This window comes from Liolophura sinensis, chromosome 6, assembly GCF_032854445.1.
Source record: "Liolophura sinensis isolate JHLJ2023 chromosome 6, CUHK_Ljap_v2, whole genome shotgun sequence".
NCBI classification, from domain to species: Eukaryota; Metazoa; Mollusca; class Polyplacophora; order Chitonida; family Chitonidae; genus Liolophura; species Liolophura sinensis.
Window position 1 is genome coordinate 68881299 of NC_088300.1, and position 72089 is coordinate 68953387.

At 39.3% G+C, this 72089-nt stretch overlaps 2 protein-coding genes across 3 annotated transcripts; both read left to right on the top strand.

Annotated features, from left to right (window-relative positions):
* Window positions 1-5229: 5229 nt before the first annotated feature.
* Window positions 5230-27572, top strand: LOC135468965 (uncharacterized). Of its 2 annotated transcripts, XM_064747463.1 has the most exons (7): window positions 5230-5365; window positions 11428-11636; window positions 19940-20029; window positions 23206-23355; window positions 25277-25366; window positions 25864-26039; window positions 27132-27572. In XM_064747463.1, the coding sequence occupies exons 2-6, from the start codon at window positions 11530-11532 to the stop codon at window positions 26030-26032; spliced, it is 606 nt and encodes a 201-aa protein (XP_064603533.1). In that variant the 5' UTR covers window positions 5230-5365; window positions 11428-11529; the 3' UTR covers window positions 26033-26039; window positions 27132-27572. The 2 variants fall into 2 exon arrangements, with proteins under 2 accessions (XP_064603533.1, XP_064603532.1); XM_064747462.1 differs by lacking the exon at window positions 5230-5365 and having other exon boundaries at window positions 10957-11636.
* A 13453-nt stretch (window positions 27573-41025) lies between these two features.
* On the top strand, window positions 41026-53751 carry LOC135467880 (uncharacterized). The gene is made up of 12 exons (XM_064745789.1): window positions 41026-41121; window positions 41573-41673; window positions 43967-44086; window positions 44965-45125; window positions 46320-46813; window positions 47950-48125; window positions 48535-48679; window positions 48965-49071; window positions 49675-49824; window positions 50856-50957; window positions 51368-51515; window positions 52141-53751. The coding sequence occupies exons 1-12, from the start codon at window positions 41037-41039 to the stop codon at window positions 52404-52406; spliced, it is 2055 nt and encodes a 684-aa protein (XP_064601859.1). The 5' UTR covers window positions 41026-41036; the 3' UTR covers window positions 52407-53751.
* Window positions 53752-72089: the final 18338 nt, after the last annotated feature.

Below are 72089 nucleotides of genomic sequence, written 5' to 3' on the forward strand. Positions count from 1 at the left end.
TTTATTTTATTTCACTGATGTTTCACGCGGTGATAAAGATTTTGTATTTATTTGACGGGTGTCTAACGCAGTGATTAAGATAATGTATTTTTTTATATGACAGGTGTTTAACGCAGTGATAAAGATAATGTATTTATTCATGTGACTGGTAATTGACGCGGTGATCTGGAATTTTTTCTTTATTTATTTGACTGCTGTTTAACTAATAATAAAGACTTTGTGTTTATTTATTTGACTGGTGATTAACGCGGTGATAAAGACTTTGTGTTTATTTATATTGTATAATATGATTTAGTCATTTATTCAAGACGCGTTGCCTTATAATGCTCAGCAGTGGGATGTCCAATATACAGTATGCGTATGGTAATGTTCTGGGATTTAGAATGTAAGGCATTGTTGAGCAGTGTTTTTGGATCGATGATGCAGGCATCATTGATTTATTTTTTAATATTTTTATTTATTTGAATTTGAATGTGAATAGTATAAGTGAAAAAAATGACGATATACGGATTTAAACAACAATCAAACTGAATGGAAAGATGGCAGGTAAAGCTGTCTTTTTAAAAAATTGACGGAAATTCGCAAGTATCTGGCAGCTTCTGTACTCAACGAATTCAGCTTTGCCTTTGAGATTGACCAGTTAATTATTACATAATTGTTAGATGATATGAGGTGGTATGATCAGTTAATTTGTAGGCTTGTCACAGCATTACGAAATATTTCCTATTTTGTATGAAGACACTCGGAACCGGAATATAGCCGACCACATATCATCTAGTCCTCCGAAATTTCAAGTTTAATGAGCAAATCACAGAACAAACTGCTAGATTCGCTAATTACCAACAAGGTGGACACGACCACGAAAAGGAAGTGTGACGCATGCACCATATTTAATAACCACTTCGCTGACTTGGGCTTCCGTTACTAAACAAAGCTTCCCTCCAATGCAGGTGTATTTGGTTATATGAAAGCCCCCTTTTCTCTAATCACATGTCTGTAAGATTTCCTCTCTCAAAGATTCCAGCAGAAGTTCAGGCTGAAAATCGTGTGGATCTTTCTTTTGACGGGTTGCTTTACTCGTCTGCAGCAAGCGTTAACCAGCTAGCCGATTGGATTAGCGGGAAAAGTGTCGCCAAATCCTTCCTGAAGTCCCTAAAGTCCTCACACTGTGCTTTGTACTGTTTACTAATGATAACATTTAGGTAACATTCGTCAGTGGGAGCTAAGTACATTTAGGAAGGCGATCTTTTATAGCTCAGTGGTGGCTCTCTCTTGTCAGGAATGAGGAAAAACACCTTTTACATCGTAGTTAATAATGAGATTTTAATCTTTCATGAAGAAATTTATTTGGCCACGGAAACCTATCCAGTTGACGAAAACAGGATTGATAGACTTATGTAGAAAATTGATCTCATATCATTTTGTCACAAAGCTCTGAGCGAACCCGATGTCGTAAAGTCTGTATGGAAAGGCGCACCACAGATCGCCAAAAATAAGTGTTGAACAAAAGAAACGACAGAGCCTGTACGTGGTACATCGGGAATGCATTGCGATTTATTTTGTCAAACGCCATTGTGAATAATCAGAGGGCAGTGGTTTATACCAGGCGATTTTCTCCATCAATCCAACCTACCCGCTGTCGTATATTAACTGAAATATTCTTAAGTATAGCATTAAACATCTACCACTCCATCAGTCATAATTTACGAGAAAAGTCACTTTGACAGTTATAATTTGTCTATATTGTGTGATGTTCCTTTCAGACAGAATTGATATCAGTAAAATTCAATTATAGGGTTTTTTGGCTGGCGTTTCGTATAGCCAAGTCAAACGTATGTCATAGGGTATAAAGTCGACTGTCCAACTGAGGAACAGTGTAGTAGCAGACTACAATGAAGGCGCAATGGATTGACTCGTCAAATTAATGCGTTATAAATGTCCAACCGTATTATTTAAACAAGTAATCAGACTGTATGTTACCGTTTATCAGATTTATGACAAATCAACCTTGCCTATAGCTGTTTGCGTTTACCGACGGAACCTTTGCCGGGGCGGATGTGCTATCTGATGTATCTGATGCGAAATGGCTCAGTTGGTTCTACATTTGACTCTACTAAATTAATAAAAAAATATTCCGGATATTGTGAAGCACGATTGAGATCAGCCACACCCTTTCAATGCTGACACAAAGTAGGGAGTTACCTCATAAAAGTCGTTTTAGTGTATTTGCAGCATCAGCCAATGAGATAGAGCTATTAATCATATCACAGCAACTCACCGGATATGTATTTTTGGTGTGGTTATACATGGTACTTGTAGGCGGTATCGAATAAGGACTGAAACCATACCTTAAACGAGGATTCCGAAAATAAAATGACAGAGGGATAAACTTCTACATGTATCTACCAGTGTAGATTGTAACTTTTCTGATACCATATGGGGCTGACTCCACAGAGTGGACTTAAATCAAAATTGAAAACCCCTTCACAGTGCTCAGTTTTTGTTACTGGAAGTTGAACGTTAGATACATTTGTCTTAAGGTAACAATGAAAAGGTGGACAAAATGTTAATCTCTTAAGCCGAAAAATAAACTTTAAAGCTTTGTGGAACCGACCCGTGGTTGAGAGTTCGTCTGACCGTAACAGTCCACAAAGTCCGACATTCTTATACAACCCATAAACCATAAAGGAGCCTTTCAAAGCAATAATCGCAAAATCCATTTTCCAAATGACTGTTCCCAAAGGAGCATGTAACAATTAAAAAATATACACATAGTAAATAAAGCTGGTGACATGTTAGACACAAGCAGTCATCAGTTTTCAATGATGCAGGGAACACAGTCGATTTTCTAGGCATGAAACTTGCAGTCTGTAAATAATTAATAATAATTTGTATATTCGTAAGGAACACCTTGCCTAGTGTACTTTCTCACCAACTTCTAAATGCCACTTAAAGAGACTTGTTCCTTAAAAACGAATAGATGTATAAATTGTTTTACTTTTATACAACTGACAGATGGGTTTCACAGCACGAGGAAACAAGACAAAAAATGGACAAGTCAAATTGTCATATACCTGCAAAACGCATTCAGTGTAAATCGCTTAAGTTGTTTACTTAGACCACGTGAACCTGCTGGCCATGAGTTGCAGCCTTATAACTTCCGGTTTCGAGACCTCCCTTTTACAGGATGTCCCAATGCCGCCATATTTACAGTGTTATACCAGACTGTTAATGTAAATATAAGACGTTACCTTGAGAAATTGACATCGACCAATTCTTTTGGTGTGTATGAAATTGACAAGCGTTAAGCGATATACCGTTGTTAAATCATGACAAAAAGGCGAAACTTGAAATTTAAACGAAAACCTTCAGCAAGTCAAGCCGGAGCTCTTACTCTTAGTTAAGCATATTGCCCATAAGCTCCGCGTGGCCTCCGTGGCTCAACTATGAGGTCGCTGTGAGTTCAAGTCCAACTCATGCTGGATTCCTCTTCGGGTGTACGTAGGAAGGTCTGGCAGCAAGTTACGGATGGTCGTGGGTTTCCTCCGGGGTCTGCCTGGTTTCGGCCCACCATAATGCCGCCCGCCGTCGTATAAGTGAAGTGTTCTTTGAATGTGGCGTATAACACCAATCAAATAAATAAATAACATAACATAAGTTCCGCCATTATCATAGCCCACTTGGTAAATAAAATCGTTATTGATGGCTTAGTAAAAAAAATCCATAAAGAGAATTGTTTGGTAATACTTAGAAAAACTAACATTAATTTCATGTTGTGTATAGATTATACCACAAGAGCTGTAAGTTATGCATAAATATATGTATATGGGTGATTTTTACATTAAACATTAAGTACATTCAAAAGCCAGAATAGAACACTCTAAGACGAACATCTAGATGTGCTAAGGTAAGGTACATGATCCCCTGTCTAAGATAGAACAAAACACAACGCTCTAAAACGAACATCTGGATGTGTAAAGCTAAGGTACATGACTCCTGTCTAAAAGAGAACAAAACGCAACACTCTAAGACGAAACATCTAGATACGCTAAGGTAAGGTACATGAGTCCTGTCTAGAACAGAACAGAACAAAACACAACACTCTAAGACGAACATCTAGATGCGTTAAGGTAAGGTACATGACCCCTGACTAGAACAGAACAAATTGCAACACTCTAAGACGAACACCTAAATGTGTTAAGGTAAAGTACATGACTCCTGTCTAGAACAGAACAAAACGCAACACTCTAAGACGAACATTTAGATGCGTTAAAGTAAGGTACATGGCTCCTGCCTAGAACAGAACAGAACAAAACGCAACACTCTAAGACGAACATTTAGATGCCTTAAGGTAAGGTACATGACTCCTGACTAGAACAGAACAAAATGCAACACTCTAAGACGAACATTTAGATGTGTTAAGGTAATGTACATGACTCCTGTCTAGAACAGAACAAAATGCAACACTCTAAGACGGGCATCTAGATGTGTTAGGGTAAGGTACGTTTTCCGAGCTGAGGTACATTACTGTAAAAGCTGTATGGAGCGATACCTGACTCCTAACATGTTTTGTATCAGTATACTACCAGACGTCTCAGCGTTGGTCACATTATTTGAGTAGTATAAACTGAACAATTATCTGACCAGTGAGATACGTGTGAAAGTGTGAAAAAAGTCTCAATTCCTTGTATTCAACACTTGGTATTCAACACTTAAATGATTAAGTCCAATAAGACATATTTCTGTTGAATATAAAAGATAGCTTTTAATAATTCTTTTTTTCCCAACATTAGCATTATGGAAACCAATAAGACCCCTTGTACCAGTAGCTATCATGGTTCACTGTCTTACTGTATTTAAATGTAAAATCATTAGTATTATTTATTACAGGCCTCGAAAAAGTTGTCTAGTCGACCAAAAGCTTAACCTCTGCGACTTGTACGCTGTGGGCGACTAATCAGCTGAGCTTATTAGCTCGTTTCCCATTTCCTGGGATACCGTAGGAATAATGAGTCAAGGGTTGGATAATCCTCCCTGGCTGCCCGGGCGAGGGAGCGTTCCAGACAAACGCTCTACAAAGATAGCTCCGGCGAGCCGCTGAAACGCTGTACAATACCCCCGCAACTCATAATTAATACATGTATAAATATTTGGTCAAACTTGTGGCGGGTGCGAGTGGAGAGGCCAGCGTATTGAGCAAGGCACCTGTCAGATTTGTCATATAAATGGATCTTGGTCAGTTCGCATAGCAAACAGCGCGGCACGAACAGTTGACATTAATTTTTACTCCTAACTGGATAAACGGGAACTGCGTGTGCTGATTTCGTTACGCTGAGGTTGCTTTGGTCTCGCAGTTTCAGGAAAGGTGAGTGATTTCTTTTTTTATACATTCATAGGACTACGAAACTATATCTACGTACATATATATGTGTGTCCGATGGTGAATTTTAAAAGGTAGTAGTACAAAAAGTGTCTGGCGGTCTTATTTAATGAAGAACTTCACATTAAATAGAAAATGTCCTTTCCATGGTTGTTTTGGAAGAATTAAACAACAATTCGCACATTTAGATGGTGTATAAGGCAATTATTTCACTTATTTGATGTGGATCATTTCATGGGTGGAAGAAACCGGAGTGTCTGGGGTAAACCATTAATCTTTGGCAATAAATTGATAAACTTTGTGATGCACATATACATATGCTCACACCGTATAGATGGAAGACAAGTGTTGTTCACCGAACGTTGTTCTCTAGAAGTGAGAGTCTGGGTACGATACAAATTTCCCGTCCAAGGCCGGTTTTGAACCCTCTCCTCGTGTTTCCTGCTGATTGAAAGACAAGCACTTTACCATTTGGCCCGCTCTCGAACTACTCCTAAATAGTTTAATGCGTCTTTTTGTTTTTGTAACAAATGACTTTGTTATTGTTATAGAAAATAAGTTAAGTACGTTTTTATCTACCTGGGCAATAAGTGGGACTTGTGCACGTCTGGAGCAGCCATGGAGTCACGGAACATTTTGGAATTGTCCGCCACAAATAAGCATCCTGTAACGATATCGGGCTCAGATAATTTAATAATCAGGTACAAGAAATAGATGTATTTTTCTATCACCACATTAATACAATGAGAACAGAGATAAATTCGATCCCTCCTTCACACAGTTATTCTTTTCTGTGACTGCTAAACCTTTAGCGTTTTCTTGCAAATCATGCTAAAAAAAAACTCTTAAGGAAGTGGGTTTACTAAGTCCTGAAAAAGAGGCAGCATCGGTAATAATGCATTTTTAGCAATAAAGATACATCATACGAACAGATATACGGATTCCTAATGCTTTTGCATGTAACAGGACCAAATTCCTAAATGTCGTATTATTCACATTTAGAAGAGTTAAAAGCGTTCGTGTAAATGCATATCACATAGAACATATGTTAGTATAACTTAGACGATATTTTGTAAGGGTTTAATAATCTTTCATTACATAAATAGCTTAAATGTGATTCGCAGTAATAGTGCAATGTCATTATTGCTAACTTACAAAAAATTAATATACACATACTGAATCTCCATCAACTTAAGTGGTTTTTACACCTTACCCCGACACAAACCACCCCATTCGGTCCTGGTGAGTGTGTAACAGTCTGTCGTTAAAACGTATTCTACACCTGTAATGTACAAAACAAACTCAAACATATTGTCAACCCGTTTTTGTTTTCTTTCGGTGTAGAATAAAAGTAGATCATTTTAGTCTATTTACACACTATCAAGAAGAAATTGCTATTAATACTGCATGGCCAAATATTCTCTTGGAGGCCCGTGGACGCCAATATCTCTACGGAAGCCGGTTTAAACCATAGTTGTTTCTTTGTGATATCACTCTCTGATACTGCATATTTTGGCAAGCGACGAGGTATTAATTATTGAAACTTAACTCATACATACAGGCTAATTGAGGGAACTCTACTGTGAACATGCTGATCAACACTGGATATTGAGCATGTATTGAATGAAAGAAAGGTTGAGGCGTAACTCCTCCCTGACAGTATCTCTTACCGTGGCGAAATATATGTTTCTATAAAGCTATTTCGATGGCGACTAGTCCTCTCTCAGCACGGTATCTGATTTCCTATACCTGTTACACATGTCCAGCTGATTCCAGACAACCTTTAATGTGCTGATCCAATTAAAACGTGTGACATTCTTTACTTGATGCCACAAACAACCCCCCAGCCTAAAGGGCCAATTAAATATGTTGTCTCTTCTGCTTTTATCGAACTCAGTGCAACCTTCACAAAATTTTATTATTATTATTATTATTATTATTATTATTATTATTATTATTAACCTTTCTCGTAAAAGAAAACGCGCCTTATTGAGCTATAACCTAGACGACGTCTTTTCTGAAATGAAACAGTTACGAGAAATACGACTTGGGAACTTTTCTGAAAAGAGCTGTCCTAGCATCAGGGCTATGTAGTAAGTAGTAAGGGCCTAAAACCTGTGAAATGTCAAACGGCGGTTCGCTACCGTTTGTGTTTCCGCTTGGGTTTTATTGATGTGTTACTACTTATGTTTAAAGTGCTATCTGTTATCAGACCGTTAGTCAGGCACTTTATCATACAGTCTGATTCGTATTTCAAAGAAATAATGAAATCTTATTTTTGAAATACAAGTGTAGATATTTTTACGTTTGTTTTCTGTTTTCAAGCATATTAATGACTCGTGCTATGCATACAGTGTATACTATTATTCCAGAAAAGATCCACGCAATACACATCACTATGAGGTAAACAGTAATACGTAGTAATGTTACATTTTTAACTATAACAAGCTAGTTTTCTTTTGCAGTCAGATGTTGGTTTATGGTCTGAAAACAGCAACGATCCAAAGAAATCTGCACGCTGAAAACTGCACAGCAATGCAAATCCCATTTGTAAATGTTTAACTAATTGCTGTGAGCCAGACCACATCTGACAAAGACTTGTCAGCCAAATTTATGGCTCGCCTGGAGATGTTTGCCTGTCCTCTTTTCGCCGTTCACCTGAAGGAAAAGATTTTTGATATGGTGCTTATTTGCTATTAATTAACAGGAAATGACTCAAATCGTTCGCTTCAGATGTGAACACAATAGTGAAACATCACGATGGCGTTTGATAGCAAGTTCATAATTTGATCGTTAAGGGTTAAAATCACAATCCAGATATTCAATAAAATATAAATATTATCATTGCCATCCATGAATTTTATTCATGACTGAAATGCTGCTAAAATATTCTGCGCTACATCCGCAACTTTCATTATTCGTGGCACCTAGATGACCATTATCCGTCGACGACTCTCTTGGAATGCACAATCAAGTTTTCCTTGCAGATCACTTGTCTTCCATCAGCATTGAATGGAAGTCTACATGCCACACATGGGAAAGTTCGTCTGTAAGCCAAAGGCCGATGCCCTGTGGTTTCCTTCATAGATACCTATAAAACTCAACTCCACCATATTAATAGACATGTCTTGAGTATGTAGGTGAATATATCAAATTACGGTAACAAAGCTAGGCAATTTTTCCACCCTATATAGTGATTATCGTGGAGATCGGCGTCCATTTAACATTATATTCTTCATATAAGAGAGGTGGGTCCTTGTAAAAGGCAGTCCCGAAAACTTACATATTTCTAGCGATGCCTGAACATCATGACATGTCGAAGACACCATATTTGATTTCTAAACTAGTCACAATTTTCAGGGATTATAAAAAATAATCCTATCTCAAGCTCTTCGCAGTTATCTGATACCTTAGTTACGAATAAGGACACCCTGTGCGATATTATCAACTAATGTCGTTAAATCTTACTGCACTATTAGTTCAGAAATGCGACATCGGATGTTGATTTAAGTCGATGTCCTGGGGTGTGGATTATCGCTTATCGCCTTCTTGTCGACCCCTGAGTTTTAGTACTGTGTTTATCTGCGTACAGTGTGCCAATAATTAATTCACCCTTATACATTTGGGTCCCAGTGTGACACTGACGGGGCATTGAATCCCGCAGAATTAATTAATGATTAGCTCTTCCGAACTCCTGACTTACCACTCCTACAGTATTCATCTGCTCAATAAATTGTCTTGAGCTTAGGGGGCACCATGCCAAGTGTCCGATAATCGTAAAACGTCGTCTGTAATACTAATGGGGTGACTTCGTTCGAAAGCTGAACACTTTCTACGAGATGTTGTCTTCCTACATTGCAGATGACGAATGTTTAATCTTTTGACAGATGTAAAAGTTAAATCTGTCTCAGTCGATCTTTGAGAATGTTTCTTTGTATACCAATAAATGAATCGGAGAATACAAAATTATATTCAGAATATCCACAAGCCGCAATTTATTTATATATTTGATTTGTGACTCAAGATTATTTAACCTATACGACGGCACCCAGGGTAATGATGGGAGCAAGTAGTGTAGAGCTCGGGGAATTTGGTATTCAATAGTTTGGTATTAGCTTTAGGTCATTTTGAAGAATAACGAATTAAGACAAAAACAGCTGTTAAACAAGAAAAACTTTTGATTCCGTTATTTAGCTGGATTTTTCTACATCTTAAAGCCAAAGTTTCCACACATAATATCCAGCCCAATTGCTTAGCATTTGATAGAACTTCGCAAATGTTTAGCAAAAACATATTAAGTCTGCTTTCCTGGCTTTTTTAAAATGCAAGAATGTTGGTAATTACATGTGGATGTATTACAGCCTATTGTATATCAGTGGAGTGTCCCCGCATGCGTTTGATTATGTACCGCACTGTTACATAAATTCTATTTTCTTCTAACACTGGTGGTCAGAAGGAAAGTGCGTTGTCATAAGTTAGTTTTCGGCCTAGGGTGACCAATGTCGTCATGGTTAAACAGTCTTAGCAGGAATGACAGCTTCCGTCTGGTACGCTGACGATTAATTCTCCTGCCGAGAAAATAAAATCACCCTGCTGTTTAAGGGTAAGACGTTTTTACTAGCTCTTAACCCTTGAAAATCACCCTGTCTCTTAGCCGCCTCGGTCCCGTCAGTGTACCTCCTATGATGAAATTCAGGCATTATTTATGAAGTCAATTTAAGGATAGCCACTCCCTTGAGTTTTGACCCAGAGAGGGCTGATTAGCACAGGCGTGTGAAGTAGAGCTGATATAGCCATTGTATACTGTGCGACACACATGGCTTATCCGTCTTTATTTCAATCCGTCGATACTCTTTACTCCTTGTTTACAACCTCTCTCACAGCCCACACAAAAATCTGTATAGGGTGTGAGCCTTTTGAAAAATGCATGAATAAGGAACTACTCAACGTCAAAATTTTGAGAGAAAAGCATATGCTTTGTGCTCTACAGCATTTGATGAATGGTTTCTCAGTTTAATCTAGATTTATATTTTTATTTGTCTGGAAAAAATACATGTCGGTCTTTTTTCGAAGTTAAAATAACCCAAAACTTCTGAAACTTTTTTGAAGGGGTATTATGTACCAAATAGCACAACATAATAATGTGTGACTTTAAGCTCAACCAAAAAGGCGTTTCGTAACACTTTCATTTCTTCATTCGGGGTTAAATACGTCGTTTAATCTAAGAGAACCTTTGTTTTTATGGCCAAGAAAAAAATGTGTCTTTATTAGGTTTTCACCAGTCCTTCGCAGAATATAACAAGACAGCAGTAAGTGCGGTGCCAGCGTTACTATTCGGACATGTATAATAAGCTAGCTTGTCATTCGCCAAACGTTGTCCTATCACAGATCGTGCCTCCCTGTCGCTTGAACGTACTTCCGTCATCTTTACACATTGGTTGAGTTATGACATGTCTTGGGTCCAAGCCCATTGATTTATGCAGATAGAATTGATGTGCCAGCGGAAAGTGAAGAAGAGCGGCGAACCTCATCGCGGTACATACACCAAATAAAGCGTTCGATAAATGAGACGAGAGAAGGCGAAGAGTGTAGTAGTTGCTACGTACAGGACGTGAAAAGAAAGTGGTTAACATTTGCCAGATATGCCAAGTCTCTTGAGTGCACTAGCCATAATTCAATTCAACTCCGACAGCCGTTTTTCGAGGAACCGTGAGTTGGCGACAAAGCGCGCAGTGAATTTCCCTCTTCGTTAACCTGGTACAGTGTGATTGGTGCGTGACGTTTAGTCCGAATTTCAGAAGGTGAACTGATACCGAATATTACTTTCCCGTATCGGGCAAATATTTGAGAAGAAGAGGGCGGCGAACAGTGAAAATACGTCATATTCAAGGTTTCCTTAGTGATCTGAGAGCGGCCTACATAACTGCAATACACGCGTGCGTGTGTGTCCTTATATATGCACACACACGCATACACGTTGTAGCCATAAACGTTGAAATAACCCGAGGAAACTGTGCTTACACTAATTCCGTGGACTTTTTTTTCAGCTAGGTCGAGAAAGATCTTGAATAACAATCAGGAAAAGCGATTCCAGACTTCCAGGTTCACAACGTTGGAAGCCAGCAGCCTTGTTTTCGATTCGCATTGAAATGAATTCACTATATAGTTTGACCATAGTATCCACGGTGTTAATCGCGGTACTACTAGCCGAGGAAACGTTAGAAGAGGATAAAAACAGAATTCGGGACTCCGTCAGGTAAGGACTTTCTTTTATAATTACTTCTATTTTGAATGAAACAGATGCCATGATGATTCTGAAACTTTCATTTGATTACATGTATGAAGGAATATTAACTCCAGCCAGAAGTATTGGAGAATAATTTCCGAGAAAAAGCCATAGAGTGTGTTTGGATTTCATATTTTTGCCTTGCTATTTGGAAACTTTGTAGTATCTTGGTTGTCTGCTTTTTCAGCCCCGGAGTAAACCACATTTTAACTGTTTCTCTGATTTCTCTATATCCAAGTTTTTGTCTTGCCATTTCAAAATTACACTGGGATTCTTTTTCAATCTAAATCGATTCTTTGAAGCTCTGAATGTTGGAAGTACAACTGCGAAAATATTGCTTGGATAATGTGAAAATCGCGTGATGATACCGTGGAGAGACACAGGTATTAACAAGGCTTATTATTGGTTGCTACTCTCTTTGGGCGTCAGCACGTGTGAGAAACAGAAGGATAAAACAGAAAAAATGACGCGCCTAGCGATGGTCAAATTGCTTTGTGCTCCCGGGATCCATTTTCTCATAAACTTGCCAGAAGGAGAAGATGGTTCTCAAAAAGTGCCAGGGGTTTTATTGCTTTCTTTGAATGTCAGTGGTTATTATCTTCTGGTAAAGTGAGAGCAGAGTAGTAGAGTGAAGATAGCTGTGACCTGTGTGACATTGTACTGCTCTGTTAAAGGTTGCTCCAACGTGGCACGTGCCTCTTCTCATCATGCTACAGTACCTCTTCACCACGTGGGACGATGCCGCTTTACCACGTTGCGCGGTTCCGCTTTACCACATGGCATGGTGCCGCTTCACTAAAAATTGTGGCGAATAAATCAACAATGCGCCAATATCTGGACACATTACTGCTTTGTAAAATTAGTCCAAATATCCACGTGGTACGGTTCCACTTCACACAGTGGCCCAGTGTGGCTTCACCACATTGCACTGTGCCACATGACACACATGGACCATTATTGTGTCACTCTCTAGTGACATTACTACTTGGTAAATAAGTGTCATTTAGATGTAAACACAAAAGTGAAAAAACTGTGACATCAGTAGTTATCAATATGGTCCATAAAACCCACCTTACAACCCACACATTTGCCTGCACTTAGTTTAGTACCAAAAGTTCATTTTCAGACACAAGTTCTAATGGTCTTTACATACTTACTTCAGTTTCTGTGTTTTCCTTTCTGCGTGCCACATTAATCAGGTTTAAGTTATGACATAACTTTTCCGATAAGGTCTGAAAAGGGAAAGGTAACAAACTTGAATAAAAACTAAGTCTTCAGTCTATTTTGGAATGAAGTTAATTTCAACGTCATCCACAGGCTGCTAACAGACCACTTATAGTAAGGCTGGATAAGAATGGCTATGGTGAAATAAGAGTATAAGGATAAATATTAAGAATATAAGAGTTAATATGAACGTTAGGCTGAAAATTCATTTTATATGCAACGTTTTAGCAGTACAACTTTTTCATAAGGTTGCAAATACAGGCGCCGTTTAGGATTTTTTTCACAGCCTTTGAGTGCCGACACAAGCTAGATTCATCAATAAGTGTTACGCAGAGATCTTTGTGTTGCCAAAACAGTAAAATCGTCTACACAGATTCAAACTACGTGTTTGGAAATAAAACTCAACTACGAAATGAGCGGAGTGACACAGACCAAATGCGCTTATTTTGTGTCAGCATGATCGCTTTTATGGCGTTCAGACTCACGTTATAATCTACTCGTCAGTGAGCATTTAGAAAATTACTTCCAGAGAACCGTTCGTTGTGTTCCTGTACAGCGATGTGCCCGACAGCCTGTGGTTTATTTATTCTTTGATATTTCGCACACATCAAGCCCTATAGCCATCTGGAAGCTGGCTCTCATTATGGTGTATCCTTGATGGTTTATAAAGTAAGACTGCTCTGCTCAGAAGACCCGATGAAATATGCATTATTTGCAAGGAACCTCGGCGGTGGTTTTCTCAATGACTTCTACTTCCCGATGTCCGATCATGGTTATGGCATGATTAAGTCATTGTGTCACCACTGACTTGCAATCAGATCGTGAGTTCAACGAGAACTTTCCCCGCTCTAAGTTGCGATGAGAAGTAAAATATGTTGGCTGGCGAAGACTTGTGGCATGAGAACCAAGCATCTGAAGAAATGTTCATCCATTATTGATTCAAAGCTCTGAATTTGCAACAATATAGGTAAAAATACGCTTAGCCATTTCTCCCTATACAGATTGGAATAAACACATAAACCATTAATTCAGTTAGACAAAATCAAGAAGGACATCTCAAGAGACACCTCAGAGAATTATTGATTACTTCGCGCTACCAGTTTATTCCCCATTCAGCCTGACAATGCCCCCCTCTTAGCGCGTGAGAGGCTGAAGGCCACTTTTCACATATACATGTTTCCGTTTGGCATTGGCAAACAATATCGAATAAGAAGATCCATGTTGGCAACAAACAGGACCCCAGTCGGCAAATTGTGTGGTTTTGTTTGCAAACAGTCCTACTGGAAAAGGTTCCTTTAGCGAGACATGTATCGATTTATACTTCAAAGATGACTAGCAAGCGAGCCTTTCGGTGTGACTGACAGGTATCTACATACCTTATACAACATTTATGAAACAAACACATTTGCTGCGGACGTCTCGTCGACATATATCGCTTTAGGGGGGCATTAATCTCTAAATGTGGCCCACAGCTTAGGCAACTACAACAAAGATAAGCACAAAAGACACCCATTGTTTGCTCGTGAGGTACCCGGATAAACTGTGTTGTTGATAGGGCATAAGAAACTTTGGCGTCCACATGACACCTTCGTTTTTTTCCCTTTCTTCGTGTAGATATCCAATGAAGAGATTTTATAATTCCAGATATAAGTGCTTTGTTTACTCAAACGGAACCATTTAAAACATTCGAGTCTATTCATGGGCTACTGGTAAAACACCCACCAGTTTTGTCGCCCACGCGCACGCTATGGAAACGAAATGAAGCATCTACTCCATCTGATAAACGGCTATCTAACAGTCATCCATTAAGAGATCTGCAGGACGTCTATGACATCATCACAAATATGTTATGTACTTCATCATGGATAGCTCTTCATCCGGTGCTCCATACCTGTTACAATAGTATACATTTGCATTGAGCAATAAATCACCATCAACACATGTCATTCGGTCAACCTACAAATCCCCATCATCACATGTCCCCTGTGTCTGCCAGCTACTTCCAAACGCTATATGCCCCTCCGTCTGCTAGTAAATTCCCATCGCCATATTGCCCTCCGTCTGCTAGCAAATTCCCATCGCTATATGCCCCTCCGTGTGCTAGCAAATTCCCATTGTCATATGCCCCCTCCGTCTCCCAGCAAATTCCCATTGTCATATGCCCCTCCGTCTGCCAGGAAATTCCCATTGTCATAGGCCCCCTCCGTCTGCCAGCAAATTCTCATTGTCATATGCCCCCTCCGTCTGCTAGCAAATTCAACAATTCATTAGGCCTACATTCCCAATAAATATTCATAATCATATGCGTTTCCATCAGCCAATAAATCCTCAACATCGCATGCATTTCCGTCAGACATCGTCCAACGCCATTTTGGCAGCCAACAAATATCTCCATTCGGCAAGCAATAAATTGCTGTCCGTAATCATAGTCAACACTGAATGTACATTCATTTCCTCTCATGTTCCACACCAGAGGCGTTTCATGAATTACAATTAACATGACTACATATTTACCTAATTCTTCTTAAGCCAAGTTGATGTCTTTTGTGCAGTGATAGGGAATGTGTTAGTGTAACACTAACTGGGATAAACTGGTAAGATGCCGTGGGTTTCATCCGTTAATTGAGACAGTTTTCCAGCCATCATACTGTTGTCGCTGGTTTGATATTATTCCTTTTATGATTTTATATTATACAACCTTACATGAATACATCTATTTTGACGGTCATATAATACAACTCCATGATGCCCGTTTCCCATTAACGTCGCATAGTCTTGCTGGATAAAGTCCACTTCCACACTCACATAACCTTAGCCCATGAAGTCAACGTCAGTAGTTACATAGAATGGCTTTTGTCGGCAAACTTTGATGCTTTTGATAATTAAACAAATCTATCAACACCGATGAAATGGCGTGGTTGACCACAAGAAAACAAACCGTTAAAAAGAAATGGAATGTTATCAAAATCGCCTCACTTTCATTTTCGTTGCACGTACGGTTAATTTTGGAGATGACGTTTCTCTAATTATTTCTAAAGATTAATGGTGGAGAGAAGTCGTCTGTATTAACCTGAGTTGATTATCTACTCCCACTCAACACGTATGATTTTATGTCGTTTAGTTTAAAGCAAATATTTTAAGGTCAATTTCCTGGGTGGCTCTATAGTAATATATATCCATGGCAGGTGAATTTAATTCAACATTGTAATTCTCTGTCTTCAGTATTTTCGAAATGTCCTGTACAACTCAGTCGCTAGTGTATTCCGTGGCTGGGATCGTGCGGCGTATTTCCAGTATTAGCGGTTGCACTGCGCTCTGCATCAGGTCATTGCTCAGCCCGGGGTGGGAACAGGGACGGAGAACAGAGATTTCGGAAACCACATAGAAGCGACAATTAGAGCCCACACGATTTGATAGAGTCTACATATTTTAGCAAGATTTGAAAAATGATATTCATTGTATACTATTTTTTCAAGTGTAAACGAAGTGAACAAACCAGTGATGGAATTTTTTCATGCTTCACGACTATCATTACATAAAGGAAAGGGTACTGACCCAAGAATCATTAAGTGAATGTAGGCTTAGTGTTTAACCCTTTACCCCGTTATTTAAACCAAAGAGAAGTTGCAAAGTGTAATGACAAGGGAACAGCAAGGCCGAACTTAAGGCATGCCTTGTGAATATTAGTACACCGGCGTGGATATTTAAAACAGAAGATATGTAGAGAACAACCCCCAGGAACTAGATTTTCTGTCACAAATTTTGTATACAAATAAGTTTTTGAGACGTAACTGTGACTTTCTTGATCCGTCTTAGTGTCGTACAGATACTCATGTATCGGAGTTTACCACAAGCCTAGACAATGTCACAGTTGTGCAGTACCGACAACTGTTATATCGAGACTCTACAAAGCTGACAGTTGGAAAATTAAACAGGATAGTTCTGACTGGAAACAAAACATTGAGACATGCATTTTTCTTTTCAAACAAATAAGTCTAATCACCCTTATGGTCATCTAATTTATTTTCTGAGTTGAGTTTTATCTAAGATGTCAACCATATTTCACCTTTGAATGATTCCGAGGTCGCTTCTGATATACAGGAATCTTTGTTTGCTTTACGACCCAGTACTGCAACATGTGACAGAGAACGAAACTTGCATCTGGCACGCAATAGGCAGGTTGATGTGCATGTTAGCCGTGCATGATATGTTATGAGGATAGGTTAAGTAATCTTCACCCTAATTTGGAAAATGGCCAGCGTAGTGTCCTTTAAAATCTACAGGATTAAAAACATTATAAAACTGCCAATATATTAGCTTACTTATTTGATTGTTGTTTACTGTGTAGGCCTAAATTTTTTTATGGGAAGGCGACCAATTTTATGACCAACAGATACCAGAGTCGTCAGAACTTTCCCATGTGTGAAATACACCAATACGTAATGCGCAAGTTGTCTGGAGCGATCTTCAAGTAAAACCACACGAAAGAGCACAGTCTACCGCCTATAAGGCCCTTCTCGTTGGTGTAAATCGTCCATTTAGGACGTGGGCACACATTACAAATTTAACACCTCCTCCTTTCCAACACCCTTCCCGCACACCGTCCTAGTACGAATTTTGCAGTTATGACTAACACTACAAAGAATCACTATTTGCACATTGTGGAAGGGGAAGGTTCGGTCATCGGCTATATTTGAAAGCGGGAATGTAGCATATGATTTCAACACATACATTGGTATCTGTTAAAGAGATACATGATTACTTTCAAATAGCAAATGTGTACCGTTTTACACACATGTGTCTGTGTAGCTCATGATGCAAAAAAGACGTCCATCACAGGTTCACAATTTGATACACATTTAAAGTGTAGGTTCGGTACAGAAGGATGATGCATGGAAGATAGTCATGAGATCTTGTCCAAAGGACCTGGTATGGTAAGGCGGGGAATTGGCCCCAATGCAAGAAACTGTTCAAATCTAGCTGCGAAACTGTTCTTTTTTCCTTTTTTTCCTGTTAATGGCTAGCATGCGATTTATAAAGCTCCAAACATGCTGAGGCGATTTGTAGGTCATAAAGTCACTTAAAATCTCTTTTTTTACTTTAGATATTGTAAAATTGTGAAAATCACGGCAGCACATAGGTAACTTTCTGAAAAATTCTTGAGCACGCGGTTATGAACCAGTCAAAAATAAAAATATAAATAAATATATTACAAATGTAACTTTCAGCCTTATACTTCCGCTGCGCATAACATGTTAATGTTAATGATACCGAGATGACCATGCGTGCTCTCAACCAGGAGTCACGTATGATTTCGCTAGAGCTACCAAATATTACATAATACTGTACCTTAACCATTCTAATTCAAGATAACACTTGTTTAATGCAAGACGGCCTTTATCTTTACTCACACAAAAGTATGTTTTCCAACGGAACCCCAAAAAATGAGACCCCCAAAGATTCGAACTCTTCTTCTTGGAACAACCTATTCCCAAGAGCGACTCAGATAGTCCAACTCACTACGGAAAATGCCTGAAAACTTTGGAAGAAATATGGATTTTAAACCTGTCAAAATATGAAAAAAAACTGATCGCATTATAAAGTTTATGTTTTACATACAAGACGTTAACCAAGACGAAACTTTGACAACACCTAGAAATACACACATAAGAGTTTCAGTAAATATATTTTTCTGGTTAACGATGATCTTCATACTGTAAAATAAAAAGTTAATACCTAGTTTGAACGAAAAATTGGCGTTTTTGATCGAGAGTGCATTTTTGGCGGGTTATTACCAAACAACCATTTTTTTTATGGCCTTTAACTTTTATGGGTGCTTCGACCAAGATTCTCATGTGGACATTTACAGGATTGTGCTGGGATTTTGAAATTTGTACTTTCTCATCGTACCTGTCTGGGGCCAATTCTTCGCCTTATCGTACCAGGTTCTTTGTTACAATCAAGGTGTATACATGTGAAACACATTTTGTGCATTTTGGGTACATACTTGCTTTTAGAGAGTGTACTGTTGCAGTGGACAGCGTCATGAGATGTACTGTTTTACCGTATTTAAAGGCCACTCTCACACACCTTCTCGGCTGTCCAGATTCTCGTCCATCTCTTGCTTTATTGGAATCCCCGTGGGTGTAAGAGACACAGTCCAGTCGACCACACACCAGTGATCTCATTCGGGAAGAGTTGTGCAATGTCGGAATACCAGAAATTTGGTTGGCTTAGACATGAGTAACCCCCATGCATCCGTGTCATCCAACGCAAACCTAATTGGTTTGTTCCTTTGGTCAATTATCAGCGTATGCGGAGGGCAATTAACGAGGGAGAAGAGGGAGTAATCAACGAACAGAGGAGTACCAGGCCTCAGCGAGCCTTCCATCAACCAGTAACACACCACGAGAGGCATATTACACAGTTTTATACCCGCAAAACAAACTATTTCGCGCGTGGGATTGATTATATAAATGCAACAGAAATAAAGTGTTTCCATCCATTTTAAATAATTTGGAATGGTTTTCTTTAAAGTTTTTTTTTACCATCGGCAACGTGCTGTATAAATTCAAAACTCTTGGTTTCAGAAAATGGCAATTTATATTCTCAAGAGATAAAACGAAGTGGAACTGTCAAGTTTTAATACAGAGCAACACATAATGTTTCAAAATGGCCTTATTTCCCTAGACTGGAGATCAAAGAGTTTGAAAATGTCTCTCATCTGATGTCATTTTTGCTGCTTAACTATAAGCACGGATGCAGGGAATCATAAAATTTGGCGGTAAATGTTCAGCACTGTTGATTGCTAAGGGAGTGGTTACTCTTGGGGAATCTTATGGCCCAATGCCACAATGAATATCACTCCAGTTTAACCGTTTTCTCTTTACAGAATAAACCAAGCGTAAGTACAAAGATTGCAGCGTCTGAGGTATAGTTGGTAATCAGGAGCTGCACTGTGATGAAAACAGACTTTCATTGAAATTTGTTGTTTCCTCGGGCAAAAATTGATATAGTTAGTGTGTATGTGTTTTTTCCCATCTTTGCAGATTTCTACAGCGACTAGAGAACACTCGTCAGAATGTGGCTGCTCTCCGCGACAACATCATCAGTCTAGACGGGGATCTACAACACGAGCAGTAAGTCAGTCGTCGAGCTTATCCTCCATCTCTAGATCGTGCTGGTTAAAATACAATCGCTCACAGAACCTGATAATCATCCCGAATTTGGAAGTTGAGCAGCTCTGACAGCCAGTTAAACAATTTTTATCTCATTCATACAAATACTCAAGGGGGCAAACCTGCATCTATTCAGCGCGGCATGCTCGAGCGCTAGCTCCATGTACACCTACCGAAGTTCTCCGAACAAAAAGAACATCGTGCCAGGCTTTCACTGATTATACATGTATCTCATTGATTCATTTTACCAAAACCTTTCAAACTGGATTTATCTACCGTTGAATTCTAAAGAAGCGTTGCTGGTAGCTATATGCTGAACAGAGTAATATATTCAAATTTCTCAAATTGCGTTAATAGTCAATATGCCACCTATGTGTTATATACAGCAAAGTTTTGGTGTTGATGATGAATATTCCTATGGGGAAAGTTTATCGCTTTTGTCGTTTTTGCCAAACAGTTAGAGTTGATTAATATTTGCGCTATCCGACAGACAGACCACACTACCAGTGATTGTTCATATTACTTGATGGAGGAATTGAGAGCGATTTGTCCACAGGAATGGCTATGAAATCTGGAATAGCTAGGGAATTATTTAGTAATGTTATACGTACTGCTGCTGTCGAAATCGCAAACCCAGCCATGTGAAAGATAACCTTGTACAAATAATAATTCTTACCATGGCTTAACCGATATTAACCTGATCCCGAGGTAACTGTAAATCATTTAACAGCTCCAGCTTGTTTTTGATGAAACACATAATCTGTTTTGCTAATGTTGCCTGTTCCAGACTATTAGCTATGGTACTGATGTATCCAGTCATCGAGCTCAGCTAGGAATTATTTTGTGCCTCCAATTCTTGATATATGTGACTTCAAAAAGAAGTTTTGGCTGATAAAGGATGGTCTGAGGAAATTTTTTGAAACTGTCTTCGCGCAAAACCCCATCACAGTTGGGGAAAATTACTTTCCAAATGATGTTGACATATTTTCTCTTCTTCAATGAGCAGCCTTACATCCTCACCCACGGCTTCCTCTAGAACAGTGACGTCTAATATAGTGCACTTAACATCAATGAATACTTTTACCTAATTCGTGTAACTAGCTTCCATTTAAGTATTTACATGAAAAGCTAGAATAAAACCCTGAGATTGAGAATAGGCGATATTTCACCGGTTACGTGTGACCATTTGCCATCTATCACAGTGTCGTTGAGGCTCTGGTTTTGCTCTCTGTGCTGTGGTAGTTTGTATTATATTCCATACAGTGTTTATCTGAGCAGTAAAGACATTCTATGGTGCAAGCGCAAAAGTACGCAGCTTAGGGATCAAAAAAAATCGACGGGTCTCTATCGTCTGGCAAGAGCAATGAGATGCTCTAAATACATCAACTGACTGGGCCACTTTGCGTGTTTCAAGAGTTTGACTTGCCAGATGTCTGCAACTCTCCACACGCCATTCCTGCGTATAATTTACGCTACGTGTTTGCAACATAGCCCAACAAGCGGAAATGTGTCATTGTTGCATTCTGAAACAAGACATTTATATTCTCTGTAGTAAACTACCCTTGGCCTTCATAAAAACCTCAACGGAAGGATTACTAGAGACTTCCTGACTTGATATCGCGTTCACTCGCTCGCCAACCCACGTGACGCCGTTTTCCTTGCAATCTTCTAAAGATTCCCGGGGGTAAAGTTGGAACATTACCAATAGTTGCATCATTTGTGATATCAAATAAGAAGAAAGTTGCTGGAAATTGCTTGATATTAGTTTACTTGAGAGTTAAATCAGTTGAAAATATTATAATTGCACGAAATGTATTGCGTGGCTTATTTGCGTTGTAATAAATTCGTTACAGTATTAACACATTGTGTTGAATATCACATCTAGTATAAAGAAAAATTAAAGGACAAACCGCATTTTCTTAGACAGTATTGCTCATTGAATCTATTTAAGCGATTGGACTCAATTGAGCGTTTTGTCTGTCAGTACGGACTCTCTCGGGTACGTCATTTCGGCAAACCTTAATGAATAGTGTATTGGTCATTGGTATCAGTACATTTCTTCACCAACATAACGTATAATTCTGTTTAACGCTGGACAGATGTAACATCTCCTGGCGGTCTATCTGTACCATGTCGAACAGAGGTCCCATGTGGGCAGGCGTCTGACAATGATAGTCACATGATACATTAGCCTCTCGAGATCCCGGCCCTTCCTACAGAGTCCGAGCGTTTAGAAATGTAAGAGGCTGAGATAAAGTCATTTCCAATTAACGCGATAATGAACTTTATGACCTCTGCCCTTTGGGTGAAGCAGGGAGGTGGCCAGCAACAGTGTCCGCCGATGTCAGTATCTGTGTGGTATATTAGGTCTAGTCTTGGGAGAGATGTTAACTTTCTATTGTCCTGTCTGAAGTAACAGTTTCCCATAAGCACAACGTGGGGGCCAGCTGACAATCTCTGACATGCAGAATAATGTTTTATTCTTTAGATTGGAATGACTCGGGTGTTTGTAACGGTCGGGGCATGACCCTCTAAACGTTGCATTCCCATGCAACCATACTGTGCTACACTGATGAGTAAATTCACTGTTTATTTCTAACAATAGCTGGTAATCCCACAAAAATTCAGTTACGTCGTTCTTTAAGGTCCTTCGTTTAAGTTAATGCGTGTTATTAAAGAGACAGGGTCTCAAAGACACTGACAGATTTACTAATCCAATCACAGCGTGACACACGGAGCTGCTTGTCGCAGTTAAACTCATCTATTCATACTATTAAACATAACCGTTATACCCGCCTTTAATTGGAACGCAATCGTCAACTGTTGTCCAAAAATTAAAAATACCAGAAGTCGATTATAGCTGCTATGATATTAAATCGCCTGTTACATGCACAAATAAAAATACAAGTAACTCATTCGGACGAATATAAATTTAGTCCCGGCCCTCCCGCACCCATAGATCTGATCATATTCGTATGGGTGAAATATGGAATAAAACATCGCGAGGCCAATTTTCACTCAGAAAAAAGTTTGTGCCAATACAACCTTATGCATTATGTATGCTTAACTATGTTCTGAATAAATGCAGTTTTATGTAATTGGTCATGCAATAAATTAATCTGTAATATTATTTCCAGAAAGCGAACCTGTAGTGTTGGCCTGAACAGTGATTCCTGTAAGACAATGGCAGTGGACGATGCCATGAACGCCTTAGATTGGATGTCAAATGGCTTTAGCCCTGGAAAGCGGAGCGCTGAGAAAACGCGTGACTTGGCCAGGACCGAAGCGTGAGTACCCATTAGTTCTGTATAAAATCTCCTCTACATGTTATTATTAGAGGTATCCTGTAATTGTGTATCCACGTTTTGCTTTCATAAGATATTTCCGGCATAATGTTTGTTTGTTTGTTTACACATCTGGATTTAGTTACTTAAGAGACAAGGCCTTTTGGCTCTCATACACTAGTAGGCGTGTACATCCTGATTGAATTTATTGTCTGCTTTGTAAGGGATAGATCAAACTCCTTGGAGCTTTGTTCCCATCATCAATTAAAAAATCTCTAGTCCCCTGTATTGTTTTATTTTATCGGTGGGAAAATAACTCATATTAAAGTAAATTAAGCGGAATCGCCAAGGACGTTGTTACTTGCTTCATAGAAGTCATTACCAAACAGTGTTTTAAGTTAGTCTATATACATACATATATAATCATGAAAACAACATTTCCAAATTACAACTTGAATGACGCTTTCCCAGAGAATAATAAAAAAAAAATGAGGTTTTACCTGAATTACTCTTTATGACCTTTAAAACAAAGAACACGAAAAGTTTATCGGTATATCTGAAGAAGACTTTTGCAAGTGACCTTGGCAAAGAAGCAATAAAAGCAATTTGTGAGGTTGTCTTCCTCTTTGGTTTTATAAACGATACAGCCTAGTTTTCTTGAAATAATCAAGTGCCACCTTTACGCTGTGCGAAGCTCTCACTGTGATCGCCGCAGAATTCCCTTGACACAGTCTTTGTGTTCACTTCCTCTTCACTAGAATTTGTCGGATGCGTTGAAACCTGTCTGAAGTTTTATGACGTCCGGCTGCACTCAGGTTCTCACCAGCCCGTGGCAATTAACATGCACAAAAACAACACGTCTTGCCCCGGTGACACCGCGGCAAGGTCACTGTGGGGCAACGGATTCCTCAGTGGCCTGATATATTATAGGTGACGTATCTAATAACGTGCCTTTCCTAATCGCCTTTCTTATTAAGGGCTGTACAAGTGAAATATGTTACAACTCTTGTATGTGATTACAAGGTCAAGTGTATGGTACAATAATGCAGCGTTTACAGGAATATGCTGCTAAGCGGTCACTGCCAGAACTTCATAATCAGATAGGGCAGTTTTATTCAATCGCTCCTATCAATGTTAAAATCCTGTGATCAAATCAGGGCCCCGCAATACCAAAATGCATGAAAATGGTATTTGTTGCTTCCTCGCCTGGCACTCAGCAAGGAAAAGGGATTTTTTGACCCGGTGTCAGTGTAATGTTACTTGATGACATGTCATGTTCGATGTTTTCGGCAAGATTCTTAGTAGCGGCAGGGAAAAGAAGACACAGTACATGTACACATATAACCTCGTCGTTATATGACTGAAAAATGGTTAAATATGGCGTAAAAACCCAAGCATACATATATACATATACATACTTGTTCTTTCTTGTGCTCACACTAATGTAATAGAGATCAACTATAACTGTCAATATAATGGTCGAAAGAATAAATGATTAGGGCTTATTGTCACATTGACAAATCTCAGTCATATAGTCCCTATTGGCACTTTACACGCCATAACGTTCAATGACTCCAAGTTCAGTAAAAATGATGAAATTATTTCAGTGTTACTCCCTTTTTATTTCAATCCGGACCGGGTATAAGGATGTAAACCTGGTTCTGGTCTATTTCGTGCTGGAGGTATAGGACTCAAACCAGCCTAGCATGTCACGGGGTTACCGTGGGGATTTGAATATAATAAAAAAAAGCAAGTTCATAGTCATTACATTGCAAATATTTATGGTTGTGATCAATTAATACAGCGCAGCACCTTTCAGACAATTATCACCGTGGTAAGAGCAAAATGTTTTTATCATAGCGTTAAAAAAATAGCCATTGATTAAAGCAATAACACAAGAATCATATTTATTTCTGTGTTGCAGGATGCTAAGGGAGATAATCCGGAGGCGTCAGTCGATGCGCAGCCTCAAGTCATTGCTGGATCAGACTGAAAACCACATCTTACGGGAAAGGTACGAGTTTCTCACAGGAAATGATAGTTTTAGGTTTTTAAACCACATGTTTTCATAAATGTACAACTATACCTTTTGTATTGCCCATTCAAATGTTTTTATCCTGTTTTCCACACCCATAAAGTTCATTGCTGTAATGTTAGGACAGTACTCCGGCCGTACGTGGAAAGGTCATGCAGCAACCTGCGGATGGTCATGGATTTCCCCCGGGCTCTGCCGGGTTTCCTCCCACCATAATGCTGGCCGCCGTCCTATAAGTGAAATATTCTTGAGTACGGCGTAAAACACCAGTCAAAATAAGATAACTAAATCAAACACGGTGCTAAATTCCAGTTAAATAAATACACAGTCGATTGTTGAAATTCATGTCACAGAATGGTCATCGATGTGTTTTTACAGCGTGTGACGTTTTCCAGATCTGAGTTCATGATACTAACATTACAATAAAATCACGTTCAAGGCATATGGAATTACTAAAGTGTATTGTGATATTTCAGCAAAAGAACGTGTCGAATGAACCTGGGTGGTCATTGTCAGACAGAACTGGCTTCAGCCATCGCAGAGCAGTGGCACTACCTCAACTCTCCGAATAGTCCTGGGCGGAAACGGAGAGACACGAGCTTACTGGAGAAACTGCTCGCGATAAGTCCATCGACGTCAGCGTAATAGTGCGGTAAAGTGATTACTTTACGTACCCATTCTAATTTCTTTTTTAATGCTTTCATCCCTTGATAGCCTTACAGGGAATTTGGCCTCAGATATTGTTTTACCGGTTGATTGCCTAAACTGGGATTTGGATAATTTGCTTACTTGTATTTTTACTTAAGAAAATATTTGACAGAGCAGAAATTTGGATTTTATTTGCTTTTATTTAAAGAGCCTTATGATGGAATTCATTTTGTCTTTGTGCACTATGTGAAATAGTAAGTATTTAATTATTTGAATATATAATAAAATATTACAGACAAGTGTTTTACACGTGGGAACCATGACTGCTCACATGGCACGATAATGAACTTAGAAGGCCATGGCTGATGGCCTAAACCAAGTCCGTGGCTACTGAAGGTTGGAATTCTGCCACTGGTTCAGCTTCGGTTCTATGTGGCAGTAAATTTGGTGGAGGCTTCGTGTTGGCACTGAATGGTTTTCTCTACTCTTGATCACGTTCATAAACGACGAAGCACTTTATAGTATGGCGTGAAACGCGAAACAAATTGAATAAATACACTTCCACCATGGGAAATGTTGCCAGTTAAGGGAGTTGATACAAACAGGGAACTTTGTCGCCCAATAGGGATTCCTGTCTTTTAGACGACGTATGGCCTGCATGTCTTGATGGTTAGCATACTGGCGCAGCAATGAGCCAGGAGCCCCTCGCCAGTTAGATCGCTGTGAGTTCAAGTCCAGCTCACGCAGACTTAATCTCCGATTGAGCGTGGGGACGTCTTCCAGCAACCTGCGGATTGTCGTAGGATTCCTCCCATCGTAATGCTGGCCGCCGTCGTTTAAGGGAAATATTGTTGAGTATGGCTTAAAACACTAATCAAATAAACAAATGACAACCATAAAATTAGACGATTTGTAGACAAACTTGTAGCGTAGCACTTATGAATTACAAGGAAACATTGGCTAGTCCGGATTGGACCCAAATCACAGTGAGATGCTCCCACCTTTCGTATTCTTCAGGCGTCGTCTCCAATCAGGAAAAAGATTTATTCATATTTTCAATGGTCATGTTTTGGAATTGATTTTCTTTTTCCAACAGGACGATAAAGCCTTGTTCGCACTGAAGAGATCCGACTACAGTCCGCTGACTAGGAAGAGGCTGTAAGAGACCTTTACTTTGATCACCAAGTTTTTCATTGTTACATTAATGGCGGGTTGGCCCAGTATGACATAAAAAGATATTACGCCCTTCCGTGGCATCTTTGACAACTATCAGTGAGCACTCTACGAAGTCTTCTCGCCAGCTGAAGTAGATGCCCGAGCAATTTCTTCGATGGGGACATTTGAAGCAACATAGTCATTTAAAATGAAAGACATAATATGTATTAAATTGAATACCTTCTTCTTTCAAACAGATATTCTTCATTGCATTTGCATTCTTTTAAACTGAGAACCACCAAAGCTTTTCAAAACTATACATCTCAGCTGAATTATTATAATAAATGATTTATCATCTTAATATAATCAAATATACATTTACTCTGTGATATGTTGTGTCGTGATTTTCTTGTGTTTATTGTACATAGTTTGGATTGTGTGGTCTTTCAGCATTTGTGTCTCCAGATAGTTCCCATTATATAGTGACGCCATACTGTTTTCTCCGTAATGTTATACAGATAGCATTGACGATAATGGGGAACTTTTTCTCACTAATGTAAACTGTCTAAGCCCTCTAGTCTTTAGTTCATTCGGGATGCCAGGGATCGGGTCATACCAAAATGATACTAGATGCTGTACGCTTGCCGCTCAGCATTGAAGGGTTAGAGCAAGGAAACAGGACTGGTCAGTATAATGTGCCTGGTGGAGTGTCATGTCTGGTGTCTTCGGCGTGATGCTTCAGTGCCAGCAGCACTTTGGCGGCATGAACTCGTCCTGCTACAATAATCTATGCGTATACCAGCCATCAACCAATAAATACGTTCCATGTCAATAAACGGAAGGTCAATTATACACAGTATATGTACAAATACCTAACGACTCGTCGTCGTCATTTGACTGAACAAGTGATAAGTACGACGTTAAACCCCAAGAATTTATTTATTCATTCTTTAATTCATCCCTGCCTTTGTGAGGAAGCTGGTAGTGTATTATCCATGTACTGGACGAGGACAACGGTCTGTTCAGCTTAGACCAGAGTCGCCATTGTGCGGGGAAGGGAATCCATTGCTGCATGGTCGACCTCACAGAAATCTGTCAACATTGGGATTTATCACGATTGATAAACCGTGACACGTCTGAAAAATTACGATGATTATAAAATTGATTACTTAATTATAAAATGATTGATTAACTGACTTCAAGGTTCGTCACTAGCGCCGTTGTAAATCCATGTATCACTCCCACAATACTCGAACCGCTCCCACCTTTGTTTACAGCAAACATGGCGCCACAAGGTTCGCTACATCATTTTTTCTCACAAATACCATGTTTCCATGGCTTCCTAAGACAACGCTTATGGCTGGAAACGGGAGGTTTGTAGGTTAGTACACTGGACGCAGGAGAACAATAGGAGAACAACCTTGTATTATTGTAGAAAGCCAGTTTCAACTTATAATGAAAAATGGTACTTGTTGCTGCCTCGCTTGCCACACAGCAATGAGAGGTCAGAAGACAAAAGAAAACAGGACTAGTTGGCCCGGCGTCAATATAATTTGTCTGGGCGCGTTGTCACGTCTGGTATCTTCTGCATAATATTCCAGTGGCGGCAAGACTTTGGTGGCATGGACTCGCTACGAAGACACAGTATCTGCAAACACCTAGTGGCTCCTCGTCGTCATGTGAGTGGACAATTACTGAGTACGAGATTTAACGCCAAGCATTCATTCATTCATTCTTTACTATCCCTGCCTTTGTGAGGAAGCTGGTAGTGTATTATCCTTGCACAGGATGAAAACAATGGTCTTTTCAGCTTGGACCAGAGTCGCCATTGCGCGGAAAGGTAATCCATTGCTGCATGGAAGAGATCCCTGCAACACTGTAATTTATCACGGTTATGCTGGCAAACCGTGGCACATCTGAATAATTAGGATGAATATTGATAACTTAACAATAAAACGATTGATTAACTTACTTCCATGATCGTCACAATAGCGCCGCTCCAAAGTCATGTGTCACTTCAACGATACCAGAACCACGCTCATCGTTGTGGACTGCAAACATGGATCCACAAGGCTTGCTGCATCATGTTTTTTTTTAGAAATACCTTGTTTCCATGACTACCTAAGACAACGCATATGGCTGGAAAGATAGTCAGGGGATATACACAGTAATAAAAGCAATGTGTACTTGTCAAATTTATTTATTTATTTATTTATTTGATTGGCGTTTTATTGCGTACTCAAAAATATTTCAATTATATGACGGCGGCCACCCACAACCATCTGCAGATTGCTGACAGACCTTGTCATGTACGATCGGAGAGAAATACATGTTATATGTACATCTACATAACCACATTGCCTGAACGTGGCCAGACTGTTCTAAAATGTACTAAACGCTAAACCAAGCTCTTTTTCGAATACAAAACTGATTAGACTGCAGTCCAAACTGACGTTGACGCCGGGTTTAAAAGATAATACTGTCTTGTATTATTGTTGTAGGCCAGTTTCAATTTATAATGAAAAATGGCACTTGTTTCTGTCTTGCTTTGTCGCACAGCACCGAGAGGTTAGACAAAAGAAAACAGGACAGGTTCGCTCGGTGTCAGCATTATGTGAAAGGGTGGAGCGTCATATCTGGTGCCTTTGACTTGATACTACAGTGTCGGCAGCACTTTTGTGGCCACAAGAAAACACATTACATTTACACACCTAATGACTACTCGTTGCCGTATGACTAAAACATTGTTAGGTTCGACGTTAAACCTCAAGCATTCAGCATTCGTCCAATTCACAATGCTGCCTCATTGAAACATCATGTCAGACACCAGACATGAACTGGACATGGACTAAAAGCAACCGTACTGGTGTGAGGCTCCTGGATCATTGCTCAACACTGGCACGCTAACCACCTCGGCCACGGAGGCACTTACTTGTTGTCACTCTTGTAGCTATTTAACATTGACCTAAATGGCGTAAATGTATGACGCAAATCGGCGGAAACTACCGCGTATTTGCGGAAAATATGCAGTCTCTTTATATAGGGATTTCAAATGTTATATCACTCAAATGAATGTAAGATTTCTTAGTATTTTAAATGTCAAACTAAACAATACATACTAGGGTATGTAATTATGAATAAATAATAAATCTAGACACTAATAATTTAAGCAGAATTAGGTAAAAACAATGGAGGAATGTTAATTGCATTATATTAGACGCCTATAAATGTATTGTCATCGCATTTAATATGCAAACACATTAAAGCAATGCAAAGAGATGCTTAATACACTAGTAGAATCCCAGTTTATGCAGGAAAAGACGTGTTCAAGACATATACATCATATTCAAAATAATATCCCGTTCGTCTGATACAATCTTTATGTTGAATTAACAAAATATGTGTACTAAAAGCCCCATTGATAGAATAATCTACCCCGATAACAAAATATATTCCAGCATCTCTGAAACAACAGACTTTTTGTTAAATTTAACAGATAATTTTTCTGTCTTGTACGGTAAGGTAGGGCAATAAGGGCCACCAAGTCAAGGTATGATATTCTTAAGTAGCTAAAACTGATTGAGACATTGAATGATAAATATTAATGTTGGAAACACCATCGAGCTGCGCTTCATTCCTAACAATCAATTTCTATCTGTACATTTATTCTGTACATAATTTTCAAAGCAATGCATGCCTATAAATATTGGCTAAGCAAGTGATTGTATCGGTGGAGATCGTTCACTGTTGTTTATGTGCATTTGGCGTTGAGCATGTTGGTCGTTGCCCGGCTTACGCCCGCCATACATAATACTGACATAATATGACAAATAAAATATAAATAAAGAAATAAAAAGACAAATCTTGAAAACACAACTTTGCAGATGATCTTTTGTATATCCCTCCATAACCAGTGTGATTTTTAAACAGCCGAGATTGTGTGCTGATAAGTGATAGACTGAAGCTGTTGATCACGTGAAGTTATCCCCCTTGCTTCCGCTCTGATACAAAGTTTAGTTTTAATTCCGTTGGATAATTCAGATCCAAGTTTTCATTCGGTATTGAGCAGTGGTGTTTACCTCGTTCATTGTTCAAGTAGGTGTGGATTAAGTTCCCTTAATACAGACTTAACGCCTAATACTGCACTTGGTGCGATTAGCAACTACACAGGAACCTAGTTATGAAATGTATAACTTCTTGACAGTATATATATCGACGGGAAAGGCGTTCCTGAATAAAACATTAATTTCCGCAACAAATCTACGACAAGACAGGCCTGAAATATGCAGCATTAGCCTTCGCCTTTCCTGCCTTTACCGTGTCACTATTCATAGTTAGCTGTCAATAAGACAACCCTAGGGCAAAGTCAAATTCTTTATACTGTATTTTACATATTTTGACATAGACTTGCGCGTATTTCAATACCCTTTGGTAACACCTTTTATGAGGTAAACTTTCACGTCCTATAGCACATTTATTCGAATGTATAAACCTCTACGCAGTCTGTTGCTGTTGTTCGCCGCACCCGATCAGTCTCCGACCATTGGGGTTTCAGGTCTGTGGCTTAAGTCAGTGGTTTGACAGCAACCTGGCGAAAGGCGCTGGTACTTTTCAGGAACTCCGGTTTTCCGAAATTGAGCACCGTGGCATAGAAAACTGGTCACGTACGATAACAGAATAAATCGTATTTCAGTTGTACATTTCAACTATTTTTACTTCTGGAAGTAATGGTAAATGTAAATAAAATCTGGAAACCAGCAGAAAGACAGGAAAATTAGAGAGAGACCTGATGAAACAACTGATCGACTTAGATTCTTGAAAAAACACAATTATTGCCCCTGAAGGAGCTAAGGCAATTAACGGGCTTGACATATACTCTGAATAGGGGGCCTTCATGCCCGAGTGGGTTAGCACACCAGCGCGGAGCAATCACCCAGGAGCCTCTCACCAATGGGGTCGCTGTGGGTTCAAGTCCTGGTCAGGTTGGCTTCCTTTTAGATCCGGACCTACGTGAGAAGGTCCGTCAGCAACCTTTGGATGTTCTTGGATCGGTTCCTCCCACCATAATGCTGTCCACCGTCGAATAAGTGAAAAACTCTTGAGTGCGGCGGAAATCACTAATCAGATAATAAATAAATATACTGTGAGTAACACAAATACGGATCTTTCCTCGTCGTTAAAATGACGGCCTTGGGGGGTTTACTTGACAGCCTCCCTGTTGCAAATTGTGTATAGGGTTACATTGGTTGGACAAAAGAGGAAGCCTAATTTCGCTGAAGTTTTGACAGTTTAACCATTTGTCAAATGTGAGCCAATGGGCGTAAGCTGACTGTTTGAAAAATTCACCAATAAAGTGGAATTGTAACTGGTCAAGCTAACTTACAGCAACTCCACACATGGTACTCAACCAATTACTGATATTTTGTTTTAATTTTTGCTTTACTTGTAAAATTACAACGTTAGTCACTTGAGTGGCAACTAATGCGGGTACGCATGCATAAAAAACACTGAACCTGTGGATGGTCGTGGGTTTTCCTCGGGCTCTGTCCGGTTTCTTCCCACCATATTCCTGGCCGCCGTCGTATAAGTGAAATCAGAAGTCCATTACATAGAAATGTGCAACTGCCCTATAACTGGTCTCCACAGCAAAGTACTCATGTTTTCTCATCTGTAGAAGCTCTCGCCCCCATTTGGAGAAATATGCCAACCTCTTGGGTGGAAATTGTGCACTGAACCATGGGAAATCTAATTGTAAACGGCTGCTACAAGAACCGGCTACACCTAGAAACCGAAACTCTGTGTTTAAAAACATTCACCATTGTTGGTATGCTGTTATAAACCCATTGACTATTTTTAAATTTCCCAGCACCTCTAAAACAATTACTATCACGACATTGTTGCCCTTTTACAAAACTCTCCATTGTCGTAATTTTTTTAATTCTATTTCAGCACAACCGTGTTTGGATCCCGCCATGCATCAGTCGTTTTTCAAACGTTAGCTGCGCAATAGAAAAAAGTGGCTGCTCAGATACGTTACATAATGTGTTAGAGATGAAGAAAAGTGTAAAGTGCAGTGGAGACTAGTTATAGGAAAGTTGCATATTTCTAGGTAATGGATTTGTGGTGAAATAATATTTAGAAAAGCGTGAAACACCAATCCTATAAATAAATAAAACCTTGTTTGGGCCCCTGTTTAGTCATATTCTGTACTTGTAGTAGTGAGATTTAGGTCTTTACTGTCATCTTATAAACCCACATTTTCCCGTCATAGATCATTTGCACATGTGTTGCTAGTGTTGAGTATGGCGTACAAGACTGTTCGAGTCTTTTTTAACCTTGCACTGTTACATGACGGGATAGATATCGAGGAATCCTTTTCTCCTAAGCCACATGTCTCGTTACAGACACATAATATGAATTACACTCCGATTTGAAAACTGCTAAACAATCCTAGGACAAAGAAATTAAATTATTTAAAATTCAAGAAACATAACATTTTTCTAGTGATTGAAAAATTCCTCAAAAAAGTAACTGACGTCGACAACACATTACGGTACGAGAACCAGACGTTTCGGTGGTGTCTTTCCTGTTCAAAGCCGTGTCATTCAACTGTGTCGAGGAATTAGATAGTAAACTTTAGCAGGTGATTCAAACATGTGTGACAGATCAGTTTCATCTCGGTATGTATGCATCCTCCAAAATCTAAAACTGCTCATGCAAAACAGGTAGCTTGGATACTCATTGACTACGTAAAACGTGTCCGCTGACTAGGTTATCTCCCTTCGTTCGGTTGTGCAAACAATGGTCACACCGCGCAAGAGATTTACCTATGCACAGGTCTTTTGCACTGAATCAGTGGGTCTTTTTCAGGATAAATTCGTTATATTACTGTATCTTATCACTGAGTAACCATGTCGCTAATAATATAGCGGTCATATTTAAGTTGGCAACCTGATTACATTGGCAACCGTGGAAATAGGCAAGTGTGTGGGGTGATAACTCTTCTGATATGTATCCACCAAAATAAAAACTCCACATGCCAACAGGTTTAATTGTAGCATGGAGATGAAGTCATACCTATTTATATAGTAGATATAGGAAAATGGAAAATCTGGTTAACACACAAACCAAGAGAATGGACACACGAAAAGTTAAAACTGCTTATGCTTAACACCTAGAACTGTAGCCGGGCCACGAAACCATACCTAATTATATAGTATATATAGAAAAAATGGCAATTTTTTACCATGACAACTTCAAATATATAAAATGTGAAATATCATCACATCTAAATCTTTTTATCAACAAAAGACGAAAACTTTTTGAGATATGGATACGAGCGTATAGACTGACAGGCGTATGAAAACGTTCTCCATAATTCTTCAGCTTAATGGTGGCCGTATAAAATTCCATATACTGCCTTACAATGGTGAGAAAAATCTTTAATGGCAATGAAAACAGAAATATGAAATAAGCACAAATAGACAGAACATAATAACCTGTAACTGAAAATATTTATTTCTTTTTATTTGATTGGCGTTTTACCTCAACGGTTTTACTCAAGAATATTTCACTTTTACTACGGCGGCCAGCATTATGGTGAGAGGAAACCGGACAGATCCCCATGACCATCCGCAGGTTATTGGCAGACCTTCCCACGTACGGCCGGAGAGGAAGTCAGCATGATCTAGTCTTGAACTCACAGCGACCGCATTAGTGGGAGGCTCTATTGTCATTTCGCCGTGCTGGTGTGGTAACCTCCTCTGGTAAAGAAGCCCGTATGTCTGAAAATAGCTTTACACAATTTTCGCTGCACTGAGTGCAGTCAAATGTTTAAATTGTGATCTTTATGGACAATACTGATGGCGTATGTTGCCAATAACTTCTCCTAACTTATTTTAAACATTTGTGTTCAGGTCTGAATAAACTTCTTGCAAGCTTTACACACATCACTGAATGTGTGTCTGTGCACTAATAGCATTTGATATTAAATTCCTGATTTAAGGACAGCAATAAATTCGGTAGTACAGATATTTTACATACTGTCTTAAATGGTCTTTCTTGATAAAGGAATAGTTCATGACGTTAAACCCCAATCACTCACTCACTCTTGATAAAGGTTTTTAGAGATCCTCTTTCCTGTTCCACTGAATGCAAACATGATGGAGAGAATGTCCATAGACCCCTAACAGCGTTAAATAATTATTTGATTGATTGATTTATTTATTTGATTGGTGTTTTACGCCGTACTCAAGAATATTTCACTTATGCGGCGGCGGCCAGCATTATGGTTGGAGGAAACCGGGCACAGCCCGAGGGAAACCCACGACCATCCGCAGGTTGCTGGAAGACCTTCTCACGTGCGGCAGGAGAGGGAGCCAGCATGAGCTGGACTTGAACTCACAGCGACCGCATTGGTGAGAGATTACTGGGTGATTAAGTTCGCATCAACACAACATGGCAATGTTTGCACATGGGCCGGCTGTTCAAAAGAGTACATGTACTACAAGTAGAGTAGCTCTCCCACGAGGCCGATTTATCTCAGGACTAGAGGCAGACTTAGTTGTGGACTTACTGCAGTCCTGTATAATCGGGGGGTTAGTCTTGGCTGTTCGGGAATGAAAGAGGACCAAGGTACGAGTAAATCAGGACTATAGCAGGACTACAGTAATATACTGCCATGACTTCTTCCCGATTAACCTCGACCTTTCTACGACCAGACCAGAGTGAAGTAAGAGTGTAGTAGAATAGAGGCACGACCTGTACGACTGCTCCACGAGTAGTATGACTTCTCACCGATATTAGACATTAGGCAAATGTCTGATCATTTGATAATGAGATTCTACAACAGACACATGAGTATTGCACGGCAACAGTGGGACATGACTCACAGTCTTATGTTCACTGTCGAATCTTCTCAACTTACTTACTGTCTGATGTTTACTGTTGAATCTTTCAAACTAACTGACTGTCTAATGTTTGATGTAGTAATTTCTCAACCAATTCACCCTCTGATGTTTAGCCTACTGTTGAATTGTCTCATCTCACTGACAGTCTTATGTTCAGAGTCGAATCTTCTCAACTTACTTACTGTCTGATGTTTACTGTTGAATCTGTTAAACTAACTCACTGTCTAATGTTTGATGTAGTAATTTCTCAACCAATTCACCCTCTGATGTTTAGCCTACTGTTGAATTGTCTCATCTCACTGACAGTCTTATGTTCAGAGTCGAATCTTCTCAACTTACTTACTGTCTGATGTTTACTGTTGAATCTTTTAAACTAACTCACTGTCTAATGTTTGATGTAGTAATTTCTCAACCAATTCACCCTCTGATGTTTAGCCTGCTGTTGAATTGTCTCAGCTCACTGACAGTCTTATGTTCAGAGTCGAATCTTCTCAACTTACTTACTGTCTGATGTTTACTGTTGAATCTTTCAAACTAACTGACTGTCTAATGTTTGATGTAGTAATTTCTCAACCAATTCACCCTCTGATGTTTAGCCTACTGTTGAATTGTCTCAGCTCACTGACAGTCTTATGTTCAGAGTCGAATCTTCTCAACTTACTTACAGTCTGATGTTTACTGTTGAATCTTTTAAACTAACTCACTGTCTAATGTTTGATGTAGTAATTTCACACCGACAGCCTTATGTTCAGAGTCGAATCTTCTCAACTTACTTACTGTCTTGTGTTTACTGTTGAATCTTATCGACTCATTCACTATCTTATGTTTACTTTCGTGATTTCTCAACTCACTCACAGTTTTATGTTTACTGTCGAATCTTCTTAACTCTCTTTAATACTGTCTGAATTTTATAAGGCATGTCAGGTGTATCAGGTACCCGAAATGTAGTCCATAATCACTAGCAGGATAAGAAAAACACATTTGGCCCTAAATGTCGAAATTAACATTTCAATAGCACTGCTGATGTGAGGTATGTAATGGTTGAGTACTCAACTTAGGAATACCCTCACCATCGCGCTCAGCGGTATCCGTGCTCAAATGATCGTTCTTAACCGTGTCACGGCCCCTACACATATAACTCCTCACCCCTTCCTTCTTGCTCCACCACTCTTCATCGCATCTCGATCACGCACAACAGAAAACATACCCGCAGACTTTATAGTACGCAAGTGGATATTGATAGTGGATATTTCATCACATAAAAGCGAAGTTGAAGCAGGTCAGAACTGCGGGTCCTAGGAGGCCGGGCCGGTTTTGCTTTCTTTCATGGAATATATATATATACATGATGTAAAACAAAGTTTCAAAGAGTGTGACAAGACATTCAAGCATTGTCTATAATTTCATTAACTTGTGCTGTTTAATGATAGTACATACTACCACATATGCATAAGCTGCTTTTGAGACAATAACCACAGAGCCAATTTGCCCCGCTAAATTGTGAGATCGGCACAGTTGTACATCATATAGGTTTTGTGTTGACATTTAATATAACCTGTTATCTATTTAATATTAAAAACTACTCGCATCACGTTAAGTCGCTGTTACGGACAAATAACTAATGTGACGATTCTGTGCGCATGTCACCCTAGATGTTATACCTGTAACTGACAGGCTGTAGAGAAAGCTTTCCTAGGGGTAGATGTGATCGCTCTGTTGTGGGAGATACTTCGTCTTAATTTAGACGTCAGCATTCCGGTCTGGTATTCAAACATGTGAGTAGTCAGTTCATTACATTAACAGTCGTTCGCTCCCGTGGAGACTCCATTGTAGCAAGAACAGCTTTTTATCACAAGCACTGTTTAGAATATATTAACATGCTTGATGTTAAAGGTATTGTATTGCGACCGTTTACAGATTTTTGTGTTAACACCCGGGTCTATGCGAGTAAAAACTGTGCAAGGTCACGTGAAATTGAGACACAGTGCTGTAGAATACGTCAATCTATACACCCTATCGAAAACAGGACTGGGAGCTATTCGTGATCTTTAAAAGACTTTTAGGGTTAATATCACTCTGAAGCATGTAAGTACGACGTAAACACGTGCATCGTTGAAATGTGGGTTACGTTCTGTCATACGAAGTGATAAATGTCGCTCTTCCATGCAGTTTAGGTTTAGGTTAGGCTTATTTTCTAAAATATACCTGTCTATGTCGCATAGGGTGCACGTATATGTAAGTGTTTTTTTGTGACATTCACTTATTTTTTTAGTGCACATCAATGAATGTTTTTCAGGTTCAAATCCTTGCAATATATTTAATCAACAGCTATAGATTGATGTTCCCCAGTGTATTTTCTGAATTACACGAGCGCTTGCTCTGTGCTACAAGAGATCCTATTTTTTAATGCAACAAATACCCAGGCCAGGTTTTCTTCTACAAGCAGGAGTATTGATTAATTTCTTCCTCTTGAAAACAATCCAATGGTCTTATGAATGATCCTGATAATTGAGCGTCGGTCGTCCGCAAATAATTGAGCTGCCTTTGGCCAAAAACAAATCACGAACTGCACACAAACAGCGAAGATGTCTTTTGTGGCTGAGATCAAGGTATAATATGGCAATCATCTAAATTGTATCGCGTACAACGTTTGCCTCAACCAGTGTTTTCTGTTTCACACTCTGTCTGACCAGTACGGGAAAAGACTCTAGTGAATAGTAGAAAAAGCGTTCCCATTTTATTGTTGACCTGTTGAAAGAAGGGTTATATTGTTATATTTATACAAGCACCAGAAAACGTGACACATATTGTATAAAACTTAAGGACAGTGATTGTATTCATGGTACAAGCGCCAGTGAACCTGCCCCAAATCTCATAAATAAAGCATCCTTAAACATTAGATGAAACGCAAAATATGAACTGTGCTTTTCGACGGATTGTACTTGATATCATTTGGTCTACTGAGGAGCACCTAGGTCAATCACCAGACAATCAGATGGTCTTGCACAGGGCGATAGATCCAGAATAATGGATGGCAAGCTCGAGTTTGTCGTTAATAAACAGTCAGTGTTGTGGATCAGTATCATCCCAAATGCATAGAGCTTCAAATATTTCTTTCTAAACACATACGCTTAACAATATATATGCTAAGTCAATATGCCGATTTGCGGGCGCACTAACCTTTTTTTTATTAGCTTTAGAGACTTCCGTTTTAGGCATACAGTATTGTTGTAGAACCTGTATAGAAAAGGTGTAACGGCCCAGGACACTAGGGTCAAAGTTTCTAAAATAGTGCTACAAGTACAAATTATTTTGTGCAGTCTATATACTTATAATAATGCGGTGGATTTGCTGCTTTATGATTTGTAGATATATGTTCACTTCACCCGGCCACCGTCGTAAAACGAAATATTCTTGGGTTTAATACGCGTAAACTGTCAACTGTTCTAGCGCTCAAGCAAATATAGCCTTTAAGTGGTAATTATCAATATCTTTACAAAGATTATTGTGACATAAAGGCATTGTGAACATTCACGAAAAAGATTATATATTTAAATAGGGTCAGTGAAAGAAAATCGCTTCTCGCTTTTTCTAAGATAATATAAAAAACTACGTCACAGTGAGTTAATTCCAGAGCATCGACGACCGTGTTGAAATCTGATGGTTACACGTATCCGGTGAAATCCAGCTTCTTGTCAATTTACCTCACTTAGGGCTTTGTTCTAACTATTAAACAGCTTAAATAGAAACAAGTCACGTGTTAGAGGTGACTGGTCTAGAATTACCCAAAATGCCATCCCATTTATTAAACAGATGAAAACAATCCAGGAACCAGGCCTCGGGGATACTTAGTCAACTAAGAGAATAGTGATTGAAACATGTATATAATAAATAAATATAAAAAATATGTAAGACAATTTTTTTTCTCTATAGATGACTGCAAGCTGTCCTTGGAGTTCTAACCAGTCACTGAACATGTCAGCCTATCTGATCCCTACTTTTTAAGAATGACACTTCCTATCGCAGTACTCACCCCGGTGCCTAGCTAAATACACAACCACATACACAATATATACACGTGCGCACACGATAGACGCTTTGGAATGTTCGTGATCAAATACACATGGATTCTGTGTTCTAGTCGTCGAAGTGGTTCAACAGAAGCACGCTTGCGTCTTGTGAATAGATTTTGGACCTGGATACAGAGAGGATATGCACACAACTATAGAAGTTAGCCATGCAAACATTGGCCTTTTTTATTATAATTTGTCTGTCTATTTTCAACTAATTCTTTTATCCTAGTTTTTATTTAAACAACTGGTACAAATGCACTGTTGCATTTTATTCATCCCTTTCGAGCTCATGATCCCGGTGCTTTTAGAGCCTAGAATTGTGGGCGTTTCTGTAAAACTTTTTCAGCCAAGTAAAGTGCCATGGTTTCTCTCAGGCTTCGTTTTCTTCCACCCATAAACAAGGACAAAGCATCATCCACCGCAAATTACGTCTTGATAGTGTGATTTTTATGTGATCGTTAAGACATAAATAACTGAATCAACCAAAATCACACTTCAGATATACGTGATATGGTTCAATGCCCAGCTATAACACACACCAGAAGTTACCGCATGTCTACTTCACGTTTTGCGGACTGGTTTTCTTTGGCCAAGTTTTGCCCTGGAGTTGACTCAACGAAAATATATCTATATACATAGCTTGTCGGGTGTTGTTCAGAAAGCTGTATCACTTTGTGTAAATGGTAATGCATTCGTGCCAGTTTTGAAAAGATATGTACACTTAATAAGAATCTGAAGTGTCTGTTTTGTACGGGACAGTTCTTATCTGTTCACACACCCGTGTATATTAGTACGCCATTACTATATCACTGTACATCACCCCAAAAGCACTTTGCCTACTAGCTACATGGGGTTTTTCATTTTATGATTTTCCAGTGTGTTAAAAAGATGCATTTTCTCTGGTGCCTGGCAGGACTGACAGCGTTAATAACAGGAGTGACGGCTTCAGGTTAGTATTGGCAGTTAAACTCTATACTTAAAAAGTATCTGTTCAGAGCCTGTAATTCAGGACTAAAAGCTATATGCGCATAAAACTGATCATAACAGCTAAGTCAGGCATTGCTGATAGGCTTGAAATCACTTGGTAAGCTTAAAGTCACCAGTCATTGCTGGTTGACTTAAATTTACTATACCAAGTACAAATTTGATCAGTTTAAAAGAAAGCGAATTATATATTTCCTGCCTTAAAAGATTTATGGCTGACGATCTGTTAGATTTCATCTTCATCTTAAACTTCAAGCTATAGGTAGCAAGGACAAATAAAGTAGTTTCCGATAAATGGCTAAATGCAAAATTCAAAAACTATCCAAACAATGAATGATGGCCGTTAAATATAGGTGGTCTCGTATCGATATACGACATTGTCCTTTCTAAAACTGAAGGTTGGTCTGTTATAACAGTGGCCTCTGACCATGAATGTAATCGGCGCTGCGTCGTAGGGGAAACCCCTAAAACCTGTGTCTACAACTTCACAGTGGAGTGGTACAGAACTCTATCAAAGGTAGGTATAAATGTATATATCAAGGTAAGTGGTCATCGTGGGGAGGTCTGCCTGCAGCCTGCGGATGGTCGTGGGTTTCCCCCGGGCTCTGCCCGGTTTCCTTCCACCATAATGCTGACCGCCGTCGTATAAGTGAAATATTCTTGAGTACAGCGCAAAACATCAATCATATAAATACAGAAATAAATAAATAATGGTCATACTACTTTTGGAATATATTTCCATTTCTAAATGTAGTATAACGAAACTTTCAGAAATAAAATTCTGGCGAACATTTGCCAAAATGACTATAAATTTGTTCAAAAAAATTATAAAGCCATGTATTTTTAAAGAGCTCCCCTGCGTTCAAGTTATTTTAATATAGTAATAATCAGCAGGAGTGACAGCACATATAAGACTTTTATGTATGTCTGACCAGTTTTAATTGTCAACACTCTTCAAATTTGTTCGTATTTCAATTTCATTAAAAGCGTTAACTTTTTTAACTATACTACCGGGCAAAAGAAACGTATAACTTTTAAATGCAGTTTTTTCTATGGAAAAATAAGCTGAATAAGTTTGAACGTTGTGCGGATACGTTTGCACATAAGCACCCTGTGTACACGTCACTTTTTAACGAGATTCATTGAAAATGGTGTAAGACATCATGAAAAATCGGAAAAACAGAGTTTCGGGCCCTGTTGGAAATTCTCGATAATGACCGCCGTATAAATACCGATGTAGCACATGGTAAGGGTGCAATACCATAAAAAAACATCTAAGAGATGCCGAGACTCACACAAGCAGAACGTGATAGAGCCACTGGTATGGCCGACATGGGGACCAGCCAACACCCCATTGCCAGAACATTCAATTGCAGTCAAGCCACCATCAGCAGACTGTTGGGTCGTTACCGCCTAACAGGCAGGACACAAGATCGTCCAAGATCGGGCAGGCCAAGTGTTACAACGCCTGGCGAAGACCGGTACATCCGCACAATCCACCTGCGTAACCGGTTTGTGACGGCGACGTCAACAGCGGAAACGGCGGAAACGGCACTGGGACGCCCCATCAGCAGACGCACGGTCTTACGACGACTCCGCGTGAGTGGTATCAGAGCCTATCGCCCATTCCGTGGAATGGCATCGACTCCTCTACACCGTCAAAAAAGGCTGCGTTGGGCAAGAGTTGTACGTCGATGGCAGCGACGAGACTGGGAAAGGGTGCTGTTCACTGATGAAAGCCGATATGACCTCTTCAGAAATGATGGTCGAACTCGTGTGTATCGACGCAGGGGAGAGCGATTGGCACAAAACTGCATTCAGAATGTCCGCCCTTTTGATGCTGGTGGGGTGCTTGTATGGGGCGGAATTTGTGGACAGGTGAGAACGAGATTGGTCATCATCCAGGGAAATCTGACTGGCCAAAGATACCGAGATGAAATATTGGAACCTGTTGTGGTGCCATTCGTGCATCAACAGCAAAGGGGTATCCTTTTGCAGCAGGACAATGCACGACCTCATACCGCCAGAGGTGTACTAAATTATCTGGACACCGTTGATGTCAACGTACTGCCTTGGCCAGCACGATCGCCAGACATGAATCCCTTAGAGCATCTGTGGGATCATCTTGATCGACGTCTGAGACAAGCGTCCCTCCCCCACAAAACAGGCAACAGCTCGAACAGGCTTTATTTGAGGAGTGGGACAGAATTCCTGATGACGTCATCCGGCGGCTGACGACTTCCATGAGGAGACGTATTTTGGCTTTGATTGATGCAATGGGTGCTCACACACGCTACTAACGATCTATCTTATGACATGATAGGACATTAGGTACACCTTTTTAAGGGAGTCCCTTTACTTGCATTGTGTCGTTTTTCAGATTTACCCCATGCCTTCTTTACTCGGCCTGACAGCAAGAGTAATATCCATATGGCTTTGAATTTTTGAACAGAACTTGGAAAATGGTTTATTGCAATACGAAGTTTCTCAGTGAAGAGCCTGATGGATACTTTTTATCTAAAAACCTTTTTCTTACATAGTAATCCTGTTTTAACCTTACAATCAGAAAAGACGGCTCTTCCGAAACATTATCGATGGTAAAATTATCCATAAGTAAAAAGTTAAGAAAAATACTTTGCAATGCAGAATGTACATAACCTTTAAATCTTACACCTACCTCGGGTATAAATGAATGACTGATTGATGTTTAACATCATGTCAAAAGAGGTGTAACTGATTCGACCGTCGATAGGACATGGGCCGCAAAGAAAGTTACAGATTGTTTTGTTTGACCGTTTTGTGGCCCACAGGCCTGCCATAGGTGTCCGTTTGTGGAGGAGGACTGTTACCGGCCTCATTGTGTGGCAGCAGACGGTCACGTGCGCGCACACCTGGCGGTAAACAGGATGATGCCTGGGCCCAGTATTGAGGTGAGGTGTTGGCGTTCTCAGACTATATCTTTTAAGATGGTGATTATCTGGTTTTAGGAAATTTTCCAAACTCCACATTACATACAAATATATTCACTGACTTTCGTTTTTGCATTTTAAATAAAAACAGTTGTTTATAAGAGTTTATTTGCCAGCATCTGTAGGTGGTTTTGCTGAAGTTGTTAACGTGGATATTCTTTACTTTTGTTGTTAAATGCCATAATCAAGACATGAAAATTCAAACGGGTGATTTATTTACTGCTGACTTAATGCCATAATCAAGGAATGAAATTTCAAACGGGTGATTTATTTACTGCTGACGTAATGCCATAATCAAGACATGAAAATTCAAACTGGTGATTTATTTACTGCTGACGTAATGCCATAATCAAGGAATGAAATTTCAAACTGGTGATTTATTTACTGCTGACATAATGCCATAATCAAGACATGAAAATTCAAACGGGTGATTTATTTACTGCTGACGTAATGTCATAATCAAGACATGAAAATTTAAACGTGTGATTTATTTACTCCTAACGTAATGCCATAATCAAGACAAGAAAACTCAAGCGGGTGATTTATTTACTCCTGACGTAATGCCATAATCAAGACAAGAAAACTGAAACGGGTGATTTATTTACTCCTGACGTAATGCCATAATCAAGACAAGAAAACTGAAACGTGTGATTTATTTACTCCTAACGTAATGCCATAATCAAGACAAGAAAACTCAAGCGGGTGATTTATTTACTCCTAACGTAATGCCATAATCAAGACAAGAAAACTGAAACGGGTGATTTATTTACTCCTAACGTAATGCCATAATCAAGACAAGAAAACTCAAGCGGGTGATTTATTTACTCCTGACGCATTAGGTATGTGAGGGTGACACCGTGGTTGTGCACGTCACCAACATGCTCGAGGACGGTGGCACGATCAGCATTCACTGGCACGGCATACATCAGTACAAGACGCCTTATATGGACGGAGCGGCTCACGTGACCCAGTGCGGGATCGATGAGAAAGAAACTTTTACGTAAGACGCTTTCATCTATTCCTTCGTCAGCGAGGGTTTTTTCTAGAGTTTATTTGTCTGTCTTTGTCTCGGAAACTTTAAGGAAAAAATATGCACGGACACGGCTAAAAGGTTTATGTACAGCTTGGTGATCCATGTCATTGACGTGGTGATTCGGATCTGCTTCCTGATAAAGGAATTTCTCAAACAATTTGTCACCATTGAGAGATACAAAGGCACAAATGCGCTCGAGGGCTGCCTTACTCGGCAGTAGGATAAATGGAACATTTAGCTGGCACTGAGGTCTCATAGTCGCTTCCAGTTTATTTATTTGATTGTTGTTTGGAGACATACTCATGAAATTTGTCGCTTATACGATGTTCATCGTAAAGTACCGACTTTTGGGATGTTGCTGATGAACTCACGCCTACAGATTTGCCCACAGATAGACTGAACAAATAATCACAAATTTATTTGCAACCTAGTGTGTCATAGCCACTGAAAGACAAGAGCCATGGTTGCTTGGCCAAGAGGCTTTGACGGTGTATAGTCCACATTTACGTTTGTTCAGACTTTATTATTTCTGATTGGAATAAAATCACTGCCATGCAGCTGAGAAGTTCAGCCGATGTGCGTTGATTTCCTTATTAAATCGATTGGGGTTTAACTTCATTTTTAACAAGAATTCGTCATCTAATGCTTCATTGTTGGTGATGGTGTCATATCGTTGTACTATGTCACTGTAAAACGTTAATCGCAGTTTACTGACCCCAAAGTATTGCCTGATCGCATTTAACTAACTCCAAAGTATTGCTCGATCGCGATTTACTGACCCCAAAGTTTTGCCTGATGACAGTTTACTCACCCCAAAGTATTGCCTGATGATAAGGTACCGCACTTTTCTGGTTTCATGACAAACAGGAATTACGTATACTTCTCAGCGTTTTAAGAGACATTGAGTTTGAACGAGTCTGTGTTTCTGTGGGTTTTTTTTTTCTTGTGTGATGATCCACAATTTCTTGTCGTTTGTTTTTTTACTGTTTTAACGTAGAGCACATTTTATTTTGACTTTTACTGATTAAGTCCAATGATCAAACCCATATGGTGTTATGAGACTCTTAAAATTTCATCTCCAGATGTACAAGTGTCCAAAATATTGCAATATAAGCATCATAAATTTGTTATCATACCATTTTATACTTTTGCACTCTTCAGGTACGAATTTAAAGCGAGTCCGGCGGGAACCCACTGGTATCACTCTCATTCTGGAATGCAGATTGGTGACGGTCTGCTGGGGGCCTTCATCGTAAGAACCCCAAAAGACTTGGACCCCTCGGGTATACTGTACGACGTGGACGACTCCGATCACGTTGTCATCGTCAATGACTGGCTACCCGTTATCTCCATCGGCCGTTATATAAACCAAATGCATGACAAATTTGATTTGACCTGGCCAATTTCTAGCTTAGTAAACGGTCATGCGAGAAAGTTTGAAGTGGTTGATAAAGCTAATACATCCATACCCGCGGCTTACACGCCTATGGAATTGTTCAATGTGAACCAAAATATGACATACCGTTTCCGGGTGATCGGAGCGTCGACTACCTGCCCCATGAAGTTATCTGTAGACTCTCACCTGATAACGGTGATAGCCACAGACGGCATGCCGATCGTTCCCCGAGTTGCCAATACAATGATCATTAATCCCGGTAAGTTTTGGGGTCAGCGAATTGTACTTTTTATTTAGAAATTTATGAGACAACCATATCACGGGGCTAGCAACTTGCCTTAAACGTACAGCTCGAGCTCATATCTGGGGGTTTGGTCAGAATTCTTCCTCAAGCTCAAGCGTATAAACACAAACTTTCAATCCATAACTAATGCTAATCTGTTCTTGTTGACGTTAGGGATACCAAGATGCTATCATAGAACAGGAAATGGGCGTCTATAGCCTGGAGGTTAGAGTGCTCGCGCGAAACAATTCATGAGGAAAGCAATTGCAACCAACAATCGCCGTGAGGTCAAATCCAGCTCATCTTGGCTTCCTCTCTGGTCGTACACGGAAAGGTCCTCCAGCAACTTGCGGGTGGTCGTGTGTTTTCCCCATGGTCTACCCGCTTTCCTCCAACCATAATCCTGACCGCTGTCTTATACGTGCAATATTCTCCAGTACGGCGTAAAACTCCAATCAAATAAGTAAATTAATAGGACACTAAATTGTTCTTATAAGCATGAGGCAGTCATGGGCGAGTGTTCAATCTAGGTTCCCAGTCTCAACTGGATTTCCTTCACTCATAAAGCATCTTATAAGTGAAGTATATGTATTATATAGAACAGTGTAATACGCAAAATAAGACAGAAAAGATTTCAAATTAATTTGTGATGAGTCTCTTGATCGTTCAGGGACATGTAGGCCTACATTGTGTGAAGACTTTACACTGATTATAGTTACAGAGATGATGCTACAATAGTAGAAAAATAAATCTATTTTAAAAGACACCGTAACGGTCTGAAATACAGTCAGTGCTTGTATTGTGTTATAATAGATAACTTGCTATCATTACTTTGCTGCAGGTGAATATATATATATATATATATATATATATATATATATATATATATATATATATATATATATATATATATATATATATATATATATATATATATATATATATATATATATTTGCGATAATGAGGATAAGAGGTACTAAATATCTCAGTCGCTTACCAATCCTCGAGCCTGGAGCGTGCAATATGTACACATCCGTGGCTTGCTTAGTTCAAAGGAAAAAACAAGAGTGTAATAAATATTCTGTCTCTGACGTTCGTTTTCTAATCCCAGGAGAGAGGTACGACTTTGTTCTTCATGCTAATATGCCTGTGGACAACTACGTGATTCGATTCCGTGGACTGTCAGACTGCAGAGTAGTGCGGGAGACTGCGTTTGCCATACTGCACTATAACGGTGCCAACAGCACTTTGCCGGAGATCAACAAAACCCTTACACGAGGAGGGGTGGTAAGCGCACCAAATAATTAAAGAACTTCCGTTCGAAAGTTAAAAGGTGTTATGACTGACTCATGTAAAGCTTATTGTAACTACCATAATAATACCAATAATGGAGAACTCGTAAAGCTCCACCCCCGCCTTAAAAACTATATAAAGTTAAACTTAAAGCTTTAAAGTGTTTACGAACTATCTCAAGACAGCTTTATAAGGAGATAAAAATATTCATTTATGAGGCCTAAAATATGCTCCAAAATCGTATTTAATATGTTGACATACGTCAGAATTGCTTTAATGAAAATAGGCTTTTAGTCCAGTAACAGAAGGCCCAGTGCCAGTACATGACTGTGACAAGGCTGAGCGCTATGAACGCAGGATCTTGCGTTTAAATCTTAACAATAAATTATGCTTTCTTCCTCAGTTCGTCAATCCCATTTTAATAAACAATGATAACCCACTATACTCAAGCTTTGATCTGGATATTGTTGTGGACGACCTTCGTAGTGAACGATACAAAAGAGTGGAGAATTACACTACAGAAAAAGTTGACCTAGTGTACTATATTGGTATGTAGTGTAGATATTTTACTTCAATAATCTATATATTGATATTCTGTTGTTACTACTACATATTTTTGGTGGAGTTAATCTATGTTTATTTTTTCATTTTTTATTTTGCTGTTTTTCTTTTTCTCCTTTCCATTTTCAATAATGATAAAGTTGTGGTCAATTGAAGAAGTTGGGTTTAAATCTGCAAATATCGGTTGAACTTCTTAGTTATTCTATTAAATTTTCAGGAATGCCTTCACACTTAATACAAACAGTGCTTAATATATATTTCTATTTTTGAAGCTTCGGATTTCAACAACAACGACAATAAGAAATACAATCACCCAGATTATTATCCTGTGAAGGAATTGCCGCCACTGAAAGCACATTTCACTCCAGTCTTGGACAACGTATCCTATATGACATATATGTTTATTATTTTAATTCCTTGGTGTTTATTACCATAGTCAAGCATATTTCACAAACCGACAAGAGCCTGAAAAAAGGCCAAATGACAAATCAAGTAAAAGTTGGCAACAGTGACACTAAAAACTGTATTCGACGATCCATCTGCATTACTGAAGGCCTTGTGGTCTGGAACACCTCTGCAATACTGTATTAATTACAATGCGCCATGTTGTCCATATCCCCTGTAATTGCGCCTCTGTTTAATCAAGACCTCCAAACATCATTAAAACCGCCATTGCTCTTTCTCCTTCGCAAGCTTACTTTAAGACGTCTGGAACAGAATCGCAATGGAGACGGAATGTGACCTTGACTTTGGATTTAGCAATTCAGTGAATATATGGTTGAAGGGAAAGAGTTTTGATCCTCTTACTGCCAGAGACAGTTTTGTTCAAAAAAAAGATTCCTGTTGTCATGAAAACTATCTTTGTAGAAAAAGTTCGGTTATTGCTAAACGGCATTGAAGAGAGACCTCATCTCTGTGTGTAACTGACATTTATTTCAAGTCTGCTCACAGACTTCACAGCTTGCCTTGACTTGACTTCAAGATAACCTTTGACCTCCCGCCCATACCACCGCTTTCCCAACCTGAAGATATCCATCCTGAGTGGTTCTGTAATCGAAGCTCGCTCGACATGACCGCCTGCTCCGCCAACTTGTGTATATGTACACATTTGGTACACCTAAAACTGAACCAGGTTAGCTCATTTTTGTGTTCACTAGATTATTTGTGTTGAGTGCTGTGTACTTGCTGTTGGAATGAGTGTGGCGGTATACAATAGCTATACAATGCTTCCCATGTGCTTTGCAGAGTGTGCATAGAGTACCGATTAAACATTGTGCTGATCCTTGATAGCACGTGCATGGCGAATAGTTTCACCCTATGGGCTTAACTTAACGCTATTCACGTGAAATTTGGCATGCAGTACTCTAGTGCATTTGCCGTCCTCTTTCATGTTTTTATAAAGTGAAAATGAATTTACACTTTTTGAGCAAGATTTGAGGTTACAAGGATATAGATTCAGGGAAACAAATGTATTTCATTGCTTTCCTTAGCCATTCATTTGCCTATTCAAAATAAATTGTATGGCACTTTAGTAAAATCTATTTATTACTAAATTGTATGGCACTTTAAGCAACACCTATCTTTTCTAATCAGTGTGGTAAATAGAAACATGTTTTGTAGTGAACTGCAAACTGAGAAAATGAAGAGGTTATTCATTTCTCATGAATACATTTTTAGTACACTCACAAGCGAAATATAGCCAGGAAGCTATACACAATTGTTCCAGTGATGTTCACAGATATTTCATTTATTCAAGTGATGTCGTACCAAGTATTTGTCGGAGGTCATATCTGCTAACTATAAGGCAATAGCTAAAGAATAAACCAATTCCTAAGTTTGAGAATGTATTGTGTGTACCTCCAAGTCGCTGTGATTTGTATGTAAATTCTATTTATTTCTAACTTTATATAACTTTACAGGAATACATCAAAATGATAGTATGTTCCAGTATAGCAGCTTTAATAACGTCTAGATGGCCTGAAGTCATTCTCTTTTGTATTTAAATTTGCATTTTATATTTACCTTATTATAGTTTGTTAATAAATAGTCATAAAAAATGATAGTTCACAGATGTGTAAAAGTTTTTTTATTATTCTCCTGCAATGTTTTTTTTTTCTTTCTTTCTTTTTCAAGCGTCTTTATGTTACTTTCTTTCACATAAAGGTCGTGGATTTAGTGCTGGTGAACGAGGGGAAAGCGTTTACCGAATCAGGTCATCCCATGCATTTACACGGCCATTCCTTCAGGGTTCTAGGACTGGAGAAGGTGGGTTGTCACATACAGTCAGAAAAAATTTACACGAGCCACTGGGTTTGATGCCCATGCAACGTACCGAAAGTGGTGTAACAAATATTTTTGAGTAATTTTAGACCAGTGACGTTAGCATCATTGTTAGCATCACTACATTGGATTCTGCTCGGGACATTGTTATATGAATTTAAGCTGCTACTATTAAAGCGTTTACATTTAACAGTTATCTGTTACTTTTCTTTATTCTTGAGTACGGCATAAAACACCAATAAAGTAAATAAATAAATTACTTTTCTTTTGAAACTGGGGTTAACTGACACCGGGTTAGGTGTGATCATTTCCCAACTGTAACAGCGTGGATTCTATTCTGATTTTTTTATTTGTTATATTGTAATCTTTTATTTTGTTAATGTGTTTTGTTTCAGCTTGGAGAGTCAGTCTCGGTTAGTGACGTAGAAAACCTGGAGAAAGAAGGGAAACTAAAGAGAAACCTGATCAACCCGCCGTGGAAAGACACGGTCCATGTCCCTGATGGCGGTTACGTCATTATCAGGCTGATCGCTAACAATCCAGGTAACACTGATTGTATGGAACAATTAAATACAGGAAATGCTTCCATATACTGAACCATGACGAAATTTAATTTGTGTTTTTTCCCTCTTATGTTTTTATCTCCACTAAACGATTACTGAGACTCTTAGTTATAGTACATCAGCTGATAACTCTCACTTTATTAGCCCACAAGAATTTTACAGGTATATATATATATATATATATATATATATATATATATATATATATATATATTATATATATTAACTGTTTATTGAGGAATACATAATCGACGCTGATTGGCTGAGAGTGAAGAATTTCCTGGGTTAAATCTTGCAGCCTTGGTCACGCCTGAAGAAATGTATCTTACCTAAAATTCAGCTTAGACAAGGCATAGCACAGACTTGTCTATCTCTCACATTCTATGTGCCATTAAGATAAGCCAAAGCGTCTCTCCATGTGCGTTGCCTTATCTTAAGGGCTTGTATTGGTTCACAATTGGTATAAATTTTCATTTCCATAATTAAGAATTTTTCACTTATACGATGACGACCATTTTTTGGGGGGGGGGGGGGGGGGCGGGGAGGGGGTGGTTAGGGGAGGGAGACCGAAGTGGCAATATATATAATCGTATTTTCTGTTTTAGGCTACTGGTTTTTCCACTGTCACGTGGACTCTCACATGCTCCAAGGAATGGCTATGTTGTTTAAAGTTGGGGAAGACGAAGACATTCCGAAGATTCCCGAGCAATTTCCCCGCTGTGGAGGAATGGGTTTCAGTAACGCCAAGAAAATAAAATCTCCTCCGCCGAAAGTCATAGAGAAAGACTGCGAATCCTCATCAATTTCAAGCACGCTCAGCGCCGTGCTCTGTTTGGCCATAACATTCAGTGTGTTTGTCAACATAAAATAGCTTTATTATAGCAATCTTTGAACTATAGACCTTATACAGATATGTGTCAGATATGTACCTGATGGGAAAGTGAACGCATTTCAAGGAACACAGTTTTTAAATACATTTATGCAAGGAACAGAATTGGGCAGAACAGAGTAGTAACAGATAGACAACAAAATGGGCAGACTTGTGAGATAAGATCATTTAGTAAAAATGACAAATTAATTCAGATTAAGATGTTAAACCTAAACTAAAATATCTTATGAATTCATTGTTTGTAATGAATATATGTTAAAACAATTCTAACCCGCTAAGGTGGGGGTGAAAAAAGGCCAAGATAGGATACAAGAAAACAACAGAGTAGGTAAAGCCCTCCAAGGGAGAGGAAGGTGGGATTTCGGAAATTAACCTTATCGTGCAGCATGCACGTACGTCCTTCTCGTTTCACGTCCAAACAGAATATGACCCCGAAAGAGTATCACGCCCCCACGAGACAATCGTATATATGTAAATATAACCATGGTAGCGCGAGCTAACCTGTAACGAGCTCGTGCATTAGCACATAGGGTCATACAGTGTATATACATTTGATAACGGGAGACAACTTTTAAGCCAGATCAAAGCCAATGAGAAAATCATGCGTGAATTTAAAAGTACACTGTCCCAACATAAAAGCTATTATAGCTGTGCAGTAATTGGTATTTATGTAAGGAACAGAAATGGCCCTATAGGCGGCTAGTAACATAGACCACAAAATGGGCAGATTTGTATTATAATGTCATTTAGTAAAAATGACAAATTTATTAAGATTAAGATATTAAACTTAAACTGAAATATCTTATGAAGCCAATGAGAAAATCTACTTGCGTTAATTCAATAGTACACTGTCCCAGCCTAAAAACTATTATAGCTGTGCTGTGACTGGTCGGGCTCGGTCGATACGGCGACGCAACCGCAGGGAACTCGAGCAGATACGACGATGCAGATCAGCAGAGTGTCACGATAATCTCTATTTATAGCTGTGCTGTGGCTGGTAGATAAAAATTAAAGTATCTCTTATTGATACCAGTCATGCATATCCTAAACTGCTTGAAAAGACTATCATTATGTTAGTCAAGTAACTAGCAAATCTTCCGACAACTACTAACATAAAACTAAACATAAAGGTGCAAAATTTAGACAAATTTATATATAAGAGCCTAAGTAGATTATCTTGAATGGTTGCGACTGAAGTTTTCTCCATTTTATCTGAAGGACACATGCCCCAGCCCATTGTCGTAATACAGCGAATCGTTATGAAGGCTACTGACAGGATATTATCTTGTTTTTTGGTGAAGATCTTACCCATTAAAACTGAAATGATTATTGAACAATGTACTACATAGTTTCAGTTATTATTTCGCCCTTTTCTTTAAGGAAAATCTGGCACGATTACAGTGCAGGCTGTTTTCCGAGAATCGGGTTTGACATTTTCATCACATGTTGACTACCAAAATGAAAATAGGGCGAGAGGCGAAACATTTTGCAAAGACAGATGGGACATTCTATCCCCTGAATTCAGAGTATTTGGCACAGATAGTGTTACAAGCGATACATCAAAGCGATTCTACCCTACAGGTTTAGTTTAAATATTATTCAAATAATATTAAAATACAATCAAAAATCCTGTTTGATATTTTAATTTAAATGATGCATTCTGTTTTATGCTCGATTCCTGTTTATGTATGTATTGATTAACTTGTATATTTATTTGATTGGTGATTTCATTACATTCAAGAATATTCAACGTTTAGAAGGACATCGGTTAGATTTATATCAATGCCGAACAACAGTCTAAAATTTCGAGCTCCCGATCCAGTTCACCACCAAAACTGCTTAAAGTAGTTCTTAGTACAAGGCTGCTTGGTGGACAGCAGCTCTGTCAGCCACCATAGGGATATATCGCTTGTGTAACAGAAAAAATGATAAAAAGTTATGCTTTTCAAGCTTTCTGGGAAATACTATCGATGTGCTCAGCCTAACCCGGATTGTCAGCTATAACCCTCATAATAACCTAGCCACCCTCAGGTACATATAAAGTAAGAACTTACAACTCACGTCACATAAGGAGAACCACTCATGTAAAGACAACAGTTTTGAGGAGTGTTATAAACTGACGGCAGAAAGAAACTTTAAAACTCATAAATTGAAATTGAGAAATCTCAGAAACGTTTTCAGAGAATTAGGTCTGTTTAACCCACTAAAAATCCAAGCATTTTCCCATATGGGGAAAGCTACATGCAAGCCCATACCAATCCGTTGCAACAGAAAGAGAAAAGTTCTAAAACCACGTGACCAGTGAACGAGCCGAAATCGCAAGGTCAAAAAGTGTATAAAACGTTGAAGCCAGTATGCCAGACTTGCACAGCGTTTAAACACTGTAGTGCCCGTAGTGACTCCAGAACAACGCGAGAGGGCCCTGGGTATGGTAGCTATGGGAGCCACCCATGCTGACATTGCAAGAACTTTTGGCTGTTCTCGTGTAACCGTTACAAATCTGATGCAGCGTTAGGAAGCCCAAGGAAGACCGGTACTTGTATGCCTTGTGTTACGGTATTGAAAACAGCAACAGAAAACAGACTCAGTGACTCAATATTACAGTGTAAACAATGCTTTATATATAAAATGAGACGTACAGTTTACAGACAGTTCAACAACAGCAACATAAAAAAACATACACATCAGTATTACCGGTCTTTACAAGTTTCCAGTTCACCTTTGTATCCCAAGGAATGTATTCCAGGAAATCCAACGTAAAGACCATGGGATAAACACACAAGTCACAAATTGTCCCAGACAGGTACTTCGCCAGGTTAGCGAACGCGAACACAGGTTACACAGAACTGGAACAGTCAAGCCTTTGAATGACGTCACACCCGCAGAGCACAACACAGGGTAAATACAGGCATGGAGGTATAATCCACTTCAGATCAGTCACAGCTCCCGCAGAAGCTCACAAACGAGCCGTTCAGAGACGTCGAGTAATGTCACCTTGTGGCAGAACGAACGTCCTTTGCAAAACTGAAAACTTCAGTTTAGAGTCCTTGACGACCTTGTCGGTCAGGTGAGGTCAGCGTGTTAAACAAATTACACAGTCAACACTGTATAATCATAATAAAGATCCGAACACCAATAAACGTGACTTCCGCAGAAATTCACATAAACCAGACATCAGTACTACTGTGGTACACAAACGGTGCCGGCATAAAAATCTGTCCTCCCAAATGAAACTGGCATCACCAGCTCATATAAACATAATGGACTCGATACGAGAGCGTCGCACACTCTCCTGGCTCCCAGTGGATGCAGCAAAAATACCTCCACTCTGCACAGAAAACACGGCTTATATACGTGCCAGGTGGATTCAACTATTTTTAAACACAGAGTTTAACAGCCAATGAACAGCCAGTTAAATAAACAGAGCATTGAACACGGTGCTTTCGGCCAGGTTCGCGCTGTACATATATAACAGGGCCTGTTATGCTTATAACATATAATACCAAGGTCCGCAGACTAACAGTACATGAAAACATTAAATAGTCATACATAACACCCCCACCCTTCAGGAAAAGAAAGTTTTGCATAAAACTTTCTTTAACATATTCATAGTTATGAATAATAATAACGTTTACCACAGTCTTTAAAAACAAAGCTGCAGAAAACCAACTAGACTCGTGACAAACAATCAGCAATCACATTATCTTTCCCTTTTATGTGTCTAATCTCTAGATTAAATTCTTGCAAAAGCAAACTCCACCGTAACAATCTTCGGTTTTTACCTTTTAGTTTGTGCAAAAAGGTTAAGGGATTGTGATCTGTATACACAACAATGGGGTAACTTGATGAAGTCATATATACCTCAAAATGCTGTAATGCTAGAATCAAGGACAGACACTCCTTTTCTATTGTCGAATAATTTCTCTGGCACTTGTCAAATTTGCGAGAAAAAAAACATACAGGGTGATCAACATGATCTGTTTCATTTTCTTGTAACAAAACTGCCCCAGCAGATATATCACTAGCATCAACAGCTAGCTTAAATGGTAAATTAAAATCAGGTGCTACAAGTATGGGGCCGCTGCTTAGCATGGCCTTTAATCTATCAAAAGATCTCTGACACTCAATGGACCACAAGAATTTAGCACCTTTCTTTAACAGCTGAGTTAATGGCTCACTAACAAATGAAAAGTTCCTACAGAACTTTCGATAATAACCTGCCATGCCCAAGAAACGCTTTAACTCTCTCTTACAACTTGGCACTGGAAAACAAGAGATAGCAACTCCACTAGTATGTACAACATTGAGATCAGTGCTATCTCTGTCTACATATGGCTTTAACATGTTAATGTGACAAAGTTGTCTAGATTTGCGCCGATCAGGAGTGAAAATAATATAATTAAGATCACTTAGCCTCTTGTCTACTACATAAGGTCCAAAATAACGAGCCTCAAGTGGCTTACCACTAACTGGAAGTAAGGCCAATACCTTCTGACCAACTTCAAATCTGCGTCTTACTGTTTCTTTGTCATACTTAGTTTTCATACTCTTCTGAGAAGCTGTAAGATTCTCTCTGGCTAACTCACATACTCTGTTGAGCTTAGTACGAAAACTTGACACATACTGTAATAGGTTAACATTGTCACTATCACCAGACACAAACTTTTCCTTGAACAACTGTAGTGGACCACGCACAGTATGGCCAAACACGAGCTCAAATGGACTAAATCTAAGTGACTCTTGTACAGACTCTCTTACAGCAAACATTAACAAAGGTACACCCTCGTCCCAATCTTTCCCTGTCTCAAAGCAGTAAGTTCTTATCATACTTTTCAGTGTCTGATGGAATCTCTCTAGTGCTCCTTGACTTTGTGGGTGATAAGCTGAGGATTTATACTGGCTAATACCTAGCTCATGCATAACTTGTTGGAACACACCAGACATGAAATTTGAACCCTGGTCTGACTGTACTGACTTAGGCAGACCAAACATGGTGAAGAACTTAACTAAAGCCTTAATTACAGTCTTGGCAGTAATATTCCTTAGTGGAATTGCCTCAGGGAAACGAGTTGAAGTACACATTATGGTTAACATATACTGATTTCCAGACTTTGTCTTAGGTAGCGGACCAACACAATCTATTAAGATTCTACTGAATGGCTCACCAATTGCAGGAATAGGCCTCAAGGCTGCCTTGGGGATTGTCTGGTTAGGTTTCCCCACTAACTGACATGGATGACAAGACCTGCAAAATTCAGTAACATCTTTCCTTATTCCTGGCCAATAAAAATGACTGAGAATCTTATGATAGATCTTATTAACACCTAAATGACCTGCTAACGGCGTTTCATGCGCTATGGTCAGTATGTCTTTACGATAAGGCTTGGGCACAACTACCTGATGCTTAATTGCCCATTCATCCTCCAACGAAACATCGGGAGGCCTCCACTGCCGCCTCAATATGCCAGACTTGACATAATAGTAGCATGGGTCAGGTAAAGATTCACCATCTTTAGCTGCATCATTAAACAAGCAAGAAATACTTGGATCACTGTGTTGTTCAGCAATCAACTCAGTCCTACAAAATGGCTGATCACCACTAACAAAATTAGTATCTACTTCCTGCTGGCTGTCTAATTTGGAAGAATCTTCATCGAAAATGTTGTTGAGAAAAGTCTCACTCAAATCAACAGTACTACCCTGGTCTGTACTGACTTTTCTAGACATAGCTCTTGTAACAACACAGGACGGATATAAACCCGCTATCTCGCTTTCAACTGGCTCTGTGACTGAATTCAGAGAAGGCTTATCAACCATTAAGGGATCAACAGTAAATTTATCATGTGCCAAGTCATTTCCCAACAACAAATGAATACCCTCAAAAGGTAATGAAGGCTTAATGCCTACCCTGACAGGTCCAGATATCAAATCTGATGACAAATAAATATCATGAAGGGGAACACTGACAAAGTCACTAGACTCTACACCTCTAATAAGGGCACGAACCCCAGAGTATGACTCTTCAGAAAAGGGCAGAGTATTCATCAACAACAGAGACTGAGATGCCCCAGTATCCCTTAATATCTTTATAGGGGTAGCCCCAGACATGTCGCTTCTAAGCGACACTGAACCAGAATTGATAAACGGAGCGAAGCTATCCATAGAGCATTTGGGAATCTTATCCAATCCCATATCAGCTAACTCAGATCTGCTTTTAACTGCTGACGTAACTTCCGGCAATGTTTTGTGCATTGCAACACAAAGACCTGTGGGCTTAGACTCATTCTGAGCTTCCCGTCTCCTTTTCAACGTGTAACATTCACTCATCACGTGACCTACCCGCTTGCAAAAATTACAAGTGACCCTATTTCGAGGACTACCATTCCAATCTGAACTACGTGAACCATGAGCTGTAGAACCATTGGAGCCTGGTGTAGAACTCTTCTGTGTAGAGCTACCTCTACCTGTTGCATGTGACTGGGTATTTCTACGTGTAAATGAATTAAATGGCTTACCCGTGTATGTAACCTTATGTGTCAAAGAATAATTATCAGCTAAACTGGCTGCCTCTTCAAGTGTACTCGCCTTCTGCTCATCAACGAACACCTTTACATCATTATGAATACAACGCTTGAACTCTTCTACCAGCACAAGCTGACGCAAACTTTCAAAATCCTTGCCTATTTTCTTGGCTATACACCAGCAATCAAACAACTGCTCCTTAGCTCGACCAAACTCAACGTATGCCTGATCTCTACCTTTTTCACAGTTGCGAAATTTCTGGCGGTAAGCTTCAGGCACCAATTCATAACCCTTCAAAATTACCTCTTTCACATAGTCATAATTGGAAGCATTCTCTACACTTAACTGAGTGTAAATTTCCCTGGCCTTTCCAATTAGCACACTCTGTAATAACATAGTCCAGAACTCTTTAGGCCATTTCAAGCTATTTGCAATTTTCTCAAAATGCAGAAAATACTTATCCACCTCTTTTTCCTGAAAGGATGGAACTAACCGAATGTATTTGGTCACATCAAATCCTGAATCCTGTCTACCGGAAGGACCCGGTTTCTCACCTCTCTCAACCTCTAACTTTTTCATTTGGAACTCCAATTCTCTTTCCCTCTCTCTTTCTTGCCTCTCTCTCTCCTCTCTCTGCATTTTCAACTTTTCTAACTCTATCTCATGTTCCCTCTCTTTCTCCTTCTCTCTTTCCTCTTTCTCCAATCTCAACTTTTCTAACTCAAACTGCTTAAACTTAAGCTCGGCATCAGACTGACCCTCGAACTCATAATCAGATAATGCAGAACTGTCAAACTTCCCTATCTCCACTAAATGTTTCAACAAAGTATGCTGCATATCTCTTTTCCTCCATGAAGACTTTATGGACAAACCTAAAAATGTCCCTAACTTAACCAAGTCTTCCTTCTTTAAACTCTCAAAAACATCCTGATCGGGCGCATTAACAAACTGTTTAGGATCAAAATCTCCCATTGTAAATATTTAGCCACTGAATCATTCACTGTTAAAATTAAGCAATCGCTTCTCACATATGTTTAACTTCAAATATCCTGTGCAAAACAAAAGGGAAACAATCGGTTCCCGGACAAGCCCCCAATTTCTGTTACGGTATTGAAAACAGCAACAGAAAACAGACTCAGTGACTCAATATTACAGTGTAAACAATGCTTTATATATAAAATGAGACGTACAGTTTACAGACAGTTCAACAACAACAACATAAAAAAAACATACACATCAGTATTACCGGTCTTTACAAGTTTCCAGTTCACCTTTGCATCCCAAGGAATGTATTCCAGGAAATCCAACGTAAAGACCATGGGATAAACACACAAGTCACAAATTGTCCCAGACAGGTACTTCGCCAGGTTAGCGAACGCGAACACAGGTTACACAGAACTGGAACAGTCAAGCCTTTGAATGACGTCACACCCGCAGAGCACGACACAGGGTAAATACAGGCATGGAGGTATAATCCACTTTAGATCAATCACAGCTCCCGCAGAAGCTCACAAACGAGCCGTTCAGAGACGTAGAGTAATGTCACCTTGTGGCAGAACGAACGTCCTTTGCAAAACTGAAAACTTCAGTTTAGAGTCCTTGACGACCTTGTCGGTCAGGTGAGGCCAGCGTGTTAAACAAATTACACAGTCCACACTGTATAATCATAATAAAGATCCGAACACCAATAAACGTGACTTCCGCAGAAATTCACATAAACCAGACATCAGTACAACTGTGGTACACAAACGGTGCCGGCATAAAAATCTGTCCTCCCAGCATGACAACGCCAGATTCCATACAGCTCGAGCAGAACTTCCTTGACGACAGCGACGTCAACGTCTTACTATGGCCTGTACGTTCCCCAGACATATCTCCCATAGAGCAGCTCTAGGACGCACTGCATCGCCGCATAAGACAACGAGCACATCTTCCAGCTAGCCGACAAGAACTGGTACAGGCCCTTGACGAAGAATGGCATCGTATCCCACGTGACCTCATCAGACGAATTACTTTCTCTATGCGTCCAATTTTTGCATGCATTGAAGCAAGGGGTGGCCACACAATGTACTGATGAGGCGACTTTATCAACATGAACAACTTTTTCCTTACTCACCCGATTGGTCATCAAACTCGATTTTTGTTACCCCAACCCCAGTTGGGCACATGTGATGGTTATATGGGCTGCTGTACATTTCCTTACTTTGGACGTGGATGACCTAAACATATTGTAGTTTTCAATATATTACATTTCCAGCATCTGTTGTTTTGTGTTATTATAAATTTGGGCCATTAAATCTATGGTAAAATATCTCTTGGCAGTCAGGTTATATTCAAACTGTGTTCTATGCTAACTTGCAAGTTTTCGGTAATCAAAATATATATCTCTTATATATAAGCTGAGCTTTGAGTGCAGTTGCTGATAGATCAAAGGTGGCGAGTTAATTCAACAAGATGCGTATACGTCCTCCAATTTCCTAGGCCGAGTAACCTGAAGGAATGGCCGTGTAAATGCATGAGATTACCTCCGTAAACGTTTTAACCCCACTTACCATCACTTAATCAACAACCTTTATGTAACAGAAAGGAAACGAGGTGACTTGACGATTTAACAAAAAACAGTACACAGTAAGCCCCAGTAATAGGAAAACGATGACAATGATACCATGTCAAATTGCGCGAAGTAGCCTGTTAAGTAACAATTTATTAATAAATTCATGAAAAATATGCAAAATATCATGTTAACCACATGCAATTTTGAGGATGATAAAAAGAACATGATTTGAAGATAGCTAGTCCTTATTATTCTAGATTGCAATATGCGTATTCAGTATTATTTTGCTGTATACATGAAGGCTATATAAAATCAGACAATAATGTGATATATACACAAAACTACAATGAATTGGAGGTAGATACACGACGTTAACACATTTTGGATGTGGTTGTTAAGATAGCTTAAGCTCACTAGTAAGCTTCACACTTTTACATTTACTGCAAGGTGTACAGTTTCGGTTTGGATCAGTACTTCCGGATTGGTGGTTTACTACGTATTGAAGAATATTTCACTTATACGACGGCGGCCTGCATTATGGTGGGAGGAAACCTAGCAAAGCCCCGGGGAAACCCACGACTATCCGCAGGTTACTGGAAGACCTCGCCACATACGACCGGAGAGGAGGATTATTTTTTCATGGAATATTCGATGTTTTATTCCCTTATCTGTCTCGATGGTTAAATGTTCAGTGCACGGCGCATATGTTGGAATTATCAATTTGCAATGCGTTCTGAGAGAAATGGCGACTAAATCGTCGGCAAGTGTATTAAACATCTGAAAAATCCCAAAAGCGTGGGTAAACTTCAATACGTCTCTCACAGAGGTTAAAATCAATCATCGTGTTCTGGATATTCGGTGTAATTTATAGAAAAAATAAATAAATAAATTTATAACGTATGTAAGCTCAGTCTATCATCTAGAGCTTGTATATTAATGAATGAAAAGAATATTGGCATTAAATGTCAATATATTTGATATACAAACTGATTTAGAACTTTAATAATATTCCGTCTGTATTCAGTCAGCGAAATGACCTAATCTGGTTCAGTTTCAGGTGTACCAAATGTGTATAGATACACAAGTTGGCAGAGCAGGCGGTCATGTCGAGCGAGCTTCGGTTACAAAACCACTCAGGCTGGATATCTTCAAGTTGGGAAAGCGGTGGTATGGGCGGTAGGTCAAAAGTTATCTTAATATCCCCTCAGTGCAAGTTTTAAAAACACGTGATTTTATATCAGAGGACATTTTAAAGTCACATGTTCATCAATGTGACAGGAATCCTGTATTAGAACAGAACTGTTTCTATTACTAATAAAATCTTTCCTGGATGTCACATACGTGCGGGATTATTGAATCCAGAGTCAAAATCCCACCATTCGTTTGATTTGTATTCGGTGTAGTTCCATATCTGAAGCATGCTAACCAGGTCAAGGAGGCATTCAGTTCCACTTGATAGAGTTCTCATCGCGAATCTGTTTCTAACTTCTTTGAACTAAACTTGCAAACGAGAAAGTGCAACGGAAGCTGTCATAATATTTTAGTAAAAGATCAGCTGCCGGTTCTTATAGTTAATGACAGGTAATGTCAAACACATTACCATATAATGTGTTCAGGTATGCTTAGGTTCGTGCATAAAGCGGTATTCCGGGTTAGCACCTAGAAAGCATTATTTTCTGCCTCTTTCGTGACCACAGGTCCTGACCACTGGGTTGGCTGATCAAATGCAGCTGCCAATTGCTGACCTCAGACCCCTCTTAATTTTCCATATGCGACAATGTTAACGCTTCAGTGCTGCAACTCATTCCCAAACATTGCGTGGCAAATAAGCTTTGGTGCATACCTAGAATCTATGCGTCGAGGCCATGATGTAGGAAAGATGCAAGGTACGCTCTGAGCGACTTAGTGAAATCAATATTTAAATCGTGTACCATTCTAGAATATAAATTGTCGATAACAAAATATGTATCTGGGTTGCTCTTTGATTGCAACTGTTCATGTATCCAACGTAGCCATCTACTTCAGCACGATGAATATACTCCCCTCTGTCAAGGCCGTCTGGTCCTTTCTATGCCAGCAGCTGGGAGGGTTGCCTGCTCACGGGTTCCCCCAGGCTATGCCCGGTTTCCACCCACCATAATGCTAAGTGAAATATTCTTGAGCACGGCGTAAAACACCAATCAAATAAATAAATAATAAATGTTATTGGTGTCTGAAGCTGTAACAAATAAATATACAAGGTTATTTGTATTACAGTTTTCATTGTTGATGGAATGACGCAATGAATGTACTAGGCGAATGATTTAAATCAGTGTCAAAATCGTGTGCCATGCAAGTATACAACTTGTTGATGATGAAACCTCAGTTGCGCTTTCATTGCAGCTGCTCGAATATTCAAAGAGCCGATATATTCAACACGATGAATACAAAACTCCTAATCAAGCGATACAGGCAGATTTGAGTCCAAACATTTTCCAAAGGTTAACCAGCTCTTTATACAAGAGGGGTAAAACATGAAAAGTAAATACAGGTATACTACCACAAAACAATAATCAACAATAAAATATCATTGTTATTAGACTGCAAAAGCAAGTATACGAAGCCTACTTTTTCTACACACCACAGGTCTTCCACAATGATATCCAGATCGTAGCTTATGTACAGTGTGTTATTATCGTTGGCTAAAATTGGATTCACGAACTGAGGAATAGGGCAAGGTTTAAAGGCGGCAATTTTAGATTTGTGACCTTGCCCTAAAATGCCACTGAAATTAATCTGAATTGTCTAAATCTAACAACAATCTTCAGACTGGTGTATATAGATTGCGAACGCCATCAGAGGAAAATCTCACCTCAATACTGGGTCCAGACATCCTGTTCACCACCAGGGTTGCCCACACGTGACCGTCTGCTGCTACACAGTGAGGCCGGTAACAATCCTCCTCCACAAAAAGACACTTATGGTAGGCCTGTGGTGGACAAAACGGTCAAACAAAACAATCTGTAAACACTGATTAAGGCTTCTGAGCTCCCTAATGCTTCATACTAATTAACTGGATTGGGAATGAAATATTCAAAACATGAAAATTCAGCTATTGTTCGGAAGACCTTTACGCAGGCATATTGATGCGAAATCTGCTAGTAAATGTCATGGGTGATATGATATATTTAGTTATTTATTCGATTGGTGTTATACGCCGTACTAAAGAATGTTAAATTTACGTGACAGCGGTTGGCGTGTTGGTGGGAGGAAACCGGATGGAGAACGGGGGAAACCCACGACTTGGTGATATGAAGACACCGTTTGTGTCGTGCGGCAAACAATATACACTCTTCAAAAAAACAAACGTAAACACAAATATCAATGTAAATTTGATGTTATTCAAGGACGCGTAGATCAGCGGAAAACAAAGATACATGAATGAAATTTTGTGGAGCAATGCATTGCTATGTTGTCCATATTTCATGAGAATAAGTCATCACGGTCATTACTGCTGTCCACCAGGTGGTGTTGAAGTCAGTACCTCGTACGACCACCTCCAGCTGCCACCACTGCCCGACACCTCCTGGGTACAGATCGAATCAGTCGTTGGATGTTTTGTTGTAGAATTCTTCTCCATTCATCCTGCAGCATGTGGAACAACTGTTGAAGATTCTGTGGTGGAATACGACGTCGACGCACCCGTCTATCGATCTGATCCCAAAGGTGTTCGATTGAGTTTAGATCCGGGGATTTGGAGGGCCAGGGAAAGGTATTGATGTTGTTATTGGCCATGTAGTCCACGGTGGCACGTGCTGTGTGGTGCCTGGCGTTGTCCTGTTGGAAGAGCTGCCGTTGAAGGTCAACAAGGCGAAGGACGTGCGGGCGGAGAATCTGGTCGATGTATCGATTGGCCGTCAGATTGCCTTGGACAAGCACAAGCTCCGATCTGCGGGTGTATGAGATCGCTCCCCACACTCCCTCAACCGAATCTGTCCACCCGTCTGATGCAGTGAGGAGCAAAATGTTCATGACGTCGTCTGTAGACACGGTCTCTACCATCACGTCGCCTGAGGAGATACCGGGATTCATCGCTAAACCATATGCGCCTCCAGTTTGCCAGGTTCCATGGTAGCACCGTGGTACACCATCTCACTCGTCCACGTCGATGTAGTCGTGTCAAGGAGGGGGCAACTTTTGGACGTTTGGCACGTATTCCTACTTCTCGGAAACGGTTCCTGATTGTCTGATCGGACACTCTTCGGGCTCCAAACTGTTCTTGTGCTGTGTCCCGGGCGGTACGTTGGCGGTCGCGTAGGTGGGTTACCCGGATGTACCGATCTTGGGCAGGTGTGGTGACTCTATGTCTTCCTGATCTTGGACGGTCACTTGTCAGATTTGTTTGACGAAAGCGATCCCTCAACCGAGTTATTGTGCTGGGATGAACGTTGAAGATCCTTGCCATCTCATTCTTTAATTCGCCAGCTTGCAATCGTCCAATTGCCTGATTTCGGTCGGCAGCGTTGAGACGTCCCATTTTTGTGTACAGTATTTGCAAAGATATTGGATAAAATTGTGAGATTCGTTTGGGTCTTTTATAGTCACATGCTGTACTCATGTTTTGCACGTGACAAACAATCATTGTGCCTGAACTTTGTGCTGCACGACATCAATGCACATCATAACAATCCTAATTGATAAAACCGTTCAAAATCATTTTTGGTTGCGTTTGATCAAGGATGATCCTCTGAAACATTCCAGTAACAATGTGCAACCCTACAAAACTGTTTGAGTTAACATATGTGTACAAAACTGTAAGTATCATTTTTGAATTTCATTTTGCGTTTCTTTTTTTTTGAAGAGTGTACATGTACTGTTTTTATTATTTTTTTATTTATTTATTTGATCGGTGTTTAACGCCATAATCAAGATTCTTTCACTTATACGATGGTGGTCAGTATTATGGTGGGATAAAACCGGAGTGCCAGGGGGAAACCTACAACATATACTCCACATGTAACGTAGACAAGTGGTTTTATATACTGTGTTAGACTGCGTGAACATGAACACATGAAAACTGAAAAAAAAACCTCTGAAAGAGTACCACTCCATTGTGAAGTTGTGGACACAGGTTTTAGAGAGTTCCATAACCACAAAGCGCCAGTTTCATTCGTGGTCAGAGGCTGCTGTTATAACAGATAAACATCCAGTTTTAGAAAGGATAATGTCGCTTATCAATATGAGGCTACCTATAATTATAATTCATTGAGTGGATTGTTTGGGGTTCTTCATTGGGTCATATCAGCGATCAGTTTACATTTGCATGGTAGCTTTTGTTTCTAGTTTTATTTTGAAGAAGACCGCTCTCCATGCCGAGTGTAAATCTTTTATAGGCAAGGAAAATACCGTCACTCTTTTGCCGAAAATCATTTTCCGCTGGTGCTCGAACTGGTCAAGCCTGCATTGGCTATCTCAGGGTTTGAAAGTTAAACGGTAAGATACAAGCGACTAAACCTACTTGTTGTCCTTTAGCTAGTTAGCAATGCCAACAGTGACAATAATCTTTAATCACCAAAGACTAATGACAACTCTCAAAAAATTATCTGTTAAATTCAACAGAAAGTCTGTTATCTAAATGATGCTGGATTGTATTCTGTTATTGCAGCAGATTGTTCCGTTAAATATAACACACAGATTCTACTAATTCTACATAACGATTCTAATAAACTAACATGATATTATGTTGAGCATGACAATGTTGTCTCATAATAACAGAATACATTCCAGCATCACTCAGACAACAGAATTTGTGTTAAACTTCACAGATTACTTTACTGAGTGAAGCAGTGCTTTGTGGATTCCACTCTAACAGGCTAGAATCAATTATATGCACATAATTTTGCTTATCAGATCTGCGCCGTGACTTTAAAAGCAGAGCTTAATTTCCCTTACTGACCAGATGATGATGTTGCCGTGATCAACACAGTCACTCCTGCCAGGCACCGGAGAAAAAGCATCTTTGAAACAGACTAGAAAGGCATAAAATGAAAAATCACATGTACTGCATATAATAAGGCAGTCTGGCGCGCAGTCTATTGAGGTAAGGTACATACCCCTGAATATAAGATAGTAATACTGCTTAGAAAATACACACTTGATATTCTTACTTGATCTACTATGTCTTCTTCAGATCTGACATGGAGGCATGACTATCATGACAAAAATAATACGTATGATTGTGTTTATCATAACCAGCTTACTGCAGGAGGTAAAGCAGAACGTTACCCGACATGAGGTACCACAGCTTCTTATTTTTTACTTCTGGGTATTTCAACGTCTCATATGACGACATACACGTGTCTAGATCAGGGCAGGGCAACAGAGGATGTTTCACCTTTCGATATGCACGTGCCATTGTTACATGTGCGACGTCTGCGCTCAATGGCATATTGAGGGAAGGTAGATGGAAATGTGCTCTAAAAGCTCAAAAGAAATAGGCGTATTAACCATATCGGAATTCGGAAAACGCTATACCTATAGTTCGCGCTACCATTTATCTCCAATCAAAGGCGCGAAGTATAACTTACCATGTTTATCCATATCAGGTGTCTCGTGAGTAGTAATGGCATCAGACATCTGCAGCTGTGTTTATGTCTCAGTTCTATTTAGCAAGACGTATGCAAGCTAAATTAAAGCTGGTTGATTTTAACCAGGTAAAAGCTAGAATCACTAATCCAAAAATTCTCATGTCATAATTCCATAATAAATTACTCTTTATCCATCCCAAAGACAACAAACAGTAGGAATAACATTTCGACGATTTATTTGGCATAAAGTTTGCTCCATAAACACCCGTCATCCAGTTATGGTTATAGCTGGGTGTATATACAGTACATTTAATGTATAGCCAATACAAGAGGGTGTTATATGTTTGTAGCACAGTCTACATTTGTCAGTTAATACATTATGAGACAGACAAGGTCTCTGGTGGAGCATGGGGCTCTGTTGAGCTGACATGAAAGCAAAATTCTTAGGGGCTCTCAGATGAAGCAGACAAACACGAGCTGAAGGTGGAGACAAAATGACAAATAAACATTAAATAAAGTGAAGTTCGATATTGTCTTTACTTAATGCCATATAATGTATAAATCATACTTCTGTATGTGGGAAGTAATGCTATATATTATAGCTCTGTGGTGTTATGGGAGAAATTGGAATACAACTTTAGCACTGTTACCTAGTGGCAAGTTAAGTTCCAGCTGAATCAACCTCGTGGCCAACAAATCTACTTGTATTCAGCTTTCTGTTGACTGGTAGAATTTGGCGGTAAACCGTTGACACGCACTGTGACGTGGCCAGTGCGTGTGAGGAGGCCGTGCACTTTGGATTGTACAAACTGCACCCAATCAGCCGATTGAGTTTCTGTCAAAATAAACATATAAATATATCGAGAATTTGGCAAGCAACCAATATTAAATCGTAGAATATTAGGTATGCCGAGCAAGTAATCATAGGTAGATCTGAGAATTTCCAGAGAACATGCACAGGTGTTACAAAATATAGAATGGAAAATAAAACACGGTAATTTGGTGAAGAGCACGCGAATGGTGATGCGGGTAAAATGGATGCTGATTGGTTTTCATCCATTTTTGTATGGAACAGGAAGCGACGTTTTTAAAAAAAACAGTTTGCTCACATGATACCTGGCATAGGCCTATCAATGCACTTTCCTGACATCGCAAACAGTTTAACCGGAAGTTTGAAGATTTTATTAGAAAAGAGCCAAAAAAATAAATTTTTAACAGGTGTATTACTATAGTCTACTACAGTTACTATATTCAGCTGTCCTTAAAATCAATCTTACTCGATGCCAAAATTGCCTTTTTTCACTGACACGTAACAGCACAAGTTCTATGCCCTTGTATAAATTGAAAAATCATATTCTTGCAAAGAAAATGAAGTTATAACACCTTTTTAAATTAATAATGTTAACCTTCACAACGGCCAGAACTCCCTGCCTGGGGTGAGGTCATAATTATTCAAAAACCATCGGCATGCTGAATATTGGGCGGAGTTCAACACGTTTTGACGGTTGCCTAATGTGCTGTTTACTCTATTGTAAACCCTGTTTCCCACACTGCCATGGTTGAAATTGTTTACACTTTTGGGATTAATATAACCTTAATGGATGAAGTTTATTTAATCTCTTGTATTATACTGTCTATATAGTCTCTTATTAAAAACAATGTAGTTTACTCGCAGTGACATTCTTGATGGCCGTGTAACTGTGTGTTGTTTGTTCTCACCGCTTGTTGTTGCAGCTATACGTTGTGAAACAAATTACTCTCTACGCTCTTTGTCCAGCACGTAATTTGATTTTGAATAGTTATGACGTAACAGGAGACAATCATAAATTAAAGTATTCCGACAGCATTTTCTTCGAAATTAATTGGACGTCCTATACATCATTGTGCAGAGCTTGTGGTGTTACGTGTCATTAGTGAAAGGTCATTTTGGTCACGAATGATTCATTTTACGATTAGCTGAACATAGGCGGCTTGTTGAAGGAAACAAGTTCAGACTGGAGTAACCGGCCTGCGTCGTAAGCACTACATCGTCTGCTTCCTGACACCTCAGTGACTCTGTTGCCTTTGCTAATCCGATGACTGACCCCGCTACTTCCGCCATTGTTAATAAACACTTTCTCTCAGCATGGAACAGTGCCATAGCCACTCGAAGGAACATTTATCAAAAAAAAAACAGATGGAGCGTCGCATCCAGGAACGATGACTGTCAGCATCAAAATATGGCCTTTTTTCAGTTTTTGCTGAACATATTTCACTGCACAGAGGGTGGTCTCTGTTAAATTAAACAGAAAATATGTTGTGATGCTAAAATACATTCTGGTATTTCAGTATAGACTATTCTACCAAATATAGCACACATATTCTATTAATTCAACACTAAGATTGTACTAGGCTAAGCAGTTCTTCTGTTGAATATGACACAGCACTATGTTATAACAACAAAACACATTTTAGCATCACTTACACAACAGACTTTCTGTTAAAATTGACAGATTACATGTTTTAGTGTACTTCTTGCTAAAAACGTGGATAGGTAGGGATGTTATATGTGTACCTGAGTTAAGATACTCATGTGCTTTTCGTTAATGTAGGGCTATATTGTACTCCTTTAATTTTAGCAGTTTCTAGGTCCCACAGGCTGTTATCAGGTTTTACTTGTCCATACAGTTATCAGGTCATTATCAGGTTTACTCGACCAAAAACCTCATATAATATCTTGGAAACTCTTAATATGTGGAATGGAAAGAATTTATGTTTGGTTTGAATGGATCCTCAGTCACATAAGTTTTAAAGAAGGAAGATTTGAACAGAGTAAAAGGAAATTTTTTTATCTTCAAGTACAGACAATGTGTTGTATAAAGATAAACTTGTGTTTTTTTTCCAACAAAAATCTTGTGTCATATTTGAATAACTCTATCTTGTGTTGAATTTAACAATTAAAAAACACTTAGATACTACACTGAAGACTTACATTTATCATTTTAAGTATCAGAGCTTATCAACATTTGAAAGATGCATATATTTGTTTTGCACTTACAAACTTTGAGGTAAAGTTAACTACTAAGACCTAGACCAGATAAATCGCTTAAAAGAAGGACATCGCGAACAATGGGCCACACTGTCTCATGTTCAAAAAAAAAATACACACGTCCTGTTTTAAAGAGAGTCAACGGAGATTGAAGTTTTGCCTTAAAACAGTTTTGACTCGCATTGACACGGTTGTTTAAAGTGTACAGAATTTGTAAACGGTCCCAATAGAGTATATGTCTTCAACATAATATATATTCATTCCGTCAATAGCGTGTTTATGACAGAAAGTTCCTTAAAGACAACACGCATTTTCTATCGAGGGATCAGCTGACAAAACAAATCGTTCCTAACCATCCACATGTGCCGAGTAGAGCGAACAACTGGAGTTTTCTCCACCCATACAATTCACCGACAGAGTAGGCCTAAATGAAAACTTTTTAAGTTCAGATTCCACTAAATAAATATCGGCATAAATATATATTCACACTAGTTGTAACAGCATTTATCCACATGACTGAACCACTGTATAATGAACTCAGTCCTTACACGTGTATATGTCAGCCGGAAATACACATCTGCCTCGATCAAAACGTCCCCCGCATTTGTGACCTGGCAACAACATCACATGTAATATTTCGTCTTTAATACAGACTTCATAAGGGAAGTTACTTTTGTGTGTTTTTCTCCTTTGCCCTTCACTTTTTTTTCATCCCTATTTCACTGAAACTTCAGGCATTCTTTGTTACATTAATAATCACTGAAAACGCACTTTTTTACACGTTGTCACAGAGATGAGCTGAGCAAATCGTGCTGTAAATGAAGATCCATTATGCCTAAACAGAGTTTGAGAAACTTGCAGTAATCTAAAGCTTGAAACATTTCCTTTGAATGTTTAAGCTTATAAATTCCGTGTTTTGACAGACCATGAGCCCAGGGTGGGGACTTTCCTATACTTACATTAAGTCAAGCCCACAGCGTTTAGAGATATGATGA

Coding starts and splice junctions, on each gene's coding strand:
- LOC135467880 (XM_064745789.1), top strand. CDS start 41,037: ATGATTTTCCAGTGTGTTAAAAAGATGCATTTTCTCTGGTGCCTGGCA. Junction 41,122..41,572: donor AACAGGAGTGACGGCTTCAG/GTTAGTATTGGC, acceptor CTGTTATAACAG/TGGCCTCTGACCATGAATGT. Junction 44,087..44,964: donor TGCCTGGGCCCAGTATTGAG/GTGAGGTGTTGG, acceptor CTGACGCATTAG/GTATGTGAGGGTGACACCGT.
- LOC135468965 (XM_064747463.1), top strand. CDS start 11,530: ATGAATTCACTATATAGTTTGACCATAGTATCCACGGTGTTAATCGCG. Junction 20,030..23,205: donor GGGGATCTACAACACGAGCA/GTAAGTCAGTCG, acceptor TATTATTTCCAG/AAAGCGAACCTGTAGTGTTG. Junction 25,367..25,863: donor AACCACATCTTACGGGAAAG/GTACGAGTTTCT, acceptor GTGATATTTCAG/CAAAAGAACGTGTCGAATGA.